At 37.2% G+C, this 70,426-nt stretch overlaps 7 protein-coding genes and 1 non-coding gene across 10 annotated transcripts in view; 2 read left to right on the top strand and 6 right to left on the bottom strand.

The window, feature by feature from the left end:
• Nucleotides 1-9,914: 9,914 nt before the first annotated feature.
• Nucleotides 9,915-13,042, bottom strand: LOC111804983 (endoglucanase 7). The gene is made up of 4 exons (XM_023689833.1): nt 12,573-13,042; nt 12,035-12,339; nt 11,354-11,951; nt 9,915-10,640 (listed from the first exon to the last, which is right to left on the bottom strand). Exons 1-4 carry the CDS (start codon nt 12,955-12,957, stop codon nt 10,060-10,062), a joined length of 1,869 nt encoding a protein of 622 aa, XP_023545601.1. The 5' UTR covers nt 12,958-13,042; the 3' UTR covers nt 9,915-10,059.
• A 2,999-nt stretch (nt 13,043-16,041) lies between these two features.
• Nucleotides 16,042-31,810, top strand: LOC111805359 (stromal processing peptidase, chloroplastic-like). Its single transcript, XM_023690414.1, has 25 exons — nt 16,042-16,325; nt 18,372-18,609; nt 19,737-19,978; nt 20,679-20,877; nt 21,534-21,581; nt 21,810-21,917; nt 22,045-22,233; nt 22,320-22,616; nt 23,977-24,078; nt 24,361-24,495; nt 25,518-25,742; nt 26,286-26,489; nt 26,601-26,771; nt 27,037-27,186; nt 27,737-27,874; nt 28,220-28,447; nt 28,652-28,804; nt 29,085-29,211; nt 29,315-29,426; nt 30,129-30,249; nt 30,332-30,412; nt 30,519-30,620; nt 30,770-30,920; nt 31,107-31,253; nt 31,415-31,810. Exons 1-24 carry the CDS (start codon nt 16,147-16,149, stop codon nt 31,196-31,198), a joined length of 3,792 nt encoding a protein of 1,263 aa, XP_023546182.1. The 5' UTR covers nt 16,042-16,146; the 3' UTR covers nt 31,199-31,253; nt 31,415-31,810.
• Nucleotides 31,811-35,153: 3,343 nt separating this feature from the next.
• TRNAM-CAU lies at nt 35,154-35,225 on the bottom strand. Its single transcript has one exon. It is a non-coding gene; the product is annotated as a tRNA-Met (tRNA).
• Nucleotides 35,226-38,387: 3,162 nt separating this feature from the next.
• Nucleotides 38,388-39,290, bottom strand: LOC111805809 (LOB domain-containing protein 6). 2 transcript variants are annotated; one of them, XM_023691043.1, is made up of 2 exons: nt 39,281-39,290; nt 38,388-39,213 (listed from the first exon to the last, which is right to left on the bottom strand). In XM_023691043.1, the coding sequence occupies exon 2, from the start codon at nt 39,169-39,171 to the stop codon at nt 38,527-38,529; it is 645 nt and encodes a 214-aa protein (XP_023546811.1). In that variant the 5' UTR covers nt 39,172-39,213; nt 39,281-39,290; the 3' UTR covers nt 38,388-38,526. The 2 variants fall into 2 exon arrangements, with proteins under 2 accessions (XP_023546811.1, XP_023546812.1); XM_023691044.1 differs by having other exon boundaries at nt 38,388-39,204.
• A 5,189-nt stretch (nt 39,291-44,479) lies between these two features.
• On the bottom strand, nt 44,480-53,576 carry LOC111806052 (conserved oligomeric Golgi complex subunit 1-like). 2 transcript variants are annotated; one of them, XM_023691397.1, is made up of 7 exons: nt 52,860-52,964; nt 51,175-52,782; nt 49,899-50,093; nt 48,510-48,790; nt 46,745-46,924; nt 46,083-46,260; nt 44,480-44,849 (listed from the first exon to the last, which is right to left on the bottom strand). In XM_023691397.1, exons 1-7 carry the CDS (start codon nt 52,872-52,874, stop codon nt 44,676-44,678), a joined length of 2,631 nt encoding a protein of 876 aa, XP_023547165.1. In that variant the 5' UTR covers nt 52,875-52,964; the 3' UTR covers nt 44,480-44,675. The 2 variants fall into 2 exon arrangements, with proteins under 2 accessions (XP_023547165.1, XP_023547164.1); XM_023691396.1 differs by having other exon boundaries at nt 51,175-53,576.
• A 578-nt stretch (nt 53,577-54,154) lies between these two features.
• LOC111805654 (glycine--tRNA ligase, mitochondrial 1-like) lies at nt 54,155-58,307 on the bottom strand. Its single transcript, XM_023690802.1, has 9 exons — nt 57,660-58,307; nt 57,117-57,499; nt 56,824-56,941; nt 56,008-56,202; nt 55,693-55,917; nt 55,387-55,446; nt 55,224-55,304; nt 54,736-55,141; nt 54,155-54,584 (listed from the first exon to the last, which is right to left on the bottom strand). The coding sequence occupies exons 1-9, from the start codon at nt 58,149-58,151 to the stop codon at nt 54,352-54,354; spliced, it is 2,193 nt and encodes a 730-aa protein (XP_023546570.1). The 5' UTR covers nt 58,152-58,307; the 3' UTR covers nt 54,155-54,351.
• Nucleotides 58,308-59,596: 1,289 nt separating this feature from the next.
• Nucleotides 59,597-65,156, bottom strand: LOC111805392 (ethylene receptor 1). The gene is made up of 7 exons (XM_023690468.1): nt 64,877-65,156; nt 62,729-63,673; nt 62,175-62,543; nt 61,822-62,088; nt 61,619-61,743; nt 61,281-61,478; nt 59,597-60,187 (listed from the first exon to the last, which is right to left on the bottom strand). The coding sequence occupies exons 2-7, from the start codon at nt 63,632-63,634 to the stop codon at nt 59,830-59,832; spliced, it is 2,223 nt and encodes a 740-aa protein (XP_023546236.1). The 5' UTR covers nt 63,635-63,673; nt 64,877-65,156; the 3' UTR covers nt 59,597-59,829.
• Nucleotides 65,157-70,256: 5,100 nt separating this feature from the next.
• The window catches only part of LOC111805260 (serine/threonine-protein kinase HT1-like), an 8,958-nt gene continuing 8,788 nt past the window's right edge, over nt 70,257-70,426 (top strand). The window contains exon 1 of the mRNA XM_023690243.1: nt 70,257-70,426. This exon is cut by the window's right edge and continues 46 nt beyond it. The gene's annotated coding sequence lies outside the window, so the exon portion shown is untranslated.

The following is a 70,426-nucleotide window of genomic DNA, read 5'->3' as shown; positions in this document are numbered from 1 at the left end:
CTCTGACGTGGTCGTATTCGTTGATGGCCTTGTACTTGTGACTGTACTCCACCAGGCTCCAGCTCAGCATGGTCATGGAATAAGCCATTGGAAAATTGGACTTGCTGTTTTCCCCGGAGTCGTAGTACCCTCCAACTAGGCCTCCCTTTGCCAGCGTGTCATTCCCGTCGTTCAGCCCTGAGTTCCCTCTCCATGTTATGTTGTTGCTCTTTCCCAATCTCCCAGCTGCACCCAAACCATACCTAATAATCCTATTCTTTTATCCTTTCATGCTATAAATTTAAATTTAATGTTTAGATAAGCGATGTATGTATAACTTAACTAGGCAAAATATGAATTCTTACTCTTATTTATAGTACCGGTACTCAAATGTCCTTTTCGTCCTTGTCTCCATCTCTTATTGACGTCTCTTATTGACGTGTACGTTCAACTAGAAAATCCAATTTAAACTATAAGGGTTGAGTTGGTGTTAGATAAGATTTTGGGTTGGGTTGGGTTTTTTTAGACTCAATCTAGTTCAAGCTAGCGTCAATGTCAGCCTTCAAAGATAGATTGTTGTGTGTCACGGTCATGCTCGTCCAAGGCGTGTTGCCCATGGCCGCATGTCCATGACAAGCCAAACTCTTTATGTCTTTCCATGTTCTAGTGTTTTACATTTGTATTTATAGGAAGTATGACGTTTAGGAAAAATCATGTCTAGGCCTGCTAGACATGAAATGTCTCATAATGTACTATAGGGGGATATGACTAGTTGTCAACATCTCCCTACCAATAGTTATATACTGTGAGCCATTGTTGTTACTCTGTTGCTTGCATATATAACGTCTCTTTCAAAATCTCTCTTTCAAAAATCTCTCTCTGCCCTCATTTTCTAAAACCTTCTTCTTAAACCAAGGCCAGAGGCTCGAGCATACGTCGCTTGGTCGTAGGCAACGTAAGAACGAATTGGCTTGGCTCACTTATCGTTGGAAGGTGAGTGCCGCACAATCGCAAGTCCGCTGCTATCAAGAGTGCGATTGTGACAAGTGGTATCAGAACTTTGTTAGCTCCGTGACATAGAAAAGACCGAAACCATGTCGACGACAAAGTCAACACCCAAATCATAAGCCGACTAACTTACTTTAATAGAGGAGGAAATGTTGTTCCTCAAAAAAGTCCCTGACACCATCCGTTTCCTGGAAGAACGGGTGACGGAATTGAATGAAAAAGTCGTAGAAATCGACGCAATGGACAACTGCCTGGATGGGTTGCCAATCACAAAACTAATGTTTCGAGTGGCTTCGCTCGAAGAAAGAGTTACTCCTACGATCAGCTCAAGACCTACTCGTAGCCCCAATAGCTCTATCGCGCACAAGGAGGGACGTGGCGAAGAATTTGACGTGCTACAAAATACCATGATGAGTTTGTTTAATGGATTAGCTGACGAATTCAGAACAACGATCGATGTCATCCAAGAAAAGATGGTCGACATGAACACCCGAATTGGAGTGACCATGAAAGCCGTGTAGAACGTTACGACTGGACAAACTCACAGGATCCAACAAACTGAAGTTCCCAGATCCCAAACCCTTCAAAGGGAACAGGGACGCCAAAGAGTTGGAGAACTTCATCTTTGATGTTTAACAGTACTTCAAAGTCACAACGGCTTGTACCGACAACATAAAAGTGATAGTAGCCTCAAACATCTCATAGATTATGCAAAACTTTGGTGGCGTACAAATGTGCAAGACATCGAGAATGGATTGTGCACCATCGACTCGTGGGAAGACCTCAAGAGAGAGTTGAGGGGCCAATTCTTCCCCGAAAACGTAGAACATATAGCAATGAAAAACTAATAACCCTAAAGCAAACTGGAAGCATAAGGGACTATGTTAGACAGTTCTCGACCCTGATGCTAGATATCATGGGCACGTCAGAGAAAGACAAGGTATTTTTCTTTATAAATGGGTTACAACCGTGGGCCAAAACAAAAATACACGAGAAAAAGGTTCAAGATCTAGCTACCGCAATCGCCAGCGCCGAGAGACTCCTAGACTTTGGGAACAAAGCGAGTTTCTGAAGAAGAACAACACAAGCCCCAAACGCTGAGGCAAAACATATAAGCCGCCAGGTATCAAAGTGAAGGCTCCAATAGGCCAAACGGAAGTAACGACAGACCAAGTGGGTGGATAGATAGACCTCCTCAGAATAACCAAGTAGGAACATCTCAAAGACCTTACCCTCAAAAGAACTACCCGACGACACCTTTACAATGCCTGTTGTGTAAAGGCCCCCACAGACTGTCCTACTGTCCTCATCGAGCTTCTCTCAGTGCACTCCAAGTGTCCATTCAAGAAAGCAACAACATAGGAGTTGAGACTACGCCAGACAAGAGGGAAGATCAAGACAACCCTGAATGGGTGCGCTTAAATTCTTGTCAGCCCTCCAACGAAAGGTCGACCCAAAGGAGATAATAGAGAAAGGGCTCATGTTCGTAGATGCAACAATAAACTCCCGACCAAGCAAGAGCACCTTGATAGACTCAGGTGCGACCCACAACTTCATCGTCGACCAAGAAGCACGAAGATTGAGACTCACCATAGAAAATGACCCTGGAAAAATGAAAGTTGTCAACTCCGAGGCCTTGCCTATTGTGGGAGTCTCCAAAAGAGTCCCCTTCAAATTAGGGGCCTGGACCGAAGAGTTGGACCTTGTCGTGGTTCGCATGGACGACTTTGACGTGGTACTTGAGATGAACTTCCTCCTAGAACACAAAGCTATCCCAATGCCACTGGCGAAATGCTTGGTGATCACCGACCACAACCCCACAGTAATACCTACAAGCATCAAGCAACCAGGTAATCTTAGAATGATCTGGGCCATACAATTGAAAAGAGGCCTCGCACGAGAGGAACCTACATTTTACATTTATGGCTATACCCCTGATGAAAGAAATGACAACTGAGGAAACTATTCCAAGCAAAATCAAGGATGTACTAGACAGTTATGCTCACATAATGTCAGAGAGCTTACCACAAACATTACCACTCCGTTGAGGCATTGATCACGAAATTGAACTCCTCCCAAAGGTTAAACCCCTAGCGAAGAACGCATACCCGATGGCTCCCCCTGAGCTAGCCGAATTGAGGAAACAACTAGATGAGTTGTTGGCGGCAGGATTCATCTGCTCGACAAAGACACCTTACAGAGCCCCCGTACTATTTCAGCAAAAGAAGGATGTGAAGTTGCATCTGTGCATAGATTATAGAGCCTTAAACAAGGTGACTCTGCGCAACAAATACCCACTGCCAATAATATCCGACTTGTTTGACTAGCTTCACGGGGCCAAATACTTCACGAAGTTGGACTTACGATCAGGGTACTACCAAGTACATATCGCCAAAGGGGACGAGCCCAAGACGACATGTGTAACAAGATATGGGGTCTTTGAGTTCTTAGTAATGCCCTCTGGCTTGACAAACGCCCCAACTACGTTTTGCACATTAATGAACTAGGTTTTTCACGAATACTTGGATCAGTTCGTCGTAGTATAGCTCAACGACATAGTTGTATACAGCACAACCCTAGAGGAAAACAAGGTGCACCTGAAGCTAGTGTTTGACAAGCTGCGGCAGAATCAATTGTACCTCAAGAAAGAAAAATGTGTCTTCGCACAAATATGTATCAACTTCCTTGGACATGTCATCAGTTGTGGACAGATCGGCATGGATAGCGATAAGATAAAAGCTATCCAAGAGTGGAAAATCCCTACTTCCGTATCCGATGTGCAATCCTTCCTAGGATTGACAAACTACTATAGGCGGTTCGTCGAAGGGTTTTCACGACGAGCCGCCCCATTAACAGAACTCTTGAAGAAAGACCACCCTTCGTCGTGGTCAAATGAATGTCAAATGACCTTTGAAGATTTGAAGACAACCATGACGAGGGGTCCTATCCTCGGATTAGTAGATGTTACTAAATCATTTGAAATAGAGACAGATGCTTCCGACTTTGCCTTAGGCGGTGTTCTTATTCAAGAAGGTCACCCCATCGCTTATGAAAGTCGAAAGCTCAACGATGTTAAAAGAAGGTACACTATCTCCAAAAAAGAAATGGTTGTGGTCCATTGCCTACGAGTATGGAGACAGTACCTCTTGGGATCACAATTCGTAGTGAAGACGGACAACAACGCCATTTGCCACTTCTTCGATCAACCGAAATTGACGGCAAAACAAGCCCGGTGGCAGGAGTCGTTGGTTGAATTTGACTTCAAATTTGAACACAAGGCAGGAAAGAGTAACCAAGCAGCCGACGCGCTGAGTCGGAAGGGCGAACATGCGGCCCTGTGCATGTTAGCCCATATTCACTCAAGTAAGATCGATGGATCGATGCGCGACATCATCAAAGAACATTTACATAAAGACCCATCGGCCAAAGCCGTCGTTGAACTAGCCAAAGCTAGGAAGACACGACAATTTTGAGTCGAGGGAGACTTTCTAATGACAAAGGGAAACATATTATACATTTCAAGAATAGGAGAACTGAGGAAGAAGCTCATTCAGGAATGTCATGATATTTTATGGGTCGGACACCCTGGGTGGCAACGAACATATGCCTTCATAAAAAAAGGGGTACTTCTGGTCAAATATGCGGGACGACATCATGCAGTACACCAAGACGTGCCTCATCTGCCAACAGGACAAAGTCGAGAAAGCCAAAGTCTCGGGACTCTTGGAACTTCTACCCATACCAACAAGGCCTTGGGAAAGTGTGTCTCTAGACTTCATAACACACCTCCCAAAAGTCGGGGAATATGACGTCATCTTGGTTATTGTAGACCAATTCTTGAAATTCGCGACGTTCGTTCCCACCCCCAAATTATGCTCGGCTGAACTAACAGCCCAACTATTTTTCAAACACATTTGTAAAGTTGTGGGGCATTCCGTCGAGCATCATCAGCGAAGGGATGGTAGATTCATTGACACATTTTGGACCGAGTTATTCGTCTTCTTAGGAACGACTTTAAACATCTCCTCGAGCTATCATCCTCAAACCGATGGACAGACGGAATGGTTCAACTGCTTGCTCGAAGAATACTTACGTCACTTCGTCGACACTCACTAGAAGAACTGCATACAACTGCTAGATGTCGCCCAATTCTGTTTCAATTGTCAAACGAGTTCGTCTATGGGAAAGAGCCCCTTCGAAATTGTAAGTGGATAACAGCCGGACTTGCCCCATATTATTGATCATCCTTATGCAGGAAAAAACTCTCAAGCTCAAAACTTCACCAGAGAATGGGAGCAAACAACAGATATAGCCTAGACATATTTGGAGAAAGCTTCCAAGCATATGAAGAAGTGGGCGGACAAGAGGCGTCGCCCCCTTCAATTCCGAGCAAGAGACCAAGTCCTCATCAAGTTGAGACCATAATAGATCAGATTCCGTAGACAAAAGGACCAGAGACTAATTTAAAAATATGAAGGCTTGATTGAAGTCCTTAAAAAGATCGGGGCTACTTCCTACAAAGTTGCGCTACCCACATGGATGAAAATCCACCCAGTAGTTCATGTGAGCAACTTGAAGCCCTATCACCCTGACCCAGACGACGACCAACGAAATGTAATCACTAGACCGAGTATCGATCTAAAACAAAGAAACACCAAAGAAATAGAGCAGATACTAGCCGACAGGGTTAGGAAGATAGGAAGACCTGTACGGAAGATTCGTGAATTTCTTGTCAAATGGAAGAATCTCCTTACGGAAGAAACCAGCTGGAAACGCGCTAAAGATCTGGACTCCGCCGCCACCCACATCGCCAGGTTTGAAAGTAGTCGGTTGACAGAGACGTCAACCAATTAGGTGGGGGAGGATGTCACGGTCATGCTCGTCCAAGGCGTATTGCCCATGGCCGCATGCCCATGACAAGCCCAAACCCTTTATGTCTTTCCATGTTCTAGTGTTTTACTTTTATATTTCTAGGAAGTATGACGTTTCGAAAAAATCATGTCTATGTCTACCAGACATGAAATGCCTCAGAATGTACTATAGGGGATATGACTAGTTGTCAACTTCTCCCTACCAATAGTTATATACTGTGAGACGTTGTTGTTACTCTCTTGCTTGCATATATAACGTCTCTTTCAAAATCTCTCTTTCGAAAATCTCTCTCTACCCTCGTTTTCTAAAACCTTTTTCTTAAACCGAGGCCAGAGGCTCGAGCATACGTCGCTTGGCCGTAGGCGACGTAAGAACGAATTGGCTTAGCTCACTTGTCGTTGGAAAGTGAGTGCCGCACAATCGCAAGTCCGCTGCCATCAAGAGTGCGATTGTGACACTATGCACGTGTACACTCTGTCATCTCCTATGGAATTTCAAATCACGGCCACTGCCAACCATCATGATTCATGTGACACATGTTTCTTTTCTTCTCACTTTCAATTTTTTTCTTCATCTTCGTGTAACATTCGTGTTTGATCTAAGGTTCTTTGCTGCTCGCCGATGACCCAACGCCATCTCCATTCACACGTTCGACATTGCAGCATCACCTTCTCCATTCTCAGGTTCAAGTTTCTCATTTTTTTTCATCGGTACTTTGTCTTCAGCATGTCGTCGATACTTCAGTCAGCACAATGCTCAGTTCACTTAGTTCTCGGGTTCAAGTTTCTCGTTTCTCGTCGTTGGTACTTCATCTTCAACACGCCATCGATACTCTAGTCAACACAACGCTCAGTTCTCAAGTTCAGTAGTCGGTCAGTTCTTGAGTTTAGTGGCCAATTGGTTCTTGGGTTGAGTCTCGACTCTCGTCTTTAGCACTTGGTAGTCAATTGCTTCGATTTCATCGATGTCGTCTTCAACATTCGGTTGAGTCTCGTTTCGCAGAGTTTGTGGTCCCTAACACTTGGTTGAGTTTGTCTCCCATAATTCATGGTCTTCAACACTCGATAGTCGGTTGTCTCAGAACTCGGAAGAGGTGAAATAAAATATTTTTCAATTTAATAAAATATTTTTTGGAATAACCTGACCCTAACTCGAAAACAGAGATTTGGTAGGGTTTAGGATTGAGGGTACCAATCCAACCAACCAAAAAAAATATATATATTTTTTAATATATTAATTAGTCCTAATCAATTTAATAATATTTCATAAACAAAAAAATAATAATAATTAATATTCAACTTAATTTCAAAAAACACAAATTTTGAAAATAAATTAAAAATAATGTTAGGAAAAGGAACTGGTACGAGATTATTATAATATTAAGGAAAAAAGAAAAAAAAAAACTCTAAGATATATAGTTTTAAAGATCAATATTTAAAATTAAAAATAAAGTTAAATTAGAAATTTAATCCATGAATTTTGAGAATTAAATTAAATTAAAAAAATAATAATAAGCATTTAAATTTCAAAAGTGTGTAATAAATTTAATTATGTTTTAATAAGTTTCATCGTTTTTTAATGTTAATTTAAATTTGCTTATTTATGAAGAACAATATTTAATTTCGACATTTGTGAGTTTTATTTAATAGGGAAATGTTCTACGAAATTAAAGATGAAGAACTTACATTTCTGAGCATCGAAGAACAAGAGAGTCTTATGAAGAGCGTCTGAATATTGATCAGGCGGAGGAGAACGACCATGACGCTTCGCCTCAATCATCGGCAATCCAATCACGCAGAACGCAATCACAATTGAAAACAATCTCCATTTTTTAGCCTTCTTCGACCCGATTACGCAGCCTATATCACAGTATTTGTTCTTCTTCCTCCGCGTCTCATCCAGTTCATTCTGATTGAACGATTGCGATTGCAGAGCCGCCCATTTCCAATCCTCCGCGTTCCATTCAAGATCCTCGCCACCGCCTCTACCGCTGCTATCAATCATTTGTTTTTGCGTAATTTGATTTCTATGTCTCATCGGAGAGTTGGGAACACGAAGGAGAGGTCGAGAGGAATGGAGAAGACGAGCGAGATTATAAACTCCAAAATCTCAATTTAATTAAAATTAAGTTGACTTACAAAGTCAAGCTTATAAATTTTAATTAAAAAATAAACTTAGAATGTTATTTTTTAATCCTATCAATTTCATACCAAATATTATTTATACTTTATTGCACATGCATGAATTATTAGGGATAGTTTCAACTTTATTTTATATATAATTGAATTTTATGTTTTAGATTTATAAATTTTAATTTTAATTTTTTTTATTAGGTTAAAAAAATGATTAAAAAAATGGGTACGATGGAACCCGTCGTAGCCGATTTTTAGTGGGTACCACCTATTTTATTCCTATAATAATAACTGTATCATGTGTTGGTAAACCGAGCTCTCTTTTTTTAGGATTGTTAGGAGTGAGTCTACATTGGCTAATTTAGGGAATGATCATAGGTTTATAAGGAAAGAAATACATCTCTATTCGTATGAGACGATTTGGGGAAGTCCAAAGCAAAGCTACGAGAGCTTAAGTTCAAAGTGGACATCATACCATTGTGTAGAGTCGTATTCATCTAACACTCTCTTCTAAGGAAAGTCAACACCATAGAAGGGGCTATTTGAGTTTAATAAATAATATCATGTTGACACGTTATGTTATTGATGAATGTGATATGTTATGAAAATATGGTGTTATGTATGAAATAAATAAAAATATGTATTGTGTCATAGATATGTTATGGTTTTAAACTATGGGGACCTCATGCATATTCATATATATATATATTATTACGTGGCATTTACTGTCATTCGTGCACGGGTGCTTTATTTTTATTTGAAAAAATATAAAGGTAGCACGTGACTTGAGTATATAAAGAAATAATCAGTAAGTCACTCCACTGTTCGAGTTAGTAATGCAATCACACACATCATGATTAAGACTTATCCTTTAACACCGTAACATGGCCTTGGACTCTTTCGAGTTCCGAGTAGGATTGGATGTGTGGTATTTTTCCACAAACGGCTCGCACACGTACACGTAGACCCACCATGCAAGCTCGTATGTGTATCTCTTGGGCCTTTCTTGGTTGGGCACAACGCGTTACACGTCACCATATGCCACAAAAAAGGAAAAGACCGCATGATAGCATGACGAATATAAATGTCGAAGGTACGCGTCCGTACTAACATAACATAATAGGGAAGTATCCTGATGCATATGTCATAGAACATGCATGAGGTCCCCGTGATTTACATTAATAGCATAGTGTTAACTTCGTTCCCTTTCTCCTTTCATCCATGACATATTACATATATGCATTATTCCCTTTCTCTTTCATCCATGACATATTACATATATGCATTATGTATGCATGTCAATCATCCCATAACTTTACATGGCAAGACACAACATGATATAAAATTCATAACATAGTGTGATGGATATCATACGTCAATACTTAGCATAGCATCATATGTCAATACATAGAGCACATAAATATAGTATAAAATAATATGGTGCATGTAGGGAGCCACAAGGCATGCACCATCATATATCATTCAATTATCTAACTCCAATAGTAAAGTCATTCTTTGTTTGGTCTTGACCGAAGTTACTAATTACTGTTTTGAAACTATACTTCAACGTTTAATTTGACCTATGTCAATTCATATCACATACTTAGGACATATTCACTGACATCAATTTTCGTTAATAAAATAAAAAATGGGTTAATGAGAGTCGAAAACTTAGGAAACCGTATAAATTTTGTATACTGAGCCATCTAAAATTGACAAGCCACCAAACCGAGTTGAGCTGAAATTGAGCCATTGAGCCGAGCCGATTGTGCTGCGAAGACGAGCCAGCGCTGGAATGAGGCAGTTTGTCACTCTAGTCAAGGCGCGGGTGTACAGACCGGGTCGAGGCGCAACTGGGCCGACACGTTTTGGAGTCTATACTATCATCTTTTCTTTTTTTTAATCATTTCTTGTGTAGAGAACTTGTAAAATGAACATATATGTATGTATAAGAAGTGAAGAGTCATATAACTGATACAAAGAATGAACATTACCCCTTGGAGCAAAAAAGAAAGATGAGAGAAAGGGGATGATTTTCATGGCCAAGTCCTCACTAGCAACCGACCCATCACGGCTTCCACGGCAGTGGTGGCGGTGGCGCCTTGGGACCGAGCGGCGGGATCCCAGAAAAGATGGTGTTCTTGTCAATGCCAAAGCCAGCAGAGGTAGTAAGGGAAGCAAGAGCAGCAACAAGGCCAGCATTACCAGCCAGAGTTGGCTCAGTGTAGTTGGGATTAGTACGCACGTCGTGAAACTTGTCGAATCGATCCGGACCGCCAACCATGGCACCAACGATGGTGTGGGGGTTGGGACCGGGGTTGTCGCGCCACTTGAACCCGCCCTTGCAGGAGTAGTACTTGTTGTCGCTGGGAATGGATGCACCACGGTGATGCACTCGTCTAGGGAACTTGGTGCCATAGCCCACAATGTAGCTCATGTTCATGGGGTTCTTCCCAAGAATGTAATCCATCTGGGAAGTGGCGAAGGTGCGAAGAAGGGCTGAAGGAATGTAGTTGGGGCCGCAGTTGAAGCCTGGGACGCCGGTGGAGTTCAAGTAATCAGCGAACAGAGAAGCCAGAAATGCAGCATTCGCCACATATTGCAGATTCTGTCCCTGTTGCTGTCCTTTGTTCATAATCATCATTCCTCCTGAAAATTTTAATTATAGGTTTAGTTCGATGATGAAAGTCCCACATCGGCTAATTTAGGGAATGATTATGAGTTTATAATCAAAGAATACTCTCATACAAGGTCTTTTGAGGAAACCCAAAGAAAAGCCATGAGAACTTATGCTCAAACTACACAATAGTACATACTAGTGTGGAGAATCGTGTTCATCTAACATGGTATCAAAGTCATGCCCTAAACTTAGTCGTGCCAATAGATTGATAAATTCTCAAATGTCGAACAAAGGACTCCAAAAGAAAAAGGAGTCGAGTCCCGATTAAGGGGAGACGTAGTTTGTTCGAGGGGAGGTGTTGGATAATAAAAGTCCCACGTCGGCTAATTTAGAGAATGATCATGGGTTTATAATAAAAGAATACTCTCTCCATTGGTATGTAAATCCTCAAATGTCGAACAAAGGACTCCAAAAGAGAAAGGAGTTGAGCCTCGATTGAGGGGAGGCATACTTTGTTCGAGTTTGTAATCATTGAATATTCTCTTCATTGGTATGAGGCCTTTTGGTGAAGCCCAAAACAATACCATGAGAGTGGAGAGTCTGTGTTTAACATGTAAATCTTTCCTATTTCAATTTGCTAGAATCGCACAACAATGCACATGGATCAAAATGAACATCAAGAATAGGAGACACCAATGCGCACACTCCATCAAAATCAAGAACAGGAGAGAGAGAAAAATACCTCTAGTCCAATTGTAGACGCGAAATTGTTTGAGATAAGAACACATATTTAGGGCAGTCAATGTCTGGTACGTACTCAGCATCTCCTCGTACGGATACCCTGGATTCAGCATCATCCTCACTCTCGTCAACAACACCATCGCCGCCGGCAGCTTGTTGTTCCAACTCGGCACGCTCGTCTCCGCCGTCACGTTGAATGCCTTTGCGTTCCTCGGGATTCCCTGCAGAGTGGCCAGATTAATGTACGACGTGTTCCCCGTCGCGTAGAACAGCCACGCTCCCGCCCACATGTACTCATCGTAGTAGCCGGTGGAGTTGTAAGCAGCAGCTAGGAAGGCGTTGTCGCGGCTGTAGCGTGCACGGCGGCCGGAATCACGAGCGAATGCGAACAGCGTCTCTGCGCCTTTGATTAGCTTGGCGGAGTAGGCGGCGTCGTCGCGGAAGACGATAGAGGCGGCGGAGAGAGCGGCGGACATCTCGCCGGCGAGATCTGGGCCTTGGAATGTGGTTTGGGTGGGTCGGTTGTAGCCCATTTGCTCCGGCTTCTGCCAGCAGGTGGTGTCGTCCGGGATTTGGGACCCATTTTGCGATCCCCCAACCTTCAACATTTTATTTATTTATTTATTTTATTTTATTCTTTTTAAAAAAGAAAATTTAAATAAATAAATAAATAAGGAAAAACCTGGGAGTAAATTTGGGTGATTTTGGTGGAGGAAGAGTTGAAGGTGAGGAGCAGATAATCGGTACCCCATTTGATGAGGTCTCTGACGTGGTCGTATTCGTTGATGGCCTTGTACTTGTGACTGTACTCCACCAGGCTCCAGCTCAGCATGGTCATGGAATAAGCCATTGGAAAATTGGACTTGCTGTTTTCCCCGGAGTCGTAGTACCCTCCAACTAGGCCTCCCTTTGCCAGCGTGTCATTCCCGTCGTTCAGCCCTGAGTTCCCTCTCCATGTTATGTTGTTGCTCTTTCCCAATTTCCCAGCTGCATCCAATCAAACCATATTTCTATTTAATTTCTAATTTCAATAATTAATTTTATAAAATTAAAAATAATAAAATTTTACCCACATATTTATTTTTATTTGAGAATTAAAATATATATATATTCTCATATGCTTTAAATCAATTATAAAATGGAATAAAATTGGTAAATAATTTTTTTTTTTATTTAAAAAAGAAAAGGAAAAAAAAAAAAAAAAGAGAGAGAAGACTTACATTTCTGAGCATTAAAGAACAAGAGAGCCTTATGAAGGGCGTCGGAGTATCGATCGGGCGGAAGAGGACGAGCGTGATGCTTCGGTCGAGTCTTCGCCACAATAATCGGCAATCCGATCACACAAAACGCAATCAAAATCGAAAACAAGCTCCATTTCAAAGCCTTCCTCGACACGATTATGCAACCTAAGTCAACGTATTTTTTCTTCTTCCCCTCTGCCGGACCAAGCAGCCAGCTCCTCTGCGTCTCGTCCAGTTCATTCTGGTTGAACGATTGCGATTGCAAAGCCGCCCGATCCCGATCCCAATCCTCGCCTCTGCCGCCGTTATTGTGGTCGTTGTCGATCACTTCCAGCGGCCCTCCCCAGTGGTTTCCGCCCTGCATTTGGTTTTCAAGTAATTTAATTTCTATGTCTCATCGGAGAGTTGCGAACACGGCGGAGAGGTTGAGAGGAAGGGGAGAAGATGAGTGAGATTTGTCAAAGTCAACGTGTGGAAAATGTATTCGTTTGTATTTATAATGGCCGTTTGAAACTGTCAATGGAAAGGATTGAAAAGTCCAAATTGCCCTTATATAATAATTTAACTAAGATCCATTAATTAATTGAATTTATTCAAAATAAAATAAATTAAGAAATAGAAATATTATCAAAATTTTATATAAATAAATATTTTTAGTTATTTAATTATTCCTAACAAGTTTATTGGATTTACTAACTCGTTTATTAAGTTAAATTATTAAAATAATTCTAATCAATTAAATTTTGATTTAATTTTCATTCATTTATAAATTCTCTTAATAAAAAATATATTATAAATAAGAATAAAAAAATTGTTTACTAATATTTATTTTTCAACGCATCATTTATGTTTATAGAAAGGACAATAAACAATATTTCTATTAATTTTTCTTTTTTTATATATATTTATAGAATGTAAATTATTAATTAAATAATTTACTATCGTCCATTATAAATCTTTTTTATTTTTAGAATATTGTATACACAGTTAAATAAAGTAATTAATTTTAAATTATCTTTTTTTTTTTTTTTTTTTTTTTTTTTTTTTTTTTTTTTTTTTTTTTTTTTTTNTTTTTTTTTTTTTTTTTTTTTTTTTTTTTTTTTTTTTTTTTTTTTTTTTTTTTTTTTTTGCAGACTTCTATAAATTTAAGAGGTTAATTGTTTAAAAATTATATGTGTAATTAAAAATTTTCGTTATTAAATTTATGAATTTAAAATTTAGATGTTGAAGAAATACGATACTAAAAAAACCGGTACAGTGGAACCGGCCATAGCGGATTTTCCGCCATTAGTTCCGGATTTCCACGTCATATTTTAAAATTATTTTATTTATTTATTGTTATTATTATGTTAAGTTCTGTTATAATAATAATAATAGAAGATAATATAATGGCATGCCGTCTGCCCAATAAACTAAATATTATTCTAATTGTTTTCATTTAAATAAAAAAAAAAAAAAAGGAAGGGAAGTCAAAACCATATTATAAAAAAATAATAATAAATAAATTATACCATTCATATTTTAAAATTTATTTATTTATTTATTATTATTAGAAATTAAGAAATTGAACATATAAATTATACGATTAGAAATTAACGAGATTTATATGTATGAAAGTCGAATATATTCTACTCATAATAAAATTAGAAAATCGACATTTTTATATTATAAATTATATTTTTTCAAATAATTTCAACACGATGTCGTGGAAAATATTTTAGAAACTTTGATGGGGTTTGAAATTGTTTGCTGACTTTATATTTTTTTTAATTTCCAACCTGTATACAGTTATGCCTAATTTATGCAATTTAATTATAAAAAATAAAAAATAAAAAAAAAAAACCCAAGAAATTTCAAAATTATAAAATAAAATAAAAACAATTATATAATATTTAATTCCATGTTCTTGACATCAAGCGTGACCCAACAATTTTCCAATTGTTTAAGTTTTTTGTTTTAATATGAAAAAAAAAAAACCCAAATGTATTTTTCTTAGCAGATGAAGACAAAGAGAGAGAACAAAAATAAGATAAATTAAAATCTAGTTATTTATTTATTTAAATTTTGTATCAATTTGATGGTTTATAAATTAATTTTTAAATTTTTAATTTTGTGTCTTTTTTAATTTTTTAATTTTATATTTAATAAAATCTTCGAATATTTGATCTTTTTTAAAATTCATGGGTAAATAATGGTTAAATATAAAATTTATTTAAATTTATATGCTAGTGATTTATTAAACTTAGAATTATATATTTTAAATTTAAATTGAGAAACTTTTAAATATTTAAATTAAATAAAATTAATTTATTTATTAAATATTATTTGAGGTCAATAAATGGTAGTATTAAATATTGATTTGTGGCCAACTATGGTAACGATGATGTGTACAAGCCAACACATGAAGTTTGGGATAGTCCTAAACACAACATCCAAACACGACATCACAAACGCTTTACCTATTTGGATCGTTCTATTAACTTTTTTATTGTAAATGAACTTATTATTGGAACGACTACGAACTAAATTGGATAAAATTGTTTGTTGTATGAATATTGTGCGTATTAAATTGGTTTGTTAGGATAGTTCTACGATTTATAAGGTGTATGTCTTCATATATGCTTTAATATGACTATATCACGAATGGATATATATGTACGTCTCGTAAGGAATTGAAGTCATGTTATTTAGGGAAGTATGTGCATCGTCTCATTGAACCATGATTTTATATTTCTCTGGTATGTAATGTACGAACACATACAATCATACGATAGTATTTACATTTCTTTCTTTTTCATCGGATTTTCTGCAATATGAGCGTGTTTGCTAACCTATAGTCAAACCTAGAGATTACGTTAACGAGTTTGTCTGTTGGGTCATGTGCATCTGTGTGTGTGGACCATATGTTGAGAAATATTATACATCCAACCTTACCCGAAAAGTAAAGTAGAGTGTATGTAACAGTCATGAATTTAGGTCCCAATAGAGATGATACATGAACACGTTTAATGTAGAGTCCGTCCTGCTTGAATTTCAAAGTAAAATGTTTGAAATGTTTCGTTTGGGACTCTCGGTTTACAAACTAATTTCCGCTTTGAATTAGTTTGAAATGTCTTTACATGCATGTAACAACGTTTTGATTCGAGCATAGTTTAATTAGTATATAAAAATACCGATTATCATTCTAAATATATCGATGAATAGGCGGCGGGTTTGACCCTAGCGGTGTCGACAAAAAGTTAAATGAAACATTAATAGTTATTTATTTGGAGGCTATTTTTGTAATAAATAAAATAAAATATAATATAATTTAAAAAAGAACAAACAAAAATTTAATATCTATTGTGGTTCATAAGTAAGGTGGAAAACACCCGGAAAATTGCAAATGTCGGTTCAATCTGTTTTTTTTACCGGTTCAACCGAACCGCCAACTCTATCCCAATACTCTTCCTCGTCTCACTTTCCTTGCTCTCTCTAGAACTGTTGTGTTTAGATTATCTGCTGTCTGCAAGCTTTGTTCCTTGCAGTTTTTCTTTCTGGATTTGTGCCTGTAATGGCCGTTGCATGCTCTTCTCCTGTTTCAAATTTGACGCAGCGGCGGCCGTTGTTGAGTCTACAAGACCCAGGTACTCCCAATAGGCGGGTGAACTTGGTGCAGCTCCCTTCCCGCTCTATTTGTTCTCATCTCGTTCGATTCGATGTCGAGTCTCGATTTGTCGTCCCTTTGAGGAGGTAAATTTTTGTTTTCCGTGAAGAATTATGTTTTCGATCGCTAGTAGTGTTGCTTGTTATGTTAGCTTGTTAGCCTCTCGTTATGTTTTTGTTGCAAATTATTCATCTGGGTTTGATTTTGATGTTTTGAGCTGTATTCTATTTGACTCTGCGCTAAGTGATGCAATCTCCTTTTCAATTCGTTTGGTATTCGGTGGGCTTTCCTTCTCTGTTGCGAGGTGGCGTTTGTCAGCTGTTTTCTGTGGTTATTTTTTTTAATACAAAGCTAAAGTTCTTTAGATAAATCATGAAGGCTAACATGGGTTCTTTTTGGAGGCTATGGTTCGAACCTTTCGGAATTCCTAGACTAATTCGAATGAGCTTTAGGACTTAAATGAGCCCTTCAGGTTTCCATCTCTAATTTGGATGAGTTACTAGTTGGATTCTCTTTCTTCTTCTTGTTGCACTTTGTGCAATGAGTTATGTAATTATGACATTATTTTGATTTATGCCGATTGGGAGTCATTTCTGTAAACCCCTTGGCCTTTGAAGTGTTGAAGTGTCCCAGCAGGCTTAAAGGCATTGTGGCAACCAGCCATCATGAACCATTGTCCATGAATCTTGAATTCATTAATCCACTCTCATCAAGGAGTGAAGGTCCTAGGGAAGAGAGACTATGGGAAATTTTTGTGCCTTGAATCTCTTACAACCTGATGAAGTATTGTTTCATTGTGGCATGGAGTAGGAGTTTGAAAATTTTGTAGAGTTGAAGGTTGGGAAAGGGTGGGTGAGTTCTCAATGAGGTTTAAGTATGGGATGGTGAGAAACGTGGTAGAATCCCTTGATGTGGAGGATGGTTTAATGTAAGAAATCTACCAATAGCGTGTTGGTCCAAAATGAATCTCAGTTAAATTAGAGACTTTAATGGGGGATTTATCCATTGCTAAGAAATCTACTAATATTGAAGGGTGAGTGAACGAGATTTATCCATTTGCTAAGAAATCTACTAATATTGCTAAGAAATCTACTAATATTGAAGGGTAAGAAATCTACTAACGTGATTTATCCATTTGTAAGAAATCTACTAATATCAATAATTGTGTTGAAGGGTGAGTGAACGAGACAATTGTTGCGACTTTCTTCTTTCAAAGATGGTGTTGAAGTTCGAATGGAAGAAGTCTCTAACATTTGGATTAATTCATTTCTATGACGCTTTGTTGATCCAAAGTAATCAACAGGTTTGCAATTGTCTTTTGGTTAGGCAGCATTGAGGTTTAGGGGATTTTTTATACTGGGGAGACTGTAGGTACATGTCATTTTATAGTTTTGGTTCGGTACAACACATTGAACAACAGAGAAGGGCGAGGAATGTCCTTGAGCTTGGAAGTTATAAGAAACCCTTCCCATTAGACAAAAGATCATTTAAAATATAAGTAGAAAAAGGAGATAAGAAATATTTACACCAAGTTAAAGTATGATAAAAGAAAAACTTCTAAAACCTATCAAATGAAAGAGATTTTTATTGAAGGTTTGCTAGTTCCTCTCAATTCATTTGGTCCAAAAAAAGCTTTCATCCTTAGTAACCAAAGGATCTCCTTATCTTTGATGAAATGATGGCCCACAAGCATATAATGGAGGAAGATTCTCATTTTGTTAGCCAAGGGCGTCTGCCAATTAAATATGGATAGCTCCTTAACCCAAAATCTGTGGGGGCTGGGTTCATTCCTTTCTTTTGTACATTTCATTTATCAATGAAATTATTCGTTTCCTCCTGTAATGTAACTTTTAAAAAAGGTTCCCTTTTAAAAGAAAAAAAAAAAAAAAAACTCTTAACACGTTTTTTTATTTCTTTTTATTTTATTTTTATATTCTCTTGGATGAAGGATTTTCTTATTTGTTTTTTCTTTCTACCCTTCCCCCTTCTAACCAAGGTAGTATAATCTAGTGAATTTACTTTTGTTCCTCCTCCCTATTTCCCTTTTCCTTGATCTGAGGTATTGTATTATTCAGTGCTTATATTTATATGAGTGCATAGCTTTGTTGATTATTTCCTCTTCGGCTTGGAAGGTACTCTCGTGACGATGATATTGGTAGATACAAGTTTAGAAGAAACAAGGATAATGCTCGAAGGCCGCATGCTTATAAATTTGGGGAACGCGGGAATGAAACTTCGGGGACTACTAATTGCATCTCTTGCTTTCTTAACCTGAAAAGAAGATGTCCTAGTATTAAAAGATCCACTCCTAGATTCATTCTTGACAAATCTGCTTTTCAGTTATCCAAGAATGAGCGTGACGGTAAAGTTGTAAGTGCCTACTGGATTTGTAGACCTGCCTTTTATATGTAGTTTGCATAATCTCTCCCCATTTCATCATTATGCTTATTCCTTTTATTCTTGTTTGCATTGTGGATCTATCTGCTTAATATCTTTTGTATGAAATACATGTGTAAATCTCTGTCTTTGTTATCTTTCACCTTAATCATCCAGTTGTATGGAAACCATATTTGCTTATTATGACCCTATGCTACAAGGTATCATACTCCGTAGGGAAAATGTAACAACCAGGTTGCAATTGGAACTTTTGTAAGATTAGGGATGAGTCTGAAAAATGAAAGTACTAGGAACTTGATTATGTAATTAACCTGAATTAAAATATTAAATTTTGTCCCATTGTNTTGGAAATAAACATAAACGACAGAGAGAGAGAAAAAAAAAAAAGAAAAGAAAAGAAAACCCTTTTGGTCTCTAAGTTTTGAGTATAGCCCTCGTTTGGACCCTAAGTTTCAAAATGTTACATTCTTACCTAAGGTTTGAGTTTAGTTCACCTTTCATTTCTAGGTTTCAAAATGTTTACTTTTGCCCTTGAGTTTTGAGTTTAGTTTCCATTTGGTCCCAATGCTTCATGATTTTACGTTTTTACCCCTAAGTTTTCACCAAAGCTCAATTTTGGTCATTTATTTTAATTTTGAATTAGTTAATTTTTTAGAAATTAAAATAACTATAATTAAATTAGTTTTCACTAATTTATTGTCACAATTAAAAACCATAGTTGTTTAAAATTAATTGCCAGTTAGTACTTAATACCAAAAGTGAGCCTGGGTGAAACCTTATGGGTGTGTAAAATCTTAAAACATAAGGACCAAATAGAAACTAAACTCAAAACTCAAGGTTAAAAGTGTAAAATTTTGGGACCAAATAGAAATAAACTTAGATGCAAGGGTAAAAATGTAACTTTTGAAACCTAGGGACCAAATAGAAACTAAACTCAAAACTCGTGTAAAAATTTAACATTTTGAAAACTAGGATCCAAATGTAGACTATACTCAAAACTCAAAGACCAAAAGAATTTAACATTCTGCAGTATTTACTATTTACTCGATTGTCCATATATTCTTATATTTCTTGTCTCTGTAATTTTATGCAACATCCAGGTGAAGCATGCCCGTATTGTTTGTGGAACTGTAGGTCCAGATGAGCCTCATGCAGCAGCCACGACCTGGCCTGATGGTATTCTGGAGAAACAAGATTTGGATACTTCATATCCTGAGTTTGGAAGAGCGGAGTTAGAGGCATTTCTTAGTTCTGAGCTCCCGTCTCATCCAAAGTTGTATAGAGGGCAATTGAAAAATGGATTGAAATATCTTATTTTACCGAATAAAGTTCCCCCCAACAGGTATTTAACCATATGGTTTATTGGAGAAAGAATATAACTAATGAATACGGTTTGACACTTATGGAGATTTTGAAGTATTCATGAACAAATGCTTTATGTATATAATTTATTTTCAGAGTCCAATATCATAACCACTAGACAGGGAAAACCAGCTTAGTTGGGACTTTTCTAATGGTTCCAAAGATAGATGGATTCAACTTTTAAATGTGCAGGATTAAAAAAGACTGAGATGTATGTGGACTAATCCAGTGAGATACATTTTGTGGGAATGTTTGTTTGCCGAATTTTTTCTTGTTTCTTATAAGTAAATATGAAATGTATTTTCAATATTTCACGAAATAGAGGATAAGATGGATTTTGTGTCCTACACGGTAGGCAGTTTGCATTTGGAGGAAATAATTTAATGAAAAATGTTGAATCTTAGTCAAGTCCTTTTTCTAATTACTCTACCAATTTAGGTCATTCAAGTTATGGGACCTTAGTGCAAGAACAGGGATAAGTTTTAAAATTTATTCTGTTAGGTAGATTTGTGGTTTCTTTTCTCTCTTCTTCTTTCTTAACCCCCAGGATTCTCTCTCTCTCTCTCTGTATACGTAATATTAAAGAAATTGGACCGTTCTTCTGCGAATTTTACTAAACAAATCAAGCTTTATTGATGGTGATCAGGAAGGACTCTCCCCTGACAAATTTTTGAATTTAGGTTTGAAGCACACATGGAATTCCATGTGGGGTCAATTGATGAAGAAGATCATGAGCAAGGAATTGCACACATGATTGAGCATGTAGCCTTCCTTGGAAGTAAGAAACGTGAAAAGCTTTTGAGTACAGGCGCGCGATCTAATGCCTACACTGATTTCCACCATACTGTGTTTCATATTCATTCACCAACTAGCACGAAGGTTGTTCTTATTGGTTTTTCTATTCTTATGTGCATGCACTGATACCATATCTCAATCTTTTGTCTTTCGTGTTTCTATGAGGACAGGATTAAATATTTTCTCTCAGAGAACTGGTTTTGTTTCCAGCATTATTTTCTTTCTTACTGATCTTATGTTATTTTGCCACCCGTGTAACAGCCCCAACTTCCTATAATTAACGTAGATTTCTTTTAGGTAGTTCAGTATCTTCATTTCACCTTATTATCTCTTTGTTCCCAGCATGATATAGCCGCATGTTTCTTTTTTCTTTTTAATTTTATATTTTACAAAAGCATGGCTGATCAAATGTTCCAGCAACTTTGAATTATCTAGCTAGCTTCCAGTGCCTAGAATCATTACTGAGGCATATTCAAAACTGTAATCCCCTTGTGCTAGTTTCTCTTAGTATTTTTTTGCGTTCTTCTGAGATGTTTTTGGCTGAATAGAATTCTCAAATTGGACCCATTATTGCGCACATGGTGAATGGTTCAAAGTATCATGGTGCATCGTTTGGAGTTCACCCATATAATAGATGGGAGAGAATACAGCACCATACTACCATTGCTCTTTGCATCTCGTGTCTGGGTTTGTTATTAGCAATTTGTTTGAATATTGACCACATTGTAATTTGTCTGTAGGATTCTGATGAAGATCTACTTCCATCTGTTCTCGATGCCTTAAATGAGGTATGAACAATAGATGGATTTATTTATATCGAGTGCACACTAGTGTGGCTTTGGATTCTGATATGATTTTGTTATGCGTTGTACTGTTTTTGTTTTTAGCAAATGAGTGGTCGGTCTGATTTCAGTAAATGTTTTTTTTTATGAGAACAATTTTAGAATAAAAATGTTGGGAATTTGTCCTGCGTACGTCATAACATATGTATCCTTGGTTTGTGCACATCTAAATAGATAGCTTTCCACCCGAAGTTCCTTGCTTCACGAGTTGAAAAGGAGAGACGTGCCATTCTTTCTGAACTACAGATGATGAATACAATTGAATATCGTGTTGATTGTCAGGTGAGATATGTACAATGGTTGCTTTTGTTCATAAAAGATCGGTGGTGTTTCAATAAGGTTTATATATTGGCTAATCGGTGGCGTTTTCTCTAATTCCATTTATTTCGAAAAATTTCTTGCTGTACAGCTGTTACAACATCTGCATTCTGAAAACAACCTTAGCAAAAGGTTCCCAATTGGATTGGAGGAACAGATTAAGAAGTGGGATACCGATACAATAAGGAAGTTCCATGAGCGATGGTACTTCCCTGCAAATGCAACCTTATACATTGTTGGAGATATAGATAACATCACAAAGGCCGTTAACCAGATTGAGGTTTGATCAATTCTTTTTTTGATGTTAGAAACTATAAACTTCATTTTTGGACTCAGTTCATCAGTAACTGATATTATCTCTTCCAGGCTGTCTTTGGTGAAACTGGCCTAGAAAATGAGGCTGTTTCTACACCTAATCCCAATCCATTTGGTGCAATGGCTAGTTTTCTTGTTCCCAAGATCTCAGTTGGATTAGGTGGCAGCTTTTCAAACAAGAGATCAAATTCAGTAGATCAATCCAAGATCATTAAGAAAGAAAGGCATGCAATTCGTCCTCCTGTGAAGCACAATTGGTCGCTTCCTGGGAGAAGTGTAGATGCAAATCCCCCACAGATATTTCAGCATGAGTTACTTCAAAATTTCTCAATTAATATGTTCTGCAAGGTATGTGGCATTAAATACTTTTTTAATGTTCTCTTGAACTTATGTAGCATGATTTCATTTTTGTAGAGCTTTTATAATTGCCAGTATATAAGTATGTGCACACACAAAGACTTAACCTTTTTAGAGATGTAGTTATGAAGTCCATGAAAAGGATATTTCAACCAACTCTCTAGATAAATTAGTATTTACAAACTTTGAGAAAATTCACCAATTTCAGAAATTTTACAAGCTGACGATCCAACATACCTACTCACACATTTTTTGGGCCATCCTTTTAGAAAGGAAAAGAACATTTTTTAGGGTGTTCTTCTGGCTCACTTGGCAAGAAAGGAATCAAAGGATCATCAAAGATATGGAGCTGTTCCTTTTGATCCTCGTTTTGGCACCATAGTTCTTTTTTTCTTCTGAAATTGTGTGTGCACATATATATACTAGGAAACAGAGCCAGCTAGATAGTTTAGGAAAAAAGAACAAAATTCAAATAGTACACATCCTACTTGCTGCCTAGAAATCAGCGATTAATTACTAGACCAAAAATAGGTCTTCTTTGCTTCTTTTCTTCTTTTAATATGATCCAAGTCCGGAGTGTCAGGTTATGAGGCCGTTCAAGCTGACATAATAAAAAAAAGATGATCCAAGTTAGTTTACAATATCACAACTATACAGAAATAAATGACTATTCCTATTACTAGCATGCTAAAGAAGATTTGAATCATGTAGTATTCAAGCATTAGTTAGGATCATCGTGTTAAACACCGAACACCAACTGCCAACAGTTTGCTCTCTTTGTAATTTGCTGATCAATACATGGGGGGTTTTCATAAAACTCTTTTGTTTTTCAATGCTCAGAGAACTCTTCTCTTTTCTCTCTTTCACACTCTCACTCGCCCTCCTTCCTCTCTCCCTCCAATCTTTGAAGATGAGGCTTCACTAACATATAAAGCAATCATTCTGTGATAACTTGATCACTTTTTTCCGATTTGAAATGAATATGACTGGTGAGCTGATGCCATTAACTCATGAAATGAGAACTTAAAAGTGGCTTGAATGCACTTTCATAAGAGCTTAAAAACACAGATTGGGTTAATGACAAGCAGGTGAGTTAGGATGTGGGGACAGGGACGATAGAGAGATAGAAGAGAAGTGAACCACTTGAACGGTAATAGCTTCCGTTCAAAATAATAAACTTCTGTTTCTTCTTTTTCTAGCTATGGCGTAGTAGATGCAAGATGTATTAGCAATTATTCTATTTTGGGGTTGACTCATCCTCTTATTCTTTTAGCATATTCTCTTTTTGAAGTTTTGTTTTGGTTCAGGGAATAACATAATACCAAATACCTGCTATTGAAATTTATTGCAGATTCCAGTAAATAAGGTTCAGACATTTAGTGACCTGAGAGATGTTCTTATGAAGAGGATATTTCTTTCTGCTTTGCATTTCCGTATAAATACAAGATACAAGGTGCTTTTTTTAACTATATCCTCTCAATTCTGTTTTGTCATGAATTCTTATGATTTCAAGTTTTGTGTCATCTTTTTGTCTGAATTTGTCAAACTCATTTTTTTTTATTCGTCTTCTACCATAAATTATTATTATTTTTATCTGAATACACAATTTCTTTCATGTCAGTGGGCATCCTAATTTGGTTTTAGTCATGCATTAGTTAGTTATTGCCTAATTTGTTCATTGTATAGTATAAAACTTCTTATCATTCCAAAATTTTCTTTTTGTTGCAATTTTCAGAGTTCAAATCCACCATTCACTTCCATCGAGTTAGACCATAGTGATTCTGGAAGGGAAGGGTGCACTGTCACCACACTAACAGTAACAGCTGAACCAAAGAATTGGCAAAATGCAATTAAAGTTGCAGTTCAAGAGGTTTGTGTCTCTTATTTTACGCACGTCCAAAAAAATAATCCTTCAAATGTATTCTGGAAATTTTCCCACCTTTTTACTTGTTTACATGAGATAACATTGATATTCTAGTTTAAATTTCATCAATTTGAATCCTAAATTGGAAAGAATGATAAACTAGATCCCTGTTATTGATTGTTTTTCATTGTTCTTATAATGAGCTTAGTATTATTTAAAACAATGGAAAAAGGGAGAAGTTTCAATTGGGAATATATATATATATATATTTTTTCAAATAGGCCAATTATTTTACTCAATAAAAGATCGAAGTTAAAGCAAAAAAGAAAAGAAAATTTGAACCAAACCATTTATTTTGGTTTGGATCAATAAAAGTTCCATGGTTCAACCCCATTGATTGCCTTTTTAATCCCTAAATCTGAATATAAATACATGTAATCATGCTTTTGAGCCTTGCTCGTGCTCAGGTCGTTTAGATAGGGGGAGAAAGGAATTCAGGCTAATAAAAGGCCAAGAAATAAAGGATTTACACCTGTTATTTGAAAAACAGAGGGAAGAAGAAAGAAGAATACTGGGTGATGCAACAACAAAGTAACTTAAAAATGAATGGTTTTGCTTGAGGGTGAATAAGAAAAAATATATTGTGAGACCTTTATTTTATTTTATTTTTTTAAGGTTGAAAATAAATGCTTGGTTTAGCTTGTTTGGAACAAAATAGAGGATGTTTGTTCCAACAAGCCAACCAAGCATTTATTTTCATTTTCCTGACTATCCTATGCACACCTAAGCTAATGTCACGGGTTGCCATTGAACTGGGATGAAGTTTTCTTATTTTGCTATTATTCAGTTCTCATAGTTACTGTTCTAATGATGTGAGACACGATCAATTTCTGAGTAGCAATGCGATTCTATACTTGAAATTGTTTCCTTTTCTCTTTTGCCTTTCATGTTGGATTTCTGGAAACAGAAGCTTCGGCTGCACTTTGGCTGCTGGTCATATAACATAATCTGTATTCCATGTGGTGCAGGTACGGAGGCTTAAAGAGTTCGGTGTCACCAAGGGTGAACTGACTCGATATATGGATGCACTTCTAAAAGACAGTGAACACTTAGCAGCAATGATTGATAACGTGTCATCGGTTGATAATTTGAATTTTATAATGGAAAGTGATGCACTGGGGCATACCGTTATGGACCAAAGACAAGGTCATGAAAGTTTGGTTGCTGTTGCTGGAACAGTTACTCTTGAAGAGGTGAGGTACATTTTTTAAAATTATGCTCTGAATGAAATTTTGGAGTTGGTTAGAAGAATATTTGTATTTAAGAACAGAGAGTGACAAATATGGGAGGCAGATTATATTTGTCTCTGATACTGGCCTCGTTTTCAATTATTGGCACTGGTTATTTCTCTAGTACGGCTGCGTTTTCTCTTAAAATTGTTTCTTTTAAGAAATACGTTAGGGTATTTAGAGTCACAGTCATTGTCAATAAATAATTTACCAAATGATACTTTCTGTTTGAATAAGTTGGTAGTTGCAAAATTATTTTCCTTTTTTATTATTTTCTTAAATATTTTCTTCTCAAAACTTAATAGAACATGAAGGAATTAGTATTGATGTGAAAATAGTGTAAGAGAGAGACTTGGTTCAATCCAAAGCCCTTTCACTAATTCTGTCCATGCATTGAAGCTGTTATTGGCATACTATACCATGTTTGCCTGCTGTGCTATACCCACTGTTAGCAGTTTCTTATGAACTGTCTGATGTATTTATTTGTTTTCAAATTTTTTATCGTAGGTGAATTCAATTGGTGCTGAAGTGTTAGAGTTCATCTCTGATTATGGAGAGCCTACTGCACCACTTCCTGCAGCTATTGTTGCATGCGTTCCAAAAAAAGCACATATTGATGGATTGGGGGAAACAGAGTTTAAGATAACTGCAAGTGAGATAGTTTCTGCTATTGAGGCAGGCTTGGGGGAATCTATTGAAGCTGAACCTGAAGTATCTTGTTCTCCTATTCTCACTTTCTTTTCACTTTCGTTATAAGCATATCTGTATATTTCTTGTATCGTTTTGGTTTTGTTGAAATTAAATTTCTATATACTTCTGCAGCTTGAGGTCCCGAAAGAGTTGATATCATCATCGCAGATAGCTGAGTTAAGGATGCAACGCAAGCCATCATTTATTCCTTTAAACCCAGAGACTATTCTCACCAAATTTCATGATACAGAAACAGGGATCACTCAATGCCGTCTGTCAAACGGAATTCCTGTGAATTATAAGGTATAACTTATAAAATAAATTACGACCAATATTAGCATATTAGTAGGTAACTGCCATGAGTATTTGTGAGAAGTATAATTTAATTGGATATCTGACATTAAAGATGCTATCGTTAATTTCATATTAGTCAAACGCCAGAGCAAAGAATACCCATTATTCAAGTAAATGATTTCTAAAACAAGCGTGGGTAGCTCTGAAAAAAATGTATGCCTGGGTGGTTGTTATTTTTCAACTTGTTTAACCATTTATACCATTGTACATGTAGATTTCAAAAAGTGAAAATAAGGCAGGCGTGATGCGGCTTATAGTTGGTGGGGGGCGAGCAGCTGAAAGCCCTGACTCGCAAGGAGCTGTCGTGGTTGGTGTTCGAACTCTCAGTGAGGGAGGTCGTGTAGGAAACTTTTCAAGGGAGCAGGTATTGCATTAGAATCCTCACACTCCTTCCACTCTCCCATCCAACTGATTCTTTGAATGAGAAATTCAATACAACAATGAGCTTCCAATTGAAACAATAAAAAATTCTGAAGGTCGATTATAGCTATCTGTCTACAGCCCCAAGTCTATTCAATTGGAAGTAATTTCTGATTGAGTGTGAAGTGTAATTGACATATTTTTCAAATTTTTAGTGAATGATATAACTGTGGCAACTGCCATTTTAAGTTAACAGTTATATCATTGTGCTTAAGATAATTGCTATTGCTGTTATTCCAAGAACTTGCTTTGGCATCTGAGTCCTATCGCTAATGATCATGTCCACATGGTTTACTACTATTTAACCTCATATAAGTTGCCTTTATTTCTTTATATTTCTTTTAACAATGTAATCGTATGTACGAGTATGGCTCTCATCTCTCTCAAAATTTATTGATGTAGAACCTTTGTGTATGAATGGCTTAATGAACAGTTCATTGCCCATATAACTTTTTCTTCAAATTGATCGATGTTTCATGTGCAACATATTGTAGGTGGAACTTTTTTGCGTTAATCACTTAATAAATTGTTCTCTGGAGTCAACCGAAGAGTTCATTGCTATGGAATTTCGTTTCACCTTGAGAGATAATGGCATGCGTGCAGCCTTCCAACTGCTTCATATGGTTCTTGAGGTACGTGCAAATGACTGGTTTTGTTGTAATTTTTTATTTTTTGCTTTATTTTTCTCTACAAAGCACAGTTGCCCATATCAGACATGGACCTATGGTCATGATATATATATATATATATATATATATATATATATATATATTGCTAGAACATAAACTTTTAGTATGAATTGAATATTTGTAGAGCAAACTGCTCTACACCTTTAATTCTCATCAATATCTTATCTAAATTTCAATAAATCAACTAACAAGGATGAAGGATCATCTAGAGAGAATTTTACCCTAAAAACTCGGATATTCCCCTACAATCATTCAGGGTTTAGTTCAAATTCGATTACTTATATGCAGCATAGCGTCTGGCTGGAGGATGCATTTGACAGAGCAAAGCAATTATATATGTCATACCACCGGTCTATTCCTAAAAGCCTGGAACGATCTACTGCTCACAAACTCATGTTAGCGATGATGAATGGAGATGAGCGGTTTGTTGAGCCTTCTCCAAAATCACTGCAGAATTTAACATTGCAAACCGTGAAGGATGCAGTGATGAATCAATTTGTAAACAATAACATGGAGGTCTGCACTTTGTCCTTTTGATATAAAATAAAAATGATATCAAGAAGTATTATTACCAGAGAAATAGAATGAGATATCCTAATTAAATAAAGGAAGTTAAGAAATATAACCGTACCGAAGAATAAAAAATAATCCAAAAATATAAATGTTTTACATTCTGACACCAAGTGTTGATATGTCCTCACGGATCTTTCCATGTTCTAGGTAAGTCTTGTTGGGGATTTTTCAGAGGAAGAAATTGAGTCTTGTATTCTAGATTACCTTGGTACAATCACAACAACTACAACTTCTGAGACGGCACCTGCTTCTGTCCCCATCGTGTTTCGACCGTCTCCATCTGAGTTGCAATTTCAGCAGGTGAGGATGGTTGACTTTTTAAACTGTTCAGTTTACTTTTTGAATATTTTTTTTTTACCTCACCTTATACCAAGTAATATTCTTAGCAAAATTTATTTTAAAGTGAAAAAATTAATCCACTTGTTTTATTTCTGAGAAGGGGATATATCTGATCTAGATTTGATTTTTCATTTTATTTTTGCAGTTGCATTCTTTCTGAGATAAATAAAATATTGTGTTCAGATCATTATGATCTGTGTTATGTTTTTGATATTGAGTTATTCGTTACATATTTCAACAGGTATTTTTAAAAGATACAGATGAAAGAGCATGCGCTTATATTTCAGGTCCCGCACCCAACCGTTGGGGTGTTACATTTGAAGGTTTAGACTTGTTAGAATCAGTTGGTCAGATTTCAAGAACAGATGGTGAGTCCCTGCCAAGAAGTGTGTGTTGACTTATGTACCATTCCCTTATTTTCTGATATAGCTTATGATGTATCGTTTAATTTTTTTTTTTTCTTAACACCAGAAAGCGACGAATCTGATAATGATATCGAGAAGAGTTTGCAGAGAAAACTTCGTAGTCATCCGCTCTTTTTTGGGATCACGATGGGACTTTTGGCTGAGATTATAAACTCCAGGCAAGTCTTCTCTGCCAACTGCATTTTTGTAATCGTTCGTTTTCTTTCTCCTTGGTGCGCTTTAGAGTGCGTGATTCACATTTCATTGGTGCCCTTTTTCTTTTTTGTTAATATGCTAGGGTTTCTTCTTTTTGGTTCTTTGTTCTTTGTTCTCCAAGGCCCACAACTCTTACCACACCCATATCCCGTCATCAGCGCTATCATTACCATCGGGTCCATCAGGTCGACTGTTTCCACCTAGCTACAGCTTCTCACGATCCCACCCACATCCATGCCCTGTCATTTGTTGGCCCCTCCTTATGTGTTTTTCCGAATCTCTGTCGAAGAGATACATGGATAATAAAGCATCTGAAGATTGAATATACACAGAGAATCAGCAACAAAAAGCTCTAGAAGTTGTCTGAATTTTGACCTAACAAGAACAAACCAAAGATACTGAAAACTGCCTTCCACTTCCCTAGCTTAGAAATTACAATCTTCAAGCAAAGTTCTGAAGTTTTCATTTAAATTACCCCAAACTGGCCCCTGCCAAACCAAATGAACCAAACCCAAGCTTTAAAGTTGCAATCTTCAAGCAAAGTCGGATACGATGTCTCCTTTGTTTTAGTTAGAAGTTAGAATTGGCTAGACACACTTCATATAACAGGCTCAATTTATATGATCTTTAGTTATCTTAGAAAAGTATTCATGTGACCGTTCCAGGCTTTTCACAAGTGTACGGGATTCTCTCGGATTGACATATGATGTCTCCTTCGAAGTGAGCCTGTTCGATAGGCTTAAGCTTGGATGGTATGTTATATCTGTGACATCAACTCCAGCCAAGGTTCGGTCTCAATTTTCATAAAGATCCTTGTTAAGTTCATTTGTTTCTTTTTTTCTTTCACTGACAGGACTCTTCTTTTCAGGTGTACAAAGCTGTTGATGCATGCAAAAGCGTTCTGAGAGGTTTACATAGCAACAAAATTGCCCAAAGAGAGTTGGACAGGGTAAAGTGTTGAAGTGACTGACCAAATGAACTAGTGGTTCTTTACTTGGTATTTGTAGACCATCTCATTCTTAGCCAAGGTTTTAAATAATATTTTCCCACCGTAGGCAAAACGAACTCTTCTTATGAGACATGAAGCTGAAATAAAGTCCAATGCTTATTGGCTTGGCCTATTGGCTCATCTTCAAGCGTCTTCTGTTCCACGGAAGGTAGAACTATGTGCTCGTACTTCTCGTCGTTAGCTCCCTATGCTTTCGCCTGGGAAACAGAGCGATTATTACGTCCAATGATTTTACAATGTGTTGCAACTGTCTATCTGGATGTCTCACCTTTCTCTTATCTTCTGATTGTGGGGCAGGACCTATCGTGCATCAAAGATCTTACGTCATTGTATGAAGCTGCCACCATTGACGACGTCTACATCGCTTACAATCAGTTGAAAGTGGACGCAGATTCTTTGTATACATGTATCGGGATAGCTGGAGCTCAAGCTGGGGAAGAAAGTATTGGTGAGGAATTTCATGTTTCAGTATTTCATCTTCATCATTAATCGATAGGACAATGTTTGTGTGGATTAAAAATTGTTCTATATCGACGTAAATTTAATTTCGTAGAGAGGTTTGTATTTTACTTCAGGTTAAACTGCTTTTTTTAGTGTATAAATTACATACAAATCATAAATGTTGTGGTTGCAGTTCCGATTGAAGAGGAAGGATCAGATCAAGATTTTCAAGGTGGTGTTCCCTCTGGACGCGGCTTATCTACAATGACCAGACCCACAACATGATCCTCACTTGATAAATTTTTTTAAATTATCGAAATAAGGGATCGACCAATGAAAGGTTCGTTTTTCCTATATAATTTCTTTTTACGAAAATCTCGACTCGTTTGCACTCAAGTCTGTTGATTAAAATGAATATGAATGCAATGCTTAAATTTACAGAAGAGAATTTAGTCCTTTGGTTTCAAAGATACCTTATCCTGTGGATTGGTAATTGTATAGGATTAATGTTCTCTTCAAAGTTGAGCCAATTATTTAGCCAAAGCATATGGAAGCTGCAGCGCCAATCTCGGTCGGTGTAGAGAAATCAGATCGTCGTAAGCCCCGATTAACATACGAGTGGTCTAACTAGCATGCTTTTGTGCTTGGGTTTCTTGCTTGCCATCAGGCACTATTATTGGTTGAGTATACAAGGATGCTGATTCATTTTGCATAATGCATCATTTAGATAGCAGCCACAGAGCTTGATTGTGTTCATCACAGTGTCAGAGTATGCTTCTCTATTTCCAATTGTATATTGTAGAGTATTATAGTCTCTCTTGTGGTATGGGAAGTAACTATTTAAAAACTCATTTTCTTCTATAATATGAAGAATTCGAACGTCTAGCATTTTGTTTATGCTATAATATCTCAAGCCCGGCTCGTGATACCAAGGCCTTAGAGAACTACATCTTTGACCTTGAGCATGAGCAGTACTTTAAGGCTACTGACATTGAGACAGAGGAAGAAAAGTACTTTAAGGCGACTGACATTGAGACAGAGGAAGAAAAGATCACTGTGGCCACTATGCATCTAGCTGACAATGCGAAATTGTGGTGGCATTCGAAGTATGCGGACGTCCAAGAGGGCCGATGCGCAATGGACACTTGGGAGAGACTAAAACAGGAGCTTTGGTCTCAATTCTTCCCAAGGAATGTTGAGATCATGGCCAAGAGGAAATTACGTGACAACCGATTGAGTTATGTTGAACTCGATTTTTCAAGTATTTTGAAAATTTTGTCAAAATATATTTGAATTTGATTGAAGAACATTTTATGGCATTAGAGATCATATCAGAGAACGTATCAAATTCAACTCGAGCATACCTTAAAATTTTACTAGAAGGATTTTTTTCCCACATGGTGACCATTTAAGTTCTTTTACTTTTTTTAGGGAGTAGAAAGCGTTTTCTCCCCATTAGCCATTAGCGGAATGGAAACGAGAGTTAAATTTTGCATAGGTGACGAGTTTACATGTAATTCATACATCAATTGATATCTAGCCTAACTTGTAGGCGTTTCAACAACATCTTGTCAAGGTTCGATTCCACCTATGACGCTCCATGCTATCATAATTATAATTAGAACAATTCAAGAAATTAACTCCACCTAGTTATCCTATTTGATTAAAAATGGCTCTAAGCATATTAAATTAGCTAAAAATTGAGTTGTCTAAGTCAAATAAGTCTAAGTTGTGGTAGGCTAAAGTGCAAGTTGCACAGGAGTTGTCTATTGAAATCGACTAGGTCCAAGTTGATCGCGTACCAAATTTGATGCGTTGAGCTCTTGTAAATGTTTTTGTCGTTATCTTTTAAACGTGGTGTTATTTATTTTTAAATTTGCACAAAATTTTACATATTTGTTTCATTTTCGATTCGTTAATTCACATCATGATCCATAATTTAAAACTAAAACTAATCATAAGTTTAGTAGATAACAGACACATGTAAGCAACATCCATGGATTCTTATTTTAACAATTTATACCGAATTCTTTTACTTTCACAAATTCAGTAGAACAACTTTATTAAAATGTTTAAGCGAAAAACTACACAATCTTATTAAAAAAAAATCGAAATGTTTTTCTTTCCTTGATCAATAGTTACAACAACAATCTTTTTCATCAAAATCGTCTCCCAGTTTGGGATAACAAAATCCAGCACCTTCATTCCGTTCCACGCAATCATTATAACATGAATAGTGGTCGTAAGTGTCAGAACACGGTCCAATACAATTCATGAACACGTCTCCTTTGGCTGCCATATTACCAAAGATTAAGGTTGCCTGAAATATTATTCTAACAAAAGAACACATAAATAAATAAACATTATGAATCAAAGCATACCTGGTGATACAAAAGAAGAGAAAATGATGAGGATAACCATGAACATCGTAACAAGCTTATGAGTTGCCATGAGTTTTAAATTTTTTTGTGTGTATATTTTTGGTTGTAGGAGATTAATAATTGAGAAGGGTGTGTTTTTGAAAATTAAGAATTGTGATTATTTATAGTTGAGTGTTAAAGAAGCCATAAAAGGTAAAGTAAGGGTGTAAATTTGGTTTTGGAAAACTAACACTTCTATGGAAAAACTGTGTTAATATTAGTAAACAATATTAATAGATACTAATTTTTTAAAATAAAATTTATTTGGGTAAGATTTCAAACTTCATATCATAATTAGAGAACAGTTGAATCAAATTTCACCACACTTCGGCTTCGATAAGGAAAACAAAACATTTCGTATAAGAGTGTAGAAATGGTATGGTATGATCGTGGGACCTGTGGGTTATGAGCCCACCAAACTTTGCGTCGCTTAGATTTGCTATTGTGGGATCCCATGGAGGGGGAACAAAAATGGGTTATGAGCCCAAAACAATATTGCTAACAATGGGTTTAGACTATTACAAATGAGATATCAAAGCCAAGTTTCAATATTGGGACGTGTGGGTTAACCATGCTTCCGCGCCACTTTGATTTGCTTTCATGGGATCCCATGGAGAAGGGGGAACAAAAATGGGTTATGGGCCCACACACTTCTATTATAAATGATATCAAAGACAAGTTTCAATCTTTTACAAATGATATCAAAGACAAGTTTCAATCTTCAAAAATGGGTGTGGGCCAGATCTCAAAATGAGATATTAAAGCCAAGATTCAATCTTTTACAAATGATACTAGGACCTGTGGGTTATGGGCCCACCACGCTTCCGCAGATGAGATATTAAAGCCAAGATTCAATCTTTTACAAATGATATTAGGACCTGTGGGTTATGGGCTCACCACGCTTCCGCAGATGAGATATTAAAGCCAAGATTCAATCTTTTACAAATGATATTAGGACCTGTGGGTTATGGGCTCACCACGCTTCCGCAGATGAGATATTAAAGCCAAGATTCAATCTTTTACAAATGATATTAGGACCTGTGGGTTATGGGCTCACCACGCTTCCGCAGATGAGATATTAAAGCCAAGATTCAATCTTTTACAAATGATATTAGGACCTGTGGGTTATGGGCTCACCACGCTTCCGCAGATGAGATATTAAAGCCAAGATTCAATCTTTTACAAATGATACTAGGACTGTGGGTTATGGGCCCACCATGCTTCCGCAGATGAGATATTAAAGCCAAGATTCAATCTTTTACAAATGATACCAGGACCTGTGGGTTATGGGCCCACCACGCTTCCGCTGCACCACTCTAATTTGCTATGGTAAGATTCCATGAAGAGGAGAACAAAAATGGGTTATGGGCTCACACTCCACACATCCATTAGGCCATGTGAGACCCGATGGAACAAAACAATATTGCTAAGAATGAGTTTAGACTATCATTGTTATGATTTCAATGTCAAGTTTCATTTCTTTACAAATGATATTAGAGCCAGGTTCCGATCCTGGGACCTGTGGGTTATGGGCCCATCACGTTTTCGCTGTTGCGCCACTCTACAAATGGTATCAGAGACAGGTTTCGATCCTAGAACCTATGGGTTATGGGCCCATCACGCTTCCGCTGCTGCGCCACTCTACAAATGGTATCAGAGCCATTTCAACCATATGGGTTATGGGCCCACCACGCTTCCGGCTGCCTCACTCTAATTTGCTATTGTAAGATTCCATGGAGAGGGGAACAAAAATGGGTTACAATGAGTTTAGACAATCATTGTTATGATTTCAATGCCAAATTTCATTTCTTTACAAATGATATCAGAGCCAGGTTTCGATCCTGGGACTTGTGGGTTATGGGCCCACCACGCTTCCGCTGCGCCACTCTGATTCGTTATCATAAGATCCAACATCAGTGGAGAGGGAAACAAAGCATTTCTTATAAAGGTGTGGAACCTTCTCCCTAACAGACTTGTTTTTAAACTGAGGCTGAAGACGATACGTAACGGGCTAAAATGGACAATATCTGCTAGCGGTGAGCATGAGTTGTTATAAATGGTATCAGAGTCAGTTACCGGAAGGTGCGAGACATTGATCAGAGTATGACTAGACCCTCTTCATAATAGACACATTTTAAAACCGTGATGCTGATGACAATACGTAACGGACAAAAACAGGCATTATCTGCTAACGGTGAGCTTGAACTGTTACACGGAACCTCGAAAATTTGATTGTGACAGTTACACTATGCCTAACTACGGGCTAATATACACAAAAACCATAAGAAAGAAATGTGTATCATATCGTGGTGTGCACGTCCGCATGTTATATATTAGATAAGTAATTCATGCTTGTGACAATCATATACGAGGTCCTGCATTTAAAATCATGGTACATGAGCTATGAAGCACATAACCCTTTCATATTTTTCGTGACATGAATTCCCTATAAAACATGCATGGTCACAACTCGATTTTCGAGTCTCAAATCTCAGACCATGACTAAAAGACAAGACGAAAACAAATAAAAGACATACATGTATGAGGTCGTGCATTTAAAATCATGGTACATGAGCTATGATACACATAATACTTTCATATTTTTCATGACATGAATTTCCTATAAGACGTGCATTGTCACGACCCGATTTTTAGGGTTTCGAATCTCGAACTGTGATTAAAAGAAGAGACGAAGGCAAATAAAAGTAGAAATTAAAATTAAAATAAAAGTACAAAAACACGACAAAATTTCACGAGAATTAAAAGCATATAACACCAGAAACACCCAAGTCCTAACGAGGTATAGTCCATCCTCATTTATAACACGGGAAAGAATTTAAAATAACATTCATCACAAATCTTATCTTAGGGGTATTTTGGTAATTTTTTACATCTTACATAGTTTACTCGTCAATGTTGTCCAACTTGCATCTTGTAATCTCTTCTTTGGGGCATTACGTTAAATTTTCATAGCATGCAAACAATGTATACATATTCGAAATTACCCTTCTGTAGTCCTAAACATGCATTTCTGACTACCTAAGGTAAGGAATGTTGCATGTTAGCACGTTTTAGCAATCCCTACAAGTATTACTTGCTTAAAGTCCGTATGGCTACTTACATAGATGACTCGTGCTTTCACGAGCTAGCTTTTTTCTGTGTGTTAGAGGTTCCAAAATTTCTGAATTTTTTCCCGTAGGTCTTAATTCCAGCAAAATTAGGGTTAGTATCAAAATCAAGACAAAATACTCACAAACGAATGTTAAATGGAATAAAGCTCACCTTGCATGCACCCTCACACGTGAGTATAGGTTCACCACATGCGGCCCTCATGCGCAAGTACCACGTGCCTAAGGCAAAAAAGTCGTGCTTGTTGTGTGACATGTGGCACGCGTTGATTGGACATATCAAATCCCACGACGTGCATTCAATTCTCGGTAGTGTAAGAATTTTTGCGATTATTCTCGTAACGATATGTGGTGTGTTCCCATTGGTGTGCAAGATTGGGTTAGGTTAGATGGATGAATCAGGTTGCAGGTGCTGAACCAAGTAGCGCACAAGTCGAATGAAGGAGACGAGTCAGGTCGAATCTTCCGAACACGCGTCATCCCTACGGAACGGATGCATTGCACCACTTAGAATCCAACACGTGTTCAACCCTTTGTCAGACACACTCACTACCCCTCCACTTGACATGTGTTTTCCGACCGTTCATCCTCCTCACATTTCTACATATTTTCTCCAAATTCATAAGTTTTTTTTTTTCTAATCTTCAAATATTCGTAACTTTCCCTATGTAATTCAAATCAACGTGGTTTCTTCATCAAAGTTGTAGGACGTTAATCCATCTTTACAAATGTATTTTTCTTGTAATTTATAATTAACTATAGAATAAAATAAATACTTCTAAAATTGGCCAAAAGTTATGTTCTCAGTGTCAGTATCGGCCCAACAAAGTGCTTTCGTCGTTGATGTTTTTTCCGATCTCTACACATTTCACCGCTCCACCGGAAATTCCCTCTGCACCTACCATACTCCAGCTTGGTAGTTTCCACCGACTGTCCAAAGTTAAACCCTAGGATCCAACAAAATTTCAACTCTAAACTGGTACCTCTATTTTTCTTTCAAGAACCCTAATTTTCTTTTTTTCTTTTTTTTGTCTTTTTCTTCTTCCTCCGTGGTACTGATTAGGGCATTAACATGTCCCCACTTGAAAGGGTCAAAATGACCCTCCAATCCCACACGAATTAGAAAGAAATGAAAATAACTTTAAGAATATGATAATTAAGAAACACTTTAAAAAAAAATTGATAATTACTATATATATTAAAATTTTAAAATAACATAATATTAAGTAATTATTATACAAAATTAAAATAAATATTTATTAAAACTATTCAAACAACTCCTCCAACCTATTCCAACTAGATTAGATTGAATCGAACCAACCTGAATTTATTAATTTTAAAATATACGTTTTTTACTTATCCCACAATTATATATATATATATATATTTAATTTCATAATAATTATTATTTAATGAAAACAAATTAAATTGACAATAAATGTCTATCGGGATAGTTTATTATTTAATAAGAGTTATTTTAGTTGAAAAAAATTTACAACCCGACCGATTGAATTGAATCTAAAAATCGTCTCAACTCAACCTAACCTACGAACACTCGAGTCAGAATTGTCTCAACTCAACCTAACCTATGAACACCCGTGTCCTGTCGTGCAAATTATCGGGAATAAAAGGAGTAAATAGTAAGGTGATATAGGTAGGGCAAATGAGATATGCATTTATGAAAGCACCATTTGAGGCAACAGAAAGAAACATACATACAACAGTAATATCATTAATATTATGTACCAAACAAAAAGAATAATAATGAATACTTCCACCCTTTTTCTGACCCAAAATTACTCATAAATATTATTATTATTATTATTATTTATTTTCAAATGAATAAATACATAGGTTTTATTACCATAATATTTTCATTTATTAGAAAAAGAAAAAGAAAAATTTGGAGGACCACAATAATAAAAACAAAAATAGATAATAATTTTATTGTTATATATATAAATTAGCAGGAAAATCACGTTTTTCCGCAACAGTTTATGATTTTTTTTTCAGGAAAAAAAGAAAAAAAAGAAAAAAAAAAAGAAAGAGAAAAGAAAACCAAACCCTAAGAATGGTCGAGAGTTCCGCGACGATCGTCTCCAGCAGCGGCGCGAGATTGCTGGAACGGGTGGGTAAGGTTACCGACGGTGACATTGACGGCCAAAAGTCCGTCGTAGTTAGTACCACCGTCGAAGCTTCGTCGGAGCATCATCTGTTGTTGTTGTTGTTGTTGATCGCGAGGGAAAAATTGATCGTAACAGAGACTATGAGGTTGATCTCTACCAAAATTAAACGTCGGTTGGTGGTTCCGCTGTGCAGTAAGAGGAGAAGGCGAGGAAATCAGAGCGGCGGGGTTCCCAATGCCTAGGGTTTTATACTTAGAGAGTTCGGATTTAGCGGAAGTGAGATCCATTTGGAGTTTACAGAGTTGATGTTGAAGCAGAGAAATTACTCCAACACAGCCATAAACAGGATCACGGAGACGCATATCGGCTTCATAAGCGAGAGAATTAACAGCATCTTCGCGCTGGTGAGGATGCAATTCGTTGAGAAGTTTAGTGACATTACTAGCGCCAAATACCTTATGAACATTCGCGAATTTCTGAGGCTGATCCGGCGGGAAATAGGGCGCGAAAACACATTCCGGTTGGCATTTACGGCGGAGGAATTTGCAAGCAGCACAGGGCGAATTGGAGGAGGTGGATGCCATCTTCCAATTCCTCCTCCTCCTCCTCCTCCTCCTCTTCCTCCTCTGTAAGAAGAATCGAAAATCAAAGACTAAAAACGGCTGAAAACGATCAAAGAAACAGGAAGTGTACCTTGTGAAGTTGGATCNGAAGAGGAGGGGGGGGGGGGAGGGGTTTAAGAGAGAGAAAGAGGAGAGAGAAGGGGGAGTTTCCCTAAAAAGGAGAGAATGGGGAAGAAGGAGAATAAGAATGAGTAAAGGGAGTTGTCTCCATCATTCTTTGACTTCAACTTGGGGACAGATCTCTCAATCTTTTCTTTTTCTTCCCTTTTTCTCCTTTGTCANTTTTTTTTTTTTTTTTTTTTTTTTTTTTTTTTTTTTTTATAAAAAAAAAATTATTCTAATCACTTTGCATTGCATCCATGCATGCATGAAATTATTTAATTTTTCATTTTCTTTCTTTATAAGTCAAATATTTTAACACTTGGGAGCCCGAGCTTTCATATCCATAGTTCGAACCAAGAATTAGCCTATTGATATTAATTCTTTTTGTTTGAGTTTCAGGGCAGTTTTGAACACACTGATTTCTCCATTGAATATCTTACTATTTCGACCCGAAATAGACCCGTGACTTAAATTTGAACAATTTTATGTGTTGGGTGACGATGATATCACATGGGTTTGAATCGAAAAGCGTTGGAAATGTAAGCGTTTTCGGGATTGGTATTGATTGAAGTAGAAGTTGGGTTAGAGTAAAGCAAGTTGTGAATTAATAAATTAAAAAAAGAAAGGGGGAGGGGGTTGGAGTTAAGGGTTGGTAAAGTCATGCTTTTAAGGCAATTGTGATTATGTGTGGGGCTTAGGGTTTCCTCTACTTCTTCGCCGGGAAATCATTTCGCTTACTCTCACAACGCCCCCGCATCTAAAGATGGTGACCACCTATCACTATTATATATATTCACTCTTTTCTATATTTATTTTTCTTTATTTTAATTATTATTTTATTACGCTACGTTCGTTGATATACGAGAATATCATGTTCTAGTAATAACCTAAAGAGTATTATAGTATATGGATAATAATATTGGGTGTCTGGATAGGTTGTACTATTGATGTGACTCAGTTTGTAATTGTTTCAAATGATTTTATCCAAATAGTTCATGTGTATGTATGAGTTTTTATAAGACTAGATCGCTTAATATTTAATCTTTATTTTATAATTTAATTGATTGAGAAGATTAATATTTTACAAAATCTTGACTGAGTTCTATATTCCTCCTATGAGGATTTGGGAACATAATCTTATAAGATGAAATTCACTCGTCCCCTACGAAGAGAAGTAGATGAGTAGTTTCCTTGAATGTTGATTTCGGGACTTGAATAATGGGGTCTTACCCTCTTATAAGCTCAAGAGAGACAGAGAAAAGTTGCAACGTGTCATTGTGCAATAGTGATGTACAAATGAATAATCTCTTAACGTCGATGAAAACATTTCGTTTCTATAGACAAATTTCTATGAAGTAGTATTACAGTATAGTTTAACCTAATTTTGGTCTAGATTCGATAATATGTTGGGTAAGAGATTCGAACGAGTGTCGGTTGAAGTATACAAGAGATTGAAACGAGTGTGAATTGAGCTATGATCATGTTAACGTAAGGTATCTGGAAGCGGGAATTGAATAGGGAGAGAGAGAGAGAGAGGAAGAAGTAGGGTTTGGTAATGCATTAATATGGAGAGTTTTGTTTATGTCAGAAGAGGAATTGAAGTGTATGTAATGTCGTGTTGTGAAATGACCCATCCTCCTATTCTCTGCCACACTCTCTGCCCTCACCTATTTATCTATATATATATATTTATTTATTTATTTATTTTCAATATGACGTGTAAATAATAACGGTTGTAAATTTGGGTCGGGTTGAAATATTTTTTATATCTAATTTAATTCTCCGAACTTAAAAACTCTTATTAAATAATAAATTTTTTTATTGATTTGAATTCAACTCGAACGGTGTATCTTAAGTTGAGTTGATTGGGTTTTTTTTAACACCCGTAATACATATACTTAAATTTTTAATCTTTTGATTGATAAAATATATCTTAAAACATAACTTAAAAGTTTGGACTCTTGTGGTAGGGAGACAGTGATGACACTTGTTCTAACCCAATGGACAATATTGGCATATACTCGAGCTTCGAATCACATCTAAAAGAAATATTTTAGAAAATATGAGCGAGAAAATACGTTAAGCAAACCCACTAATAAATTTACGTTGTTTGGGTTTCACGAAAAAAAACCCACAAATTTCTACATTCTCCATCTCCCGGTCGTTGTAAGCTCGATGGAGTATATTAGGGCTAGCTACACCACATTAAACCCAAATTCTAAGAACTTCTGTCCTTGATGCTAGGATTAAAATATAGTAATTGCAATCTAATCTCAATCCATTTCGTTTTTATTAGTAGTAATTACGTCAAATTCATAATTTCTTGAAAGGGGACGAAACTAATTGCATTGAGATTATATTTCTCGTCTCAATATATTATATTATATTTTTGACAGTGAAATATTATTGAATTTATGTGTAAGGAACTTAATTTCGGTAAATTTTTTATAAGGAATTCGGCCCATAATTTTTATGAAAATTAATAATAAAAAAAATTGTAGACATAAGAGTTCGAAACAAGAGGCAGGAACGAGAACAAGGTTTGTCAATCCCGACCTAGGTCAACTGCCAAAATGTTTATTTCTAAACTTTTGTCCTACACTAAGATCAGTGCATTAAGAGAGGTAATAAATAGTTAATTCAATAAAACCAAATAATACAATAGTAACCTATTCACCACATAGTTGAATTTCAACCGACATAGCTCATGATGGAACGGTAAGATTCAACATCGGGTATATCTCAAGAGCACTCTCGACAAACATCGAGTCGAAATGGTACCTTACAATTCAAAAGTCTCTGTACCAAAGAGAAGATTCAGTATAATCACTCCACTCCATATCTAATAAACGTAGATTCTTGTTTCGTTATCAATGCTTTTTGTGTGTTTTAGGAGTCAGAGTCTAAGAAATAAGCTTTATTTTGATTGAAATAAGGCCAAAACTAGTTTGACTAAACATTGCAATTGAGTTTGGATCAATTTTTTATGCATGATTTTGTGTTCCAATATATGGGAACAAAACTCATTGTCTTCCTTTCCAAATCAACTTCCAGACCCTAACTGGAATTTCCATTGGACATGAACTACAACATCCTTTCTTGTCGATTTTTCGGTCGGGATCCTGACTAGGAAAGAAGCGTAGGGTCTTTCTTCTTAGTTAGGACCCTAACTGAGAAATTGATTGAAAAAGAAAGGACGTATTTACTAACCGGGAATGAGAATAAAAAATGTGAAGTACTTCCTTCTGATTGATTGTGTTTACTTAAATTATGAATGAGAATAAAAATGTGGAGTCCGCTCCAAATTTGACAATTTTATTCTCATTCTTTATTCTTTATTCTATCGGACCTACACCCTGGTAAGAATTTTGGTTCGGTATCATGACTCTTAAAGAAGCCAGTGAAAAAGAATTTAAAGAGTTTCCAATAGTTAACTAAATCATCGAGTTTGTTCCATCGAAGGAAAAGCTAACTAAATCGTCAAGTTAGTACTATCAAATGAAAAATTGATTAAATCGTCGGGTTCGTGTGAAGGACAAGCAACCAAAAAACCTATTAGAATTCGAAGAATGAAAAAGTTTCTTTTAAAGATATAGGAGCATGAAATAAAAACACATTTGGAGAAAGAAAGCAAAAGGAAGATATAAAAACACAGAAAACATAATAGAATTAAAAATCGATCTGAGTTGAGTGAATATAATAACAAACATATATCCTCAGCTATAGAGTACTTATCAAATATATTATAAAATTATAGTATCTAATCAATTATATGATAGTATGCATCACACATATTTATATTCCAAAAAATATTAAATCTAAATGGAGAATTTGTTAAATACTTAACAAAATTTAGGAATTAGAATTACCGAAAGAAATTGGTGAACATATTTAATAGGGTGAAACGCCTTGCATAAGTGAGAACGAATTCGAGGGACGAAAGCAAGATAATTTGGAGTTAGATAGAGCTTCAGCGAAAGGCTATCCAAGTAAGTGACCTTACTATTGGCATGGTTATGTTTGATGTTGACACGTGCCCTGTGGTTCTGCACGTGTCATAAATATTGATATGTATGAATTGTTCATAGATCAATATGCTTACGATATGATATATGTTATAATATGTGAATTGTATGATAATACTTTGATGTGTTCAATGATATGTTTGAGATAGAATACGAGAAAGATGCACTAAAGGTAATGTAATGATAGGAGTAAGATACATTCATGAAACATTAAGGTTAGGTTACGTATCAAAGTGCTATGGATATGAGAGATCGATAAAAACGATATGGTCACGATCAATTGATAAAAGAATATGGTTAGGTTCTGAGTAGAAAGAGATAGGATAATGATAGATTGATAGAACGATAGCGTTAGGATACGTTCCTATAATTATATGACTAAGGTATGTTTATGTAACGTTATGACTGTGATAGATATAAAAATGCTAAGGCTTATGATATGATGTGATTGGCATGCAAAATAGCAAACTGATATGATAAACGATATGTGAAATGATATAAAAAACGATGTGATATGTACAAAACGGTAGCAAGGTTGTACTAAATGATAATGAAAATGGAAAAAGGTTGGGACCTCATGCATTATTGTATGCGACCATTACGGGATACCCTTACCCTTCATGCATTATTGTATGCCCCCTTACCCTTACCCTTCAACGGACGAGGCAGACCATTAACTTAAAAACTAAGCATAAACAGAGAATTTACATTATATTTTCTCTAGAAGAATGGAGAAAAGAAAAGAGTAGATTGTTTACCTATACAAATGGCATGAATCCAAACAAATAATGAACCACAGTCCAACCAACAACGCCCTTCACCTTCCAATCCAAACGTAAAAGCCTTGCCTTTGTGAACTGCCAGAGAAAATTTTGCATGTACATACAAATTTCAAAGTATTCCACCCCCCACCCCCCCATATATATTATTCTTTGGTCCCATATATAATTGATCTTTGGCAATTTATGTTCGTCAATGATCGAACAATCTTATCCATATGTGCACTTATTTGTAAGAGAACACTGAAAAATGTAACTCGGAAAATCTTGCTGGAGACTTGGTACCTGTAATTTGCCTCTCACTTCCTAAGTATACTTCTGCCTTCGATTCGCCTCTGTCGATGGTCGATTGCAGTTTGATTCCCNGAAAAAAAAAAAAAAAAAAAAGAAAACTCGTCCATAGGCTGTAGAGTCCCAATGCCTCATCCAGATTCTGGAGTTAGTAACCTTCAAAACTTGAATTTGCATGTATCTTCTTTGATGCCCGTGAACGCTCATTTCTTTTTAGTGGTCATTATAACCCGATGTCAATCAAAATTATGTATATCTAGAAGGAACATCAATAATCTGATCTGGAAGCAGCGAAGGAAGAAAGAAGACCTGCAGCTTGTGCAGGTAGAATATCACCAAATGTAGACATCGCAGCTGCTGATCTATCTTTAAATATGCCAACTTGGCCATCGGTCAACATGGACCCAAGTTTTAGGGTGCTCTCTCCAAATCTGCTTCCAACCTGGGAGGCAAATAAGTACAGTTAGAAACATCGGTATTAGATATAATTCTGATTTGTTCTATGTAAAACGAAACAGGTTGATAGCAAGTATACGAACACTCGATTAAACGATAGACTTGGGGGAAAAAAAGATGGAAGAAAATAAGAGGTGAACATCTATGAAGTCACCAGTAATGGAAAGTCCATAACGAGAATACAAACAAATGGCAACCACAACAAATATATGCAAACTCATGCACAAAAGATAAGAAACCCATATCCAAGGGATTTTACTAACTTGAAGCCCCTTGACATCTCCAGAAAAGGCATAACCTGATTGACAGGCCCAATAAATACCTTGGAGGGGGGGAAGACAACTTGAAACTTTAAACACCTCGAAAGTAAGTTTCTTTTTTCTTTTTTCTTTTTTTTCTTTTTTCTTTTTGAGAAATCAAGCTTTTGTTGAAAGATTACAAAAGGAGGCATAAAAAGAAACATCTCACCAAGCAAAACCACACCCTAACTATACCAAAAAAAAAAAAAAAAAAAAAAAAAAAAAAAAAAAAAAAAANAAAAAAAAAAAAAAAAAAAAAAAAAAAAAAAAAAAAAAAAAAAAAAAAAAAAAAAGAACCTCCAGTTTAAAATAACAAGAGCTAAAGGATAATGACAAAAGTTCTTGGAGACCGAGATCCAAGCAGAGGCATTAAGCCTAAGAAGGGACTGCGCCTCCTCTCAAGTTCTCCCACAATCCCTAAATGCTCTATTATTCCTCTCCACGAAATAACCCAAACAACAGCCTGCCATTAAAACTACCATCATGAAAAAGCTGGTGAAGAACCTCCTTCATCCTGGAGGAGAAAGTCCTGATTCTTGGAAGTAGAATGTGGAAGTCATGATAATCAGGGAACTAAATGTTTTATCTGAATATATGAAAACTATATGTCTAAACTTTTTAACATATCTCAATTCATCGCAGCCGAGGTGAAAAAAGACTGAAGATAACCACAGAACCTTAAATAACTTGAAAGTGGAAGCCATGACCATTAGAGATGTAAATAGATCTGCAAAATATTAACAATATACTTCTATGTCTATCGATGTTCCATGGTCTATTATTGTCTAACCAATCAATATCAACACTGTTCTGGTATAATAGGGCATGTTCACTAAGTTTTGAGAAAACTTAAGCTTCCCTAAAATATCAGTGTAATAATTGGAACAGTGGCAGCTATCAGAAAAGTAAAACTACATTACCTGCATGAAAGATTTAAATAACGGTGCTGCTACCCCAAAACTGGAGTTATCATTCAAATCTAATTTCTGAGGAAGCTCTCCGTTTGTAAAAGCTTTCCAGGAGTTCCTTGAGGAGATGTCATCTGAAGGTGTTGGAACAGCCGCCTTCATTCCTCCTTTTGAAGACAAGACTGGAGCACTGGATAAACAAGAAGCACATTACACCAAAATAATTCTATATGACAACCAGCAAATCAACATTATGTTTGTAACCTGAATTTTGAAAAAAAAAACAGAGAAAAAAGAAACTTCAGCAGATTAGGTCAATTATTAGGCTTCCTTTATCATCATGTAAGCAAGGTATTTGTACAATTAGGAAAACACATTGAAATACGTAGAGCATCTAACCCAACACATATTCAATAATAAATGTGGCTCCTGAGGGCATAAACTAAATATGTTCTCCATTAGAACAAGGAAAAGGTGATTGACTAACACTGGTTCAAGTTGAATGGGCATTTTAATTTTCCAGCTTAAGGAAGGAATACCAGAAAAAATTCTTTGAAACATATTTGTCACAAACAAATTCATAAAATTATAATCATGCCCCAACATGTTTTTAACGGTTCTTCAGCTGGAAATGTAATTGTAGGACTTGTGATAAGAGGGCAAAGAAGAATTACCTGATGGGAAGATATTTAAAACGAGGAACTGTAAGGCACCTCATGATATTGGACTCTGAATTACTTGGCAATTTCTGAACAGTATCTGTGTAAATCCTATTTAGCTGCACAAACAATCCAAAAAGGACAGCATGTCGAAGATATGTCTGTCTTTCATTTTCCCAGAGATATGGCTCATACCTGAAATGAATTGCAGGAGCTGTTATTCATCTTATCCCAAGAAGTTGCTAGAGATATCACTAGTATATGCATCTTATAAATGTAAAGCAAAAGAACAGCATACCGAAAAAGAACGGCATCCAAACAGATATGGCCAATGAACATGCCTACAGAGAGAATATACCCACCCATACATGAGAATTAAATTTTTACTAGCCACACGTCTTTTTCTCTTTTATTCTTATCTGGTTTCTACATAAACGGATGCAGAGATTCTATGTAGGAAAACACCCCATGGCACAAAGTATGCGACACAATCCACTTTTTAGCATATTTGGTTGGAAAGAAGCAGGAGAATTTGATATGTATCATATGTATATTATTGATGTAAAAGCAGAAACAATAGGTGATAAAATACCATAGAAGCTATCCGCCAATTAGAGAGGGTTGTATCTCTCCCAGAATCATTCCACTATTCCCTCTGCTACTAAAAAAGGAAAACACATCCCGCTCACAAACTAACTATGTTGAACGGTTGAATATATATAGATTTGTTTTCTATACTAGTAATCGAAGGGCCACCCCTACTAATCTGAGAGTACCCGCACCTACCAAAGGGCCTAGACCCAAGAGACATCAAGAGTCCTTATTAAGTTCACTTGAATGTTCAAATACGCGACTTCTACGTAGGTAGTAATCAAAGAAAATGTGTATGTTCCAACAAAATCAATGTAATTGAGATGTTCATCCCGTATAATTGTCGAACTTCTATTGAAAGTTCATCAAAATCAATGTAATTGAGATGTTTATCCAGCATAATGGTGTGGAGTTTGTAATATAGTGTGGACTAAGAAGAGAAAGATGAAAAATCAATGTACTTGAGATGTTTATCCAGCATAATGGTGTGGAGTTTGTAATATAGTGTGGACTAAGAAGAGAAAGATGAGAAAGATGCAGTATAAAATAAGAAAGCAATAATGTGGAATATCATGATGGAAGTGTAAAATGCAAAAAATAAAAATAAAAATAAAAGGCAAAAGAAAGAGAATGAGGAGGAAAAAAGCAGGAAAAACAAAGAAGAAGAATAAAGAAAATCATTGTGAGTGAGGCTTGTTGAGAGGAAAGGATGTGAAGAAAAGGAAGGCTTAGAAGGAAAAATCAGGAGAAGAGAAGGGCGGAAAGAAATGGAAAAGTATAGGCACTCCGGTGAGGAAGGTGGATCTCAGCAATCTTAATTGAAGAAGTGAAGAAGATGCTGTGAAGTTTCTTCATTCTTTAACATGTATTTCATTGATGGAACTATTTAATACCAAAATTGATAACATAAGTAATGGGTTCTTGGTTTCTTTTCTTTTCTTGGATGAATTAGTTGTACATTGGAAACTCAGAAGATTTCACTCTTTCAAGCAATCAAATGATGAAAATATAAAAAACTATGATTTGCAGCTGATTATTATTATTTTCCTAAAGACAGGCTAGTACGTAACCTCCTTGTTAGCTACTCTGCTTTTCAGAGAAGTAAAATGACTTGATCAACTCTAAATTATAATTTGTAACTATTTGCAAGCTTCCGACGACTAAATTAGGGAATAAAAACTAAACTTACGTTTGCCAGTCAATTGGATCAATCCTTTTTGAAAGATGATCTGTTAATGCATTCACACGGTCTCCAATGACTGATTTTTCCTCACTTATATTCTGCTTCCTTCTGAGGGCATACTTTGCCCTCGGGTTTTTCGACAACTCTTCACTCATATTAGAATGAGCCCCACATAAAATATCAGCAGTGAACCTAATATCTAACAGAACCTGCAGTACACCTTTTTCTGACAATTGAGGCCCGCCAACTTCCATAGATGAAATGAAGTCCCCATAGATACCTATAACCTGCAAGGAACTATAATATATAAGCTGAAATAATATAACTTTCAGTCAAGGACCACGAAACAAAGATTTTATGAGTTATGTAAGCCAAACACAAGTGAAAACAGAATTTTGTTTAGATGTATAGCAGAAGCCAAAGCTATTTTCATGACAAATGGACAGAGAAAAAAAGTTTTCACGCAGGTATATTGTGTACTTGCTTATTCTATATTTTCCACTTTTTCCCCCATCTGTTCGTTGTCTCCAGCAAATGATAGCAACCAATTTCATCAATAAATAGATACAAGTGGAGCAGTGTTCTCATTGATATTCAAATACCAAATTGAACATTAGTAAACTTTTATATTAAGGTATTGTAAATACAGCATATGTGGGAGGAAGGAATATGTTTTCATGCACTTCAAATAAATAAACTGATAACAAAATTAACAAATGAATGCTTGGGCTAATTAAGATATTTTCTTTATTCACTAATTGTGGCATAAGATTGTTGCAAGCATAAGTCTTTCTGGGCTGGTTAGTTGAGGAGGATTAATACTGTGGATTTTGTTTGGAGATTTTCATCTTTGATTTCAAAACCTCAAGGTACATGTCACGGAAAGAACGTTGGTTGGAAAGAGGCATGGATCAGTTTCATAGAGATACCTCTTCGCTACTAAGGTTGTGGAAGATATTTTGAGAATCTTTTAGATAGTTTGTGTCGGTATGGCTCTAATCAAAGTTGTCAGAACATGATTGAGAAGGTACTTTATAATCCCCCTTCAAAATCGAGGCGAGCTTCTCTGACAAGCATCATTCTTAGTTATCGTTTGAAACATCTAGTTATAAAGAGAAACGAAATAGGCCAACCTTCAAGGATGAAGAGGGATCATGGGAGGAGGAACGCGATGCTGCTCACTTCACACGTCCCCTTTGAATAATATCTATAAAGCGTTTCCATCATTTTCTGTTGTTTTTTATTCTTAACAACTAGTCTTTTGTTTTGGGTCTGCATTACCACCCTCTTTTTTGTTCTTCCATTTATCTAAATGAAGATCTGCTTACTATTAAAAATGAAAATTCCAAGATTCTTTTTGCAACAGAAGTTATAATTTCCAATCAAACAAAATACCTTTTCCAGTAGGGTTGTTGCAAATTTTCGAATAACTATCTTCTGAAGAACATGGCCTCCAATTCTGTGAATTTCTTCACATGCACGGAACAGAAAGGAAATTATATAAAGAGAAGGCATTGATGGAAGAGCAATTTTCATATCTGGTTGACCTTCAGCAGTTTGTTCTTGCTTGATTACTGTCTCTTCCCAGCCCTGCCAATTACAAAAAACTATTACCATATATGTGTAAATTATAAACAACGGAATCAGCAAAAATAGAACTAAAGGAAAACAAAAAACGCTGCAATACTTTGATAAGAATACCAGTAAACGGGTAGGAAAAACCTAAGCTATGCATCAGAATACTACACAAAACTAGAAAAGGATATGATTTCAACAACAATGTCAAGTTAGGTTTAGGGCCTAGGGTCAAGTTAGGTCATGTTCTCTGACTTCTAATTTAAAAGATTGTATGGCCTTTTTCCAAAAGAGGAAAAACAAAAGATATATGCTCCATGCATTTTCAATAAGAACAAATGTGGGTTTTTTTTTCTTTTTTTTCTTTCATTTTCTTTTTAAGGAATGGATGAAATGGTGGTTTAGATCTTCCCACTTCTTTTGCAGTTGCAGTGAAGTTGGAAGTAGAGGAGAGAGGGTACACGAAGTCTTTTCCTTGGGTTCTTGACTTGGGGTGATTGTACCCATAAAAGCAAGGGACCACAAAAAAAATTAATCCTAATTTAGGAATAAGATCAAGCACTTGAAACCACTACTCTTCCTTTTACCTTGTTTTAACTTGAAACCTTAGCCTCCATGTATTTTCATTAAATGGCCAGGATTCCCTCAACCTTTTTTCATTCATCAACAATGAAACTGGATTATAAGTGTTTCAACATGCAATATTTAGTATTTAAATTCACATAATCGAAGTAGGTGGAAGAACATCACAGGTCACTTACCAACAACAATCAGGCAGCAATTATCAATAATCAAGAAAAACATAAAAGCCTATCAAAAAGCAATTAAGCTAGTCTCACGAAAAGAAATCAAAGCTACTAAAGGTGAATATGAATAAAGTTTCAGCGTGAAACATGGAAAATATTTACCTTGCTCAATTTTTTTTTTATCAATTTCATAGTTAAAACGCCAAATAGTAACAATGGGATTTACTGTAAGTGTTTTAGCTTTGAGGAAAACAGTCATTGCAGGTCCCATTGCATATGTAGTATGCAGGGTTAGACAAAGAATCAAAAAATGAAAATAATAAAAATAATACAGAGAAAATACCACTTACCCTCAAGGGAGTTGCTGAAAGTAGGGCATCATCCTGGACAAGATCTCTAGAGAAAATGGCAGAAAGCTCATTACATAACCATGACATCCACAAGCTATGAGACCTCACAGAAAGATCATGAGTAATCCTATTCAGTTCTTCAAGTTTTGGGTTTGCACTTTCTTTAGTTCTAAGCAACGCAGCTGTGGCTAGTGATGTTTGCCTTCTAGAATCATTTGACATCTGTCTTCCAGGGGAATTAACATGTAGAGGAGAATTGGGAAGACTTTTGGATTGTCGCAGTAATAAAGAATGCTTATCAAACACAGAGGATGATGAGTCATTTACCCAAGATCTTGGTGAACCAAGGATGACACGAACATGCTTCAAGTGATTTTGAAATGCAAATAGGAGCCGACCAATGAAAATTGATCTCTCAACAAGTGGAGCAAGGCTAACAGGCTGACTAGCAGCCCTACTATTTTCCATATTACTACATAGATTATCAATCTCTTTTTCTAGTTCCAACAATATGGTTGACATGCTTTCATGACACTTATTCTGTAAATAAGGTGCTATGTCTTTTAACCTTATTGATGCCTTCGGAGATTCTATGAAACATAGAAGATCCTTAAGCACATTCTGACAACAGTTTTCAAATGCATCTCTGATTCGACTGACTTCTGGACCAAAATAAGCATTGATACAATTACTAAAATCACTCTCCTCTACAGATGCTTTTGCTCCCAGAGTTGGACAGGCTTTCTTAGCATTAAATTCTATAAACCAAACCCCACCACCTGTAGAGGGTCTATTCATGTACCCATTATTACTTGAAACATCCTCAGGTAGATGAACCGATTCAGAAATATTAACTACGTTAATCATCTCCATGAACCTTGAGTCAATAATAGTTCTCATCCTGCAAGCAAATGCATTTTCAAATATGTCATCCCAGAGGTCTGAGTCATCTTCCAAAACAAGTTCCCTCATTCTACTCCACGGCAACTCGATTTCAGATCCAAAAACACTTCTCAACCAATCCAAACTTCCTTCCAAGACTTCCTTACTTTCCATTGTCTCTCTAATTAATTTCTCAGCAGAAGCAAGGTCCTGGCCACTTCCAATGGCATCGATCAAAAACCATCCATTGATCTGGCTAACGATCTCTCTTCCACATTCTCTTAGCCAACTCGACGTGGTCTTGGAAATGTAATCTTTCTCAAGCATGACCATGACTGACTCTAACGTATCCCTAAATAACTTCCAGAGCCTAACTTCCTCATCCGGATTGGGAATTCCACCAAACAATTGTGATGCAGGTGGAGAACTCAATATAACTTTGTAAAACAATGGCATATCATTCAGAACTTGCAAAAATAACTCACCGACCTGTCCTATACTAACCTGAATTATAGCTAAAACCTCGCAGAACACGGATACAACAATAGAGCAAGTTGCATTGCTCCCGCACGTACCTAATTTTTGAGAAATCCAAGACTTCCTCGAATCGAGAAACAAACTGAGTATTTGCTTCGGCTCAAGCTCATCAATAACGGCGACAGCAGCCAAAGCATCCGCATAAGCTCCAACCCAAAGTCCACGATCGAGCAGTCTTTCACGGCTACGCTGCGAAATCTGAGATTTGAAGCTCTCCACAATCTGCCAATGGTGCTGAAGCAGAGGAAAATTGGAGAGAAACTTACGGTCCGAATCGGCATTGTGGGTCGTCAAAGCTTGCTGCACATGCTTCGCTCGAAGATGACGAACAGCGGCTTCGAGAAACATGGACTCATCGAGGCAACCCCAAATATTCTCAGGAGTATCGACAAGATACTTAACCCGACAAGCAATGGCGTAAAGGGTAACACGAACATGATTATTAGAAGGAAGATGCGTGTGCGAGTCCGAAGATGAAAGTGAACGGATAGAAAGGTGAATGGAAGAGAGATTAGATGAAATTGAATGGGAAGTCGACTTCATGAGAACAATGGAGTCGGCGGAGTCGATCAGATCTCGGTAACGGTTACCGACGAGTTGCCGTAGCTCCTCTTGCTTGGACTGGATCTGCGCACGGGTGGAGGATTCCACCTCCCGAATTTCAGAAATGGTTTTCGTTCGGAACAGAGATTCGGCATCTCGGTAACCTCCTCCTCCTCCTCCTCCTCCGTCAATGGAGGAAGCTGAATGTACTCCCATGGCTGCCCCTTCTGATGTTTTAGGAATTGGTGTGGATCGGATACTACGAAGATGCCAATGTCATGAATCAATCGCAAGGAAATTAGCATCCGGAATGGAATTCGATTAGATTATAGCAACATTTTGTTGATTTTGCTTGAGATTTGGATTCAGCCTTCTTCTATACACCAAATTTTCGCCCATGTCCAACTTCTCTAAAATTTACACAATTGTCTGAAACGAGCCGGCCGTTGGCCTAAACTTTCTCAAATTTACCACTTTGCCCCTGCCTCAATAAAATATTATATCTTTAATATGTTTGAATTTTTAATTTTATATTTAATATGCCATAATCTATTTAAATATTTTATAAATTATTATTATCTCTTGAATATTACATTAATATGCATTTTGAGCATTAGATACGTGTGATCGTTCAATCATGATCGATTTGAAATAAAATTCTAATCTCGTTCTACTTTTGCTAGTCTTTGTGGCTCTACTTTTGCTAGTCTTTGTGGCTTTATCGATCCTTAGTTTAGGTGATTTCATCCTTAATCAAACTTCACTCATTTATACTTACTCTTCACTCGTTCATACTTGTTGTTCGTAGATACTTTCGGGGCATAATAATGCCTTACTAAACTATTTCAGGCAAGTATCATACCAACCGAAAACTATTGAGCCTCACCATGGAGAAGTTCTAAGATGCGCTTTATTAAGAACCGATCCATGGGCCATATTTGTAATTAAAACTTCTCGAACACCCATCCAACCAGGCATATGAAAGTTCGTCAACTCGTGATCCTTGGCAAGTCATATATGCATACCATGCCCAATGGTGACACTAAAATTTCTTCTTTTTGGAGAAAAACAACCTTCCAAGTATTATCCATAGTAATTACTTTTATAGACAAAAGAGAAGGATCTTGAAATCAACTACAAAATGTATCCAATGCTGTTTCCTTTCAAATGCACACTAAAAATAACTCAGACTGGAGAACCTGCTAAAAGTTAAACTCAATCTTCTGCAGATGCAGAGACGTGATGTGGGAATGTAGACCATACATCTTCCCATGTTCTAAAACCATCCGTTACATCTTTCACGACCGATGCTGCCTCTTCCACGCCCACACGAATCTGGTCCTTGCTATCCCTCTCTCGAATTGTCACCGAAGATGCTGAATCGACAGTGATTGCAAAAGGAACGCCAAGCTCATCGGTTCGTGCATATCGTTTTCCTATCGATGTACCTGTTAACATTTTTTAACGAAGAACATATAATCACTTCAATGTAGAAGAAGAGAAGTCAGATAAAGATCATGATTTTAAACCAAACAGAGAAGTTACAAACACACACACAAAGATGAACAACAAAACGAAGATGAAAGTTCGTTCAAGTACCTGTGATGTCAATTTTATGGGAAATACCAGCAACAGTTAATGACTTTGAAATAACTTTAGCAACCTGTTCGTACTGTTGATTCTGAACAAGTGGGAAAACTGTGCACTTGATAGGTGCCACTAGAGGTGGAAATCTAAATACATTTAAATGTTCATCTCCTGCTTTGCTTGGTCGCATGTAGTAAGAGTGTTCAAAGAGGCAATAGATAATCCGACCAATACCAAAAGAGGGCTCAATCACAGATGGTGTGAAAACCCTCTGATGCTCCTTCTTTTTCTCCTTGGAAATTGCAACCATACTCTTCTTGATCAACACGTTTTTCGCCAGAGTGCAGACATAGAACTCCACCTCTCCATTGGATTCTAGAGTTGCCTTCATCTCTAAGGCTTCTTTCTCCTTCATTGCCTAAAACATATTGCAATGCGTCGGGTTTTCGAAAAATTTACAGATGCTGTAAATACCCAGCAGAAAAAATTCCATAATTTACCTCCAAAGCTTCGACCACGTTCTTTTGACTTCCCTTGAAAGCGAGGCCAAGTTCTTTCTTAACAGGAGCAATGACCAATTTCTGTAATTTAATTTCATGAGTGAAGCATTGAACAAACTTTGTCATGAAGGTAGTTGCAGATCTCTATAAGAATGAGCAGTACCTCAACTTCTCTTGGTTCAGCAAATTTCTCATGTGCTACAAGTGGAACACCACTTTTTTCCTATTAAAAGGAGAGGAAAAGGAACAAATATGAGTCTATTTTACATGCAACTTGAAATTATAGACACTATCTTAATGGTAGAACTGTTAAAAGACACTTCTATCTTACAAATCCTATCGAACAATAAGACAGTTTAAATGAGCTCAATGAAAACTAAACTAGTAATGGAATTTCTGCCATAAAATTAAAGACACCGTATTGAATTACAATTATTTGGAAAACATAAGGTTTCGGCTGAGTTCGTACCGTGTGAGCATGTAAATCATATGCAGATCTATCAGCAATACCAACACATTCAATCCAACCATAAGAACATTCAATCTCGGCGTCCCAACAGTCAGCTGCATAATGAGCCATTTCATTTGCAAGGTGCTGACGAAAACGCAAACGGTTTTTGTCTATGCCAAGGCGAGTTAGGAAAAGATATACTCTCCCAATGAAGTAGCCAAGAGTTTCATTATTTACAGTTCCCTGCATCATGATATAAGAAATCAGCTTAGTAAAAAGGTACAGGAGACATGGTGGTGAAATAAAGGAGGCAGAGAAAATCAATACACAAACCTTAGAAACAGCTTCACCCAATGGAATTTTCCTTGCAGAATTACCAGACATTTGGTCTTCTCTTGGAAACATTAAAAACTCCAAATTGGCAACATCAGCAAATTTTGGATGAGATTTGTCTTCTGGATCAACAAAGTGCTCAATCTCTGCTAGTGTGAATTCACGAACTCTAAGCAGCCCTTGTCGAGGAGATATCTGTAGTAAGACAAATGGGCTGGGAATTGAACTTACACACCAAAGGCTATAACACAGGTAAACCTAGGACAAGGGCCAGCAAGAAGAACCATTTTGTCACAAGCCCACCGCTAGCAGATATTGTCCGCTTTGACCCTCGACTTCACGGTTTTAAAACACGTCTTCTAAGGAGAGGTTTTCACACCCTTATAAGGAATGTTTCGTTCCCCTCTCCAACCGATGTGGGATCTCACAATCCACACTCATTGGGGCCCAGCGCCCTTGTTAGCACACCTCCCGGTGACTGGTTCTGATACCAATTGTAACAGCCCAAGCCCACCGCTAGCAGATGTTGTCCGCTTTGACCATCGACCTCACGGTTTTAAAACGCGTCTTCTAAGGAGAGGTTTTCACACCCTTATAAGGAATGTTTTGTTCTCCCCTCCAACCGATATGCAATCTCACACATTTGAAAGCAACAATTGCAAGAACCGCTAAATAGGAGACATGGTAATGTAAGACAAAGTGAAACACAGGTCATCCTTGTAACACTACTGTCTCATCCATAGCTTATAAATATAATTAAGAAGCTCAAAAACAAGTGGCTAACCATCTTGCAATTTAAGAAAAATAGTATATAACCTCATTTCTAAAAGCCTGCCCAATTTGTGCTGCAGCAAAGGGTAGTTTGTTTCCATTGTAATAATACAAATCTTTGAAATTGACGAATATGCCTTGAGCTGTTTCAGGGCGCATGTATCTGCAGCATTTACATATTTACACATCTAAATTAGCATTGACCGAGAGTCAACCATTTTCTCCTGTGTAAAATATGAGAACTAAATGGCAAAAAGTCACAAGTTGAATAGAAAATTGTTACAATATACTGATTCGAAAATGAAGTAAATCAAAATGAAAGCGCATCGAATACTCACCCAGGGAGCAAGCCAGATGGGCCAATTGAGGTTTGAAACATTAAGTTAAATGGGTAAGGATCGGATAGTGGATTCTTAGTATCTGGAGCTGTAATACCATATTCCTTAATTTTAGCACCCAGTTCATCAGCAGAAAGATCGTCCAAGACGGCGAGAATATGCTTTAATTCCGCTGCTTTCTCAGAGGATATGCTAAGATCTTTCTGAAGTTTTTCATTACAGAAATCCTTAAGCAAGTGATCTGCCCTGTAGCAGGTCCCAGTTTTCTCATCCTTGACCATAAGATCCGTGAACTTATCCACGTGACCAGACGCTTTCAGGACTACTTCTGGTGTAACGCAAGGGCAATCAACTTCCAACATATTTTCCTCAAGAACAAAATGCTGCCAAAGAGTACAAAAAGAGAGACCATAATTGAATTGAACAGATTTTCATGTATACAGTAAGAGATGACGAATCCACTTTCGAATCTCAGTGGCAACAAAACTTGGGAACAATTCTGAATCGAGAAACTCAAAGAAAAAGATAATTCAATTAGCAAACCTGACGCCAAAAGGCAAGAACATTGGACTTGACTGCGCAACCGGGAGGGCCATAATCGTACAATCCAGCAACCCCACGGTAAATCTTGAAGGACGGAATGTAAAACAAACGCCTCTCAAGAGTGTTACCCACAGCTTGCCGGAACGACTCCCTGTTCAAGGCGCCATCGCCGCCGCCAGCCCCACTAACAACCGCCTGTAACTGCTTCTCAATTGAAGCCTTCTCAATCTTCAATCCATTCAAAGCTTCAATAGCGGCATCAATCTCAGCCTTGGCAGCACCGGCAGCCTTGAGGGCCCGAACAGCATCGCCTTGAGCTTCAACAGCCAATTGCTTTAGAGAAAGGGCATTTCTGAGCGATCGCTCGGAAGAATCCATTGAAAAAAGACGTGGGAAATTACGGAATTGAAAGGAAAAGGCGTTTCTGAGAGGAGAAGTGAAATGGTGAGGAAGAGGATTCGTTGAGGATAGAAGAGATGATAGAAGGCGCATAGGAGATATGAAATGGGAATAGGGTTTATGAGGGTGGGGCCATGGTTTCGAATATGGTTCGTCCCTACAAAGACACCCCACCAAAATATCTGGATATGGAAATGGAATCCACACAAGATCTTCTTCTTCTTCTTCTAATTACTAGGGTTTATCAGTCGCAGAAAAAAAAAAATCTAACGGTTGGAAGACGACATGAATGGTTGCAGCTGAGGAAGAATAAACGGAACTGAAAGGATAAACCGAACCGGTTATTGAACCAACAAAATCCTAACGAATCCTTTTATCCAAAGAAAAAAAGATAATAATAAATAAATGAATAAATATAAATGCTAGATATGTCTCTTTAATAGGCGTATACCCTAATGTGAATCGAGGGATTTTCGGCTCTGAAAGCTTCGAGATACCCTAATGTGAATTGAAGGATCTTCGGCTCTGAAAGCTTCGAGATGGCCTGAGAACAAGTTTCGCTTATGCACCAATAATTGAATATTAAGGGGACAGTCATTCAAACGGTTTGGGTTAACGGTAGGTTCCTGTTTGAGAGATCTTCAACTCTGAAAACTCCGAGATGGCCTAAAAACTAGTTTCGGTTATGCACCAATAATTGAATATTAAGGGGACAGTCAGTCAAACGGTTTGGGTTGACGGTAGGTTCCTGTTTGAGGGATCTTCAGCTCTGAAAGCTTCGAGATGGCCTGAAACTAGTTTCGCTTATGCACCAATAATTGAATATTAAGGGGACAGTCAAGTCAAATGGTTTGGGTTAACGGTAGGTTCCTGTTTGAGGGATCTTCAACTCTGAAAACTCCGAGATGGCCTGAAAACTAGTTTCGCTTATGCACCAATAAGTGAATATTAAGTGGACAGTCAGTCATACGGTTTGGGTTGACGGTAGGTTCCTGTTTGAGGGATCTTCAGCTCTGAAAATTCCGAGATAGCCCAAAAACTACTTTCACTTATGCAACAATAATTGAATATTAAAGGGACAGTCAGTCAAACTGTCAAACAGTTTGAGTTAACGGTAGGTTCTGTTTGCATGCTCACTCATAGTCCATTACCTGACCTAAACTTTACCATCCCACGAGGATCTCTATGTACTTGTCCGGTCCAGGACAAGATCTTTTGGATATGCATAAGAGTGAGAGCAGCTCAAGTCCTGGACAAGATCTTTTGGATATGCGTAAGAGTGAGAGCAGCACAGTCCAAGACAAGATCTTCTAGATATGCGTCAGAGTTAGAGCAGCTCAGTCCTAGACAAGATCTTCTGGATATGCATAAGAGTGAGAGCAGCTCAAACAAAGTAGAGTTTGGTCTGAATTTAGGATGACTTATATCCTGAGTAGAGAATCTCGTTTTTATTTGTTAGCTAGGTCGGGAAGGAAATTATATTCTTCTTCTCTACCCTCGATACGAACGAAAAAACCGAAATGAATGAGAGAGAGAGATGAACTCAAGAAAATATAAAACATTCTCTATTAAAAAGAAAAAGTAGCAAAGCAACAGGATGACATCTAACTTGTTACAAGGAACTCCTCAAAATGTTTATACACATCTGTGCCTTGTTCCTTTTGGGTATGTAGTGCAAGTGGCAGATCAGGTTTTGATAGCAACCTGGGATATGCCTTGTATGTACACAACACAACAGACTGCTAGATATCTTCCTCTATACCCTGCTCCTTCAACACGTCTCGAATAGAACCCGACGCTCTATAAGTTCCGACAATACACTCCTCATTTTATCAATTGAAACGGGTTTTAGTACTAGCCCGTCCATGCCGGCTCTAAGGCAGCTCTCTTTTGTTACTTTGTCCGAGTTCCCAGTGAGTACTACCATGAACGGCCTTTCGTGGCATTTCATAAACTTTTCGCGCATGCGAAATGCTAGTTCGTAACCATCGACACCAGAAGTGCAGATATCCATGAAAATCACCTTGTGTTCTTGGGAGACGACGCGTAAGAACTCCTCAATTGACCCTGCTGTTGTTACCTCGCATCCGAGATGTACAAGAAGTCCTTTAGTCACCGATCGACTAACTCTGTGACAGGAAATACAGCACGTGTTAGAACTTGGAAAGCGATTCCAACAAATTTAGCATGGTTTCCAAACTAGAAAAGTTTAAATCATGGGAAACACAGATTATAGAAGACTCAGAGATCCGAGTCTTATCCGATCATTATTTGTATCAAACACAATGTCATAAGTTCAATCTATGTTGTATTTCAGGAATTATCAAAATTTGGATCAGTAATAGTCCAAGCTCACCGCTAGAAAATATTGTCCTCTTTAGGCTTACCCTTAAGGTTCTAAAACACGTCTATTAGGGAGAGGTTTCCATACCCTTATAAGGAATGTTTCGTTCCCCTCTCCAACCGATGTGGGATCTCACAATCCACCCCCTTGGAAGCCCAGCGTCCTCGCTGGCACACCGCCCGGTGTCTGACTCTAATACCATTTGTAATAGCCCAAACCCACCCCTAACAGATATTGTCCTCTTTAGGCTTTCCCTTTTGGGTTTTCCCCTCAAGGTTTTAAAACGTGTCTATTAGGGAGAGGTTTCCACACCCTTATAAGAAATGTTTCGTTCCCCTCTCCAAGCGATGTGGGATCTCACAATCCACCTCTTTAGGAGCCCAACGTCCTCGCCGGCGCACCACCCGGTGTCTGGCTCTGATACCATTTGTAACAACCCAAACCCACCACTAACAGATATTGTCCTCTTTAGGTTTTCCCTTCCGGGTTTCCCCTCGAGGTTTTAAAAACGCGTTTGTTAAGGAGAAGTTTTCACACCCTTATAAGGAATGTTTCGTTCCCCTCTCCAACCAATGTGGAATCTCAAAAGAATCTAAAGCGACTCAACTCGAAGATTCTTCGTCGAATCTTTGGGATAGTGGCTGAAGAACATAAAATGTTTTTACAGAGTTGTGTATAAAAGAATAATAGGAAAACAGCTTATTCCAAACAAATTTGAGCAGCTTCTTTACCACAAAGCCATCTCGTAAAGAAATACGAATTCTTCACGTATTGATTAATTTCCTTTTCGACTAACCTACGTCTACTCGTTCAAAAGGACGAGAACATTACGAGCAAACATATTTACGCATAAACAAAGACGGAAAAATGTTACTTACCCATTTTCTTCCATAACAAGGACTTTGAGTCCAGGAAAACTTGGGTGAACGTTGTTTTCATGAATCTTTGATGTAAAGGGAAGCTTTGAATCATTTGATTGATCAGCAATTCCAAGTTTTACAATGAAAGTGGCTAAACATCCCTTTCCAAGACCTTCACTTTCAAGCCATATATGTCCTTCCATAAGGTTCACAAACCTAGTTACATAGCACATAAGGAAAGGGATATGAGGATCGTATATTCATCGTGTGCGAGCGTGTGCGTAAAACAAGGCATATAATCAATAAGGGATAATTCGAGATCAATAAGAGAAAAAACCCGCTATAAAAATTGGTACCTTTTACAAATTGCAAGCCCAAGACCACTGCCAGCAGAGTTTCGTGTTGCCACGGTAGTTTGTGCAAATTTCGTGAACAACTTCGGAATATCTTGAGGACTAATTCCAGATCCAGTATCTTTTACCTATATATCCAGAAAAAAATTTGAACATGTTTTCTATATAATGATATTAGAAGACTTTTAAGTGCCGAGTAAACGAACCTGTACACGTAAATAAAACTGACTATCGCTTGGCGCAGGGTGAAAATCTGGAAGTCGTAATTCTCTGAAGGTTTCGGATTTTGCAACAATGGCTGTGATTGTAATACTACCTTCTTTTGAAAATTTCACGGCGTTACCCACGACATTAAGAATGGTTTGCATGAGACGTTTCTCGTCACCAACGGCGAATACTGGCAAATCAGGACCCAAATGTAAGGTCAACGACAACTTTTTTACTAGTGCGACGGGCTTGATCAAGTTATGTACCTGAAACAATAAGGGTTGATTTTACATTATCAGATAGGTAATAGTTATTTGCAACACAGTAAATTATATAACAGTGCTTGCCAGACCTCTTTGAGAACCGCGTGAAGATTAAACGTGCCAATGTCCAGTTGTAGACTACCGTCTTCGAGCCTTGAAAGATCCAGAACATCATTTATCAGAGTGGCTAAAAGATTGCTGCTTTTTAATATTGTTTCAACCATTAGGCGTTGCTCGGGTGTAAGTTCAGTCTCTTGCAGTAATGAAGAGAGAGCAATAATCGCATGCATCGGAGTTCTCATCTCGTGGTTCATGACAGCCAAGAAATCATTCCGGGCACGTATTGCTGTTTCGGCTTCTCTCCTGGCTAGATCAAGGGCAACGTTCTGCTCCATTAAAAGATCCCTAGCCCTCATCGACTCTTCTAAGATTGCAGCATGAGAAAGAGCAACTGCTACCTGATTCGAAATGTACATACATGGATTAATGATCAGAAGAGATTTATCAGGCCACAAAAAACCAATATGGAAATTCTAGACAAACGTGCTGCATTTAACTTCTTATAAGATTGCACGGAGGAATGTCGTATTCGAATAAAGAAAAACCATGCTAACGAGTTAAAGATAAACAGGTTCATGAATACCTGATCGGCAACAACTTCAACGAGCTCCAACTCATGAACGCGCCATTGTCTAGCACTATCTGATGGAAGCATCAAAACCATGAGCGCATATCGCTTAGTTGAAAGCTCGGGCCAATCATTTATTTGAAAATTAGAAAGATGCAATAGAGGGACACGAACAGCAACAACCTCTCCAGGCACGTATCTCCCAGCAAGAGGTCGTAGTCTAGCCACAGGGCAATTCGGGGATATTTTTACTGCATGGTTACTACGAAAAACTTGATTGATCACAGGGAGATTCATGGGGACAGTATATCCAACTGGATTCTGCTGATGAAGAGTATACGATAGTTGAAGTTCCAATCCCGTACGAGTTGGCATCCAAAGTGCACACTCTTCCAAAGCCAAAGTTCTTCCCAGCTCAACAAGAGTGGTTTTCAGTATCGTATGTCGATCAAGAGTACTCCTAATTTCATGAGTAAGCATCCTTACATGTCGGCCCGTTTCTTCTTGCGTACGAATGAGTCCCATTTCCCTATCCAATTCAGCAGCCTTGTTCTTCAAAAACAGCTCTCTAGTTTTGACACTTAATAAATCTGGTATAATATGTACAAGCATAAGGGCAGTTGCACACGATACCACAGCGGTTAAAACCTTCGCAGTCGTCATTACTACTGCTACAGTTCTTGAATGCATCGTAAAAGTCCATAAGTTTATAAGATGTGTTGCCCCACAAAGAACAATAAAAGCACCAAACTGAACAAGAACCCATCTGTAAGGAAACACTGCAGATTTCTTCACAAAGTAGATGAGCTCCAAGGGGATCGAGAAATACGCAAGCGCAATGAAGAAATCAGATATATACTGATATTTCATCAACAGCTCATCAGCAGGCCATTGTGGCTCGATGCAGTAACAACCCTCCATGGCGACCACACCTCGCTCGCCTACGACTTACCTGTTTATCTGGTTCACAAAAACAAAAGCATTTATACAAATGAACACGCCAAATCAAAGATACACGTTCATATAGCGCATTAGTTGTTGATTTCAACAACCTATACAGACCCAGATAAAACCAAAGAACCGCGAACACTTCGGTAACGTGTTCGTGTCTGTAACGGCCCAAACCCACCGCTAGCAGATATTGTCCTATTTGGGCTTCCCTGCCAGGTTTTTTAAAACACGTCTGCTATGGAGAGGTTTCCACACCCTTACAAAGGATGTTTCATTCTCCTCCCCAACCGATGTGGGATCTCACAATCCACCCTCTTTCACAGCCCAGCGTCCTCGCTAGCACTCGTTCCTTTCTCCAATCGATGTGGGACCTCACCAAATCCACCCCACACTGCCTCGTGTCTATCCCCCTTAGGGGAACAGGCTCCTCGCTGGCACATCGCCAAGTATCTAACTCTGATACCATTTGTAACGGCCCAGGCCCACCGCTAGCAGATATTATCCTCTTATTTGGGCTTTCCCTTTCGGGCTTCCCCTCAATGTTTTTAAAACGCGTCTACTAGGGAGAGGTTTCCATACCCTTATAAAGGGTGTTTCGTTCTCCTCCCCAACCAAGGTGGTATCTCACAGGTCCAACCTCCTTAGAAGAAAACCTTCCCAATGGACCTATCAACACCACCTCACCCCTAAAGAACATACGAATCAGATAATACATCGAACAGGGGCATTCTACTTCTGTTTCTAAACTAAAGTTCATCTTCAAAATCAACCAACAAGCCCTTTTAATGTTTGCATAAATCTTCTAGACGAAATCCTCTGTTCTTCATTATAGGGCTGGGAATACAACAGCCATAGTTGATATCATAATTTCATAACCACAACAGACACCAGATCCACCATATTTGCAAAAGAAAATAAACTCATTCCACATCAAGGAAATCTCAACCTAAAAAAGCTCAAGAACATACTCAACCATTCAACCGATTGAAGGATCGCAAGCACCCAAAACCCAGATGAAATAACAACGCACCCAGCTTGAGATCAAAACACACACACACACACACACATTCGCAGCACCCATTTCATCAGCAAACGATTCGAACTAAGAACACTTCAAAAACCTAACCCCCAAAACAGCTTCTGGGTTAACACCAGAAATCAAAACAAGAATGATCAATCAATCAATCGATCAATAATCAATCAATCAATTACCTGGATTCTTCTGCGCATTTGAGGTAAACAAAGAAACACCCACAAGGCAGCATCAGTGGTTCTTCTCGTTTACGCCCACGAATCTTCTCTGTTCCACTATTTCTCTCTCAAATTTCACAGACCCAGAAAGGCATTTAGAGTCCAAATCCAATGTCTCTGGGGATTTTCAATTAAATTTCAGCTCTCTCTCTCTCTCTCTCTCTCTCTCTCTCTCTCTAACTTTTCTCTCTAACTTCTTATGGGTGGGGTGGGTTTGGGGAGTTGTAAGACAAGCAAACGGAAAGTGGGGCAATTCAGAAGGAAACCATTTAAGTCAACGTCGGTTCTCTCTCTCTCTCGCAATCCATTTCCTTCCCCTTTTATCCACGTCCTTCATCGCTAACCCATTTCTCCCTCTACACATTATTTTATTCATGTTCTTTTTTGGAAATTTAATTAATTAATTCATTTAATTAATCTATTAATACTCAGATTCATGCACCATCCTAATACCCCTAATTAATTAATTAGTGTTTAAGAGAATCGATGGTGATGGATTAGGACCCCATTTTATGTACTTTTTTTCCCCGTGGGGCCTCAAATTTAATTAATCAATAACGAATTTAGTGATAAACAATCAAAATTCCCCTTTTAAGTAGTGATGGATAGAACACAAATTTCCCCAAATTCACCTCTTTTCCGATTAGGGTTTGCGATTTCAATTTCATTTTAAATTATTATAAAAATATTTTAAAATATATGTTTTGATTAATTAAATTATGTCTAAATATATTTGTTATTTATCTAATAAAAATAACACGTCTTATTTGAAGGGTTGTGAAAGTATTTCGATTAAGTTATAAATTTAGTTTTTAATTTTAAAATTATGAATTGACTGCACCCAAAATTGAAAGTTATGCTCACACGGCCCACTTTTATTATGCGCGACTTGGACACCCATAACCTGACTTGAAGTCGCTCCTCAACCCAAAACCACGACCCATGCGCGCTCTAGCCCTATATGCGTGTGATGGGTGCCCTTCCACTGGCTCATTCGGCTTGGCTTTGTTCTGACTCCCGTAGCTGGACTGCAATCCTTCGACTTAGGTTAAACATCTTTATACTGACTTCCATGTTTTTTACCCCTTCGGAATTGAATTTAACCTTATCAAAAGGATTTAAGGTCGATTTAATGCTATTTTCTCGTTGATCTCACTATAAATAAATTTATATTTATATTTAATGGCTATGAGTTTTTAATTTGTATTCTTCTATGGCCGAATACCTTCAAATTTGTCCTTGATAATTTGAGTCGCTAGAGGAAAAATTTAGAAACTAGGAAACTTGTAAGCATGGAGGCGCAAGGAAGAAGACGAACCGGTTCGATAGGTTCAATTGATTCGTTCGAGTAAACTAGTTTGGTCCAATTGGATCGGTTTGATATGTTTTTCTCCATTTTTTAAAAATGATTTTAAGGTTTAATCTCTCCCTAAACCCATTTAAAAAATAGTTAAACTGATTCCGATGTGTAACAGGCCAAAATGGATAATATCTACTAGTTGTGAACTTGGGCTATTATAAATGTTATAAGAGCGAAACATCGGATAGTGTGTCAGCAAGAACGTTGGCCCCCAAGTGGGTGAATTGTTAGATCTCACATTCGTTGGAGAGAAAATAAATCATTCATTATAAGAGTGTGGAAACTTGATAAGATAAGGAATCAATACAAGGGGAATAAGATTCGGATTACCTTGTTGATCGAATATCTCAAGGCAAGAACACTTGATTGAGATTCGAATCACTCCACAAGCAAGATCGATCATGTCTAGCTTGAATGACTCTTGTTGATCAAATATCTCAAACACTTGTTTGAGATTCGAATCACTCCACAAGCAAGATTGATCATGTCGAGCTTGAATGATTCTACATGCAATCTAAACTACATAGAATTGCAAAGAAACTTAGCCATTGGCTAAAGAAAAGCACAAATGCTTCTTTTAATATATTTTCCAAGTCTACCTTACAAATACAACATACATGGCTTTATATAGCCTCAAAATGAAACTATTAAAGGCATTCCAAAAGTTGTAACATTCATACTTAATGGCCATAATTAGCCATTATGTAAATGTAACCTAAAGTAAATAAAATGTCTTAAAATACAATAACTCTAAATTACTCTAAATTGTAACCCACCCAAAATTTATAACAATCAAACTTCATTCTTCTTCAATGTAGCATGAGTTGAAACATCTTTTGATAATTTTGACAACCTTTTCTTCACATCTTCATTGAAGTATATTGTATGATTGATGTCTCTTGGTTCATATCAAAACTGTTTAATGAAAGTCCCACGTCTGCTAATTTAGGGAATAATCATGAGTTTATAATCAATGAATACTATCTTGCAAAGCCATGATAGTTTATGCTCAAAGTGGACACTATCATACCATTTGGAGATCCGTGATTCCTAACTTAGTATCAAAGTCATACCCTAAACTTAGTCATATCAATAGAATTGTCAAATCCTCACATGGCAAACAAAGTAGATTTGGGTTGTTACAATTAGCGTGGTTAATTGACTATGCAAATTGTACCATTGTACTTAATTAGATTTTTGCATGGGCTTGATCATGGGAGAACGACTTCTGATTTCTTGATGTGACTCGTTACGGCTCAAATCTCCAATACAATACAGAGACCAAAAATTAAAACTTTTGAGACGTGAGCTTAATTATATACCACAATCAATTAGACGTAACACTGAAAAATATTATTTTATTATTTTATTTTATAATTATTTTTAATTAATCAATTAATTAATTATTATTTTATCTAATAACTTCCAATATATACATGAAAAAATAAATCTAAAAAACGCTATTAAAATCCAGAAAATCGGGTCAAGTCGGGTTTGGACACGCGTCGAGTGATCCAGCACCCATCAGACGCCTCTAGAGGCCCAGAAGGTCTTCTGATCCAACTCGTGTGCGCGCGACCCACAAGCCTCGGCCCACTAATGCGACGACGCGCGTATCGTTTTGCATACCCAACCTAGCTGACGCAACCTAGCTCTAATCCACGTGCCTGCTTTGCGTACCCGTGAACCCGACCTAGCTCACAATCGCAACCCGCACCCTCTTGTTTTGGCTTGACTTCGGCTCGGCGTGCTTCCGCAACTCTCAATCGGCTACCTGACTCAATTTTTTACTATTTGTGGTTCATCCCTATGTGTGCATGATACATGATACAGTATGTGCATTTGATTGTGTATTCTTTTAGCGTGTTTATCTACACAAAATTAGGGCATTAGAGTTAGGTCAGCTAGATGATGACCTAGGTGAAGATGTCTCCAGTAGACTGAGCACCTTAGGATCGTAAGCGACGAACAGAGGGTCTTTGACACTAGTGCTCCTAAACTAAGAAAGACTCGAGGAGTCAAAACAGAGTAGCATGGAGTCAGAAGTTTGCATTAAGCCACCTAGCCGCGCTAAGGATCCATTAGACCTCCTCATACCCTAAATATATACTAAGGTGAAGTTTAAATCATGGATTACATGCTTAGGTGCTCGATAAGAATATCTCCCTAGCAAAGCATGCATGAGAGAAGTTAGTTGAGATTAGGGCGCTACAAGTAGTGTAGTTTACTGTTATCCCAGGTCATTACGCTTCCAGCAAACCTTGCACCTTAGGATTGTGAGCAATCAGAGGTTTAGACCTGTGTGCACCCAAAGATCGATTTGGCCTAAGGAGCTAACCCCAAACGTCGTAGAAACGAGAGATGTGATTTAAACTGCCTAGACACCCCTAACAACCTAACAGACATCCATGACATTTAGAAATGAGAAAGGTAGCCTCCTAGGGCGATAGAGCCAGTATAGTGTATGAAGAACCTTGCTTCCCTTTTCACTTCGATATGGTATCGTTGAGCTAGGCATGAGGCTGGTTAGAAATGTGTGACTTAGTGGTTTGATGGATTACCCTAAATGATAGATCCATTCTATGGTAGGGCGTTGATCATGTGGGATAACCAGTGGAGTTGGCACGTACCAAGGAGCAGCACCCTTCAACCTTAGGCGACTTCATGGCCTATTGGATGAGTTCGCCAGCTAACTTCTCATGAATGACGAGCAAGCTATGGAGGTAGCGCCTCGTCTTTGGATACCAGTTAACGTTGCGCAGGCTAAACTAGCTACCAAAGACTGTGCACAACAAGAGCAATACGCTTAGAGCCTAGAGTAAAGCCCGTGATCATCAGTTAGGTTATGATGCAATAAGAGCCTATAAATCCGTTAGGCTAAGAATATTTAATTAAGTTTTTATTTTCCACAATTATAATCACCACACTATTATTTGTACTTCAAAATAAAATTAATTAACTTTAATACTTTATTTATTTATTTTTAATTTTTAAATGTAGGACTAAAATTTTGTTTCTTGTTCAAACTTCAAATGAGTAAGTTTTGAAATATTCACTCTATTCTTGTTTAATGGGTGAATTTTATTTAAATTAAATATAGAATATTTAATCAATTTAATAAAATCTAAGTAGTTAAAATTTAAAAAAGAATATATATTTATCCGTTCGTGAATTCAATGAACATATTGAACACTTGTCCAATTTGCTGGGTCACGAACTTATAACTTAAAAGATGTCCTTATTTACTTAAATTACAAATCTGGGTTTAGATTCACTTTTACCATACGTTCAAGATGAAATATAAATCTTCGTAATTAAAGATCGAGGACAAACAGACAATTTACAATCCCACGGTTATGAACTGTTTTGGCCAGCAACATAAATAAGACAAACGAATCTTATCCGATTTGCTTTCTCGAGTAAATACGTAGATGTTCTTTTTCGAAGTTATGACAGAGGATTCCACTCGTCAAATTTTAACGAGACCGTAGCTANGTGGAACCATGCGAAAATCCACGTGGCGCTCTTTAAATGGATCATGGTGCCGTAATTTCAACGACTAAACCGTAAGGAGAAGACGAAATACGGAAATAGAGTGTGNTTTTTTTTTTTTTTTTTTTTTTTTATAATTAAATTGAAACTTCATTTTTTTATCATTTAAAAAAAAATAAAAAGCATTGGAATTTTTTGTGCAAGATCAATATTTAGGAAAGGTAAAGGTTAAGAAAAATTCATGTACACACGCGCCTAGTGAGAGTAGAGTAGGGTGGAACCATGCGAAAATCCACGTGGCGCTCTTTAAATGGATGATGGTGCCGTAATTTCAACGACTAAACCGTAAGGAGAAGACGAAATACGGAAATAGAGTGGGAGTGTATACAGGGAATGATTACTCACCAGTCTTTGTAATAAAATTAAAAATTAAAATGAAGAAAAAAAGGGAAATAAAATGGAAAAACAAGCAAGAAGACTTGTGGAGCTCTCTCTCTCTCTCTCTCTCTCTCTCTCTCTCTCTCTCTCTCTCTATAGTTCATAGCCAATTTCCTCCGCTCACTTTCTTCTTCGTTTTCATACTCGACTTCGGGGATTTTTCTCCTTTTCCGCTGTTTTTTTTCGATTCGATCTGTTCTTAGCTTCTTCAATTGGTGTTG

Source organism: Cucurbita pepo, chromosome LG11 (genome assembly GCF_002806865.2).
Source record: "Cucurbita pepo subsp. pepo cultivar mu-cu-16 chromosome LG11, ASM280686v2, whole genome shotgun sequence".
Classification (NCBI taxonomy): domain Eukaryota; kingdom Viridiplantae; phylum Streptophyta; class Magnoliopsida; order Cucurbitales; family Cucurbitaceae; genus Cucurbita; species Cucurbita pepo.
The sequence above is the reverse complement of the archived record's forward strand: the minus strand, read 5'-3'. Positions and strand labels throughout refer to the sequence as shown.

Coding starts and splice junctions, on each gene's coding strand:
- LOC111804983 (XM_023689833.1), bottom strand. CDS start 12,957: ATGCAGGGCGGAAACCACTGGGGAGGGCCGCTGGAAGTGATCGACAAC. Junction 12,340..12,572: donor GTTCTTTAATGCTCAGAAAT/GTAAGTCTTCTC, acceptor GATTGGATGCAG/CTGGGAAATTGGGAAAGAGC. Junction 11,952..12,034: donor TCACCCAAATTTACTCCCAG/GTTTTTCCTTAT, acceptor AAAATGTTGAAG/GTTGGGGGATCGCAAAATGG.
- LOC111805359 (XM_023690414.1), top strand. CDS start 16,147: ATGGCCGTTGCATGCTCTTCTCCTGTTTCAAATTTGACGCAGCGGCGG. Junction 21,918..22,044: donor AATATCGTGTTGATTGTCAG/GTGAGATATGTA, acceptor CTTGCTGTACAG/CTGTTACAACATCTGCATTC. Junction 26,490..26,600: donor CTATTGAAGCTGAACCTGAA/GTATCTTGTTCT, acceptor ATACTTCTGCAG/CTTGAGGTCCCGAAAGAGTT.
- LOC111805809 (XM_023691043.1), bottom strand. CDS start 39,171: ATGGCATCCACCTCCTCCAATTCGCCCTGTGCTGCTTGCAAATTCCTC.
- LOC111806052 (XM_023691396.1), bottom strand. CDS start 53,352: ATGGGAGTACATTCAGCTTCCTCCATTGACGGAGGAGGAGGAGGAGGA. Junction 48,791..49,898: donor CAACAACCCTACTGGAAAAG/GTATTTTGTTTG, acceptor AGTTCCTTGCAG/GTTATAGGTATCTATGGGGA. Junction 46,925..48,509: donor GATCCAATTGACTGGCAAAC/GTAAGTTTAGTT, acceptor AATTCATTTCAG/GTATGAGCCATATCTCTGGG.
- LOC111805654 (XM_023690802.1), bottom strand. CDS start 58,151: ATGCGCCTTCTATCATCTCTTCTATCCTCAACGAATCCTCTTCCTCAC. Junction 56,942..57,116: donor CCATCTGGCTTGCTCCCTGG/GTGAGTATTCGA, acceptor TAAATGCTGCAG/ATACATGCGCCCTGAAACAG. Junction 56,203..56,823: donor GGCAGGCTTTTAGAAATGAG/GTTATATACTAT, acceptor GTCTTACTACAG/ATATCTCCTCGACAAGGGCT.
- LOC111805392 (XM_023690468.1), bottom strand. CDS start 63,634: ATGGAGGGTTGTTACTGCATCGAGCCACAATGGCCTGCTGATGAGCTG. Junction 62,544..62,728: donor TTGAAGTTGTTGCCGATCAG/GTATTCATGAAC, acceptor ATTTCGAATCAG/GTAGCAGTTGCTCTTTCTCA. Junction 60,188..61,280: donor CTTGTTATGGAAGAAAATGG/GTAAGTAACATT, acceptor TTCCTGTCACAG/AGTTAGTCGATCGGTGACTA.